The 72,089-nt window shown below is 34.6% G+C and overlaps 3 protein-coding genes, 1 non-coding gene and 2 pseudogenes across 17 annotated transcripts; 4 read left to right on the top strand and 2 right to left on the bottom strand.

Annotated features, from left to right (window-relative positions):
* Window positions 1-8,224: 8,224 nt before the first annotated feature.
* On the bottom strand, window positions 8,225-11,554 carry LOC148204899 (uncharacterized; annotated as a pseudogene).
* LOC148204900 (small nucleolar RNA R71) lies at window positions 10,914-11,020 on the top strand. The gene has a single exon (XR_015784006.1). It is a non-coding gene; the product is annotated as a small nucleolar RNA R71 (small nucleolar RNA).
* Window positions 11,555-25,071: 13,517 nt separating the features above from the next.
* LOC124825264 (uncharacterized) lies at window positions 25,072-26,311 on the top strand. 3 transcript variants are annotated; one of them, XM_047297848.2, is made up of 2 exons: window positions 25,072-25,234; window positions 25,483-26,311. In XM_047297848.2, exons 1-2 carry the CDS (start codon window positions 25,106-25,108, stop codon window positions 26,098-26,100), a joined length of 747 nt encoding a protein of 248 aa, XP_047153804.2. In that variant the 5' UTR covers window positions 25,072-25,105; the 3' UTR covers window positions 26,101-26,311. The 3 variants fall into 3 exon arrangements, with proteins under 3 accessions (XP_047153804.2, XP_087956271.1, XP_087956278.1); XM_088100145.1 differs by having other exon boundaries at window positions 25,474-26,311; XM_088100152.1 differs by having other exon boundaries at window positions 25,113-25,234; window positions 25,403-26,311.
* Window positions 26,312-34,804: 8,493 nt separating this feature from the next.
* Window positions 34,805-37,930, top strand: LOC124825273 (uncharacterized; annotated as a pseudogene). Its single transcript, XR_015782524.1, has 2 exons — window positions 34,805-35,686; window positions 37,441-37,930. The product of XR_015782524.1 is annotated as an uncharacterized LOC124825273 (transcript).
* A 10,934-nt stretch (window positions 37,931-48,864) lies between these two features.
* On the top strand, window positions 48,865-66,585 carry LOC124825270 (uncharacterized). Of its 11 annotated transcripts, none has more exons than XM_088100110.1 (21): window positions 48,866-49,377; window positions 50,536-50,616; window positions 51,355-51,850; window positions 51,932-52,000; window positions 52,091-52,179; window positions 52,302-52,400; window positions 53,532-54,207; window positions 54,335-55,309; window positions 55,442-55,556; window positions 58,445-60,183; window positions 60,688-60,760; window positions 60,883-61,003; window positions 61,104-61,190; window positions 61,473-61,916; window positions 62,491-62,586; window positions 63,380-63,541; window positions 63,674-63,838; window positions 64,477-64,590; window positions 64,669-64,851; window positions 65,875-65,919; window positions 66,235-66,585. In XM_088100110.1, the coding sequence occupies exons 1-21, from the start codon at window positions 49,291-49,293 to the stop codon at window positions 66,364-66,366; spliced, it is 6,048 nt and encodes a 2,015-aa protein (XP_087956236.1). In that variant the 5' UTR covers window positions 48,866-49,290; the 3' UTR covers window positions 66,367-66,585. The 11 variants fall into 11 exon arrangements, with proteins under 11 accessions (XP_087956221.1, XP_087956236.1, XP_087956234.1 ...); XM_088100108.1 differs by having other exon boundaries at window positions 51,355-52,000; window positions 53,532-53,677; window positions 53,759-54,207; XM_088100095.1 differs by having other exon boundaries at window positions 48,865-49,377; window positions 51,355-52,000; window positions 64,480-64,590.
* Window positions 66,586-66,624: 39 nt separating this feature from the next.
* On the bottom strand, window positions 66,625-69,941 carry LOC124825272 (Hyp O-arabinosyltransferase-like protein). The gene is made up of 8 exons (XM_047297859.2): window positions 69,379-69,941; window positions 68,685-68,752; window positions 68,390-68,591; window positions 68,208-68,305; window positions 68,039-68,108; window positions 67,335-67,406; window positions 67,059-67,172; window positions 66,625-66,862 (listed from the first exon to the last, which is right to left on the bottom strand). The coding sequence occupies exons 1-8, from the start codon at window positions 69,769-69,771 to the stop codon at window positions 66,803-66,805; spliced, it is 1,077 nt and encodes a 358-aa protein (XP_047153815.2). The 5' UTR covers window positions 69,772-69,941; the 3' UTR covers window positions 66,625-66,802.
* Between the last annotated feature and the right edge of the window lie 2,148 nt (window positions 69,942-72,089).

Below are 72,089 nucleotides of genomic sequence, written 5' to 3'. Positions count from 1 at the left end.
TTATCAAAATAAATAATAATAAAATATCAATAAAAAATAAAAATAAACATAATAAAAATATAATAAAGATAATTATCATATCGTAAAATCATAGGTTAGCAGCGAGTGTGCTTTAAGTCGATCCTAAAGTTAACGTTTCAAAAAAGTGAAGAGATAGGTTACAGATTTCATAAACGGTTGGTTACAATTATGGGTTCTTGGTGTGGAAAGAAAGAATATTGAAGCCATCTTGAATCTAAGATTTTTCTTGTTTTATTTTACCATATGGTTTTTGATGTTATTACACAAAAGAGAATATATATATATATATATATATATATATATATATATATATATATATATATATAAAAGTAAATAAAAGTCATAATATCACTCCTAAATATATGTATATCAAATAATATTTATAATTATGTTTATAAATAAATTAAAAATAAATCTCTTAATTAAAAATAAATCTCTTAATTAAAAATAAAATAAATAATCATAATAATATTTTAATAAAAGATAATGGATTAAGTTAGAGGCAGAGCTACACACAGCTAAACGTAAAAGTTATGAATAATGAGGAAAATGAATTTTGTTGATTATTCCATTCGATATGCAGCATGTTGAATGGAAATTTATTGGTTTGGTAAGGGAACCCCATTTTATTGTGTTGACTTTGACAGCAGTACAAGAAGAAGAACATTGAATAACAGTGCTAACAAACAAAATAAAGAAAAAAGTAATGGTGAAGGGGTTATTTAGAAGAAAGTGAGTATTTTGATTTTGTGTCTAATTAATAAGGCTCAAGTTGGGAGTCATAAGTAGCACCAGACTTCCAGTTAGCAGGAATAGGGATTTTGATTTTTGATTATTAAATGCATGCTTTTAAACTATAAGAAAGTCAGTGGTTTGGTTTTGGGTCAAAACCGAAAGGTATGTATGTGGAAAAAATATATTGGAGGGCAGACCTTTAACATGCTGTATGTTATGCCCATACATTGTTATTTTATGATTTAATAATGAGATGAATTAGTGTGGCTTGTATTAGATACTGTACTGATAGGTCCTCCCAACATATTCGACGTCCGCCCAAGGTGGAACGTCCGCCCCAGAATCTGGACCAAGTGTCCAACAAGCGGCCAATCATTTAGGAAGCGGACGTCCGCCCAAGGTTGTCACGTCCGCCCAATAATCTGGACCGAGCGTCCAGACATTCAGAACCGGACGCCTACCCAAAGTAGAACGTCCGCCCGAGATTGGACGTCCGCTCAAGGTGGAACGTCCGCACAAGAATCCGGACCGAACGTCCACCGAGCGACCAATCATTTAGGAAGCGGACGTCCGCCAAAGGTTGGCATGTCCGCCCAATAATCTGGACCGAGCGTCCAGCCATTCCAGAGGCAGGCGTCCGCCCAAGGTGGCACGTCCGGACGCCCGCCCAACCGACCCCCACTTTGTTGATTACACGGTTAAATGCTAATGACACATTAAAGTAGAACGTCCGCCCGAGATTGGACGTCCGCTCAAGGTGGAACGTCCGCACAAGAATCCGGACCGAACGTCCACCGAGCGGCCAATCATTTAGGAAGCGGACGTCCGCCAAAGGTTGGCACGTCCGCCCAATAATCTGGACCGAGCGTCCAGCCATTCCAGAGGCAGGCGTCCGCCCAAGGTGGCACGTCCGGACGCCTGCCCAACCGACCCTCACTTTGTTGATTACACGGTTAAATGCTAATGACACATTAAAGTCCTTAATGAAGATTAAGGTATTATTGGGCCGTTTCCAGGCCCCCAAAAGGTAAAAGCCCATTACAATCAGTATAAATAAAGGTCTCAGGTATGATTTCAAGACGGATTGCTTAGAACGCAACACATGCATGCATTATAGAACGCTCTGTCATATTACTGACTTGAGCGTCGGAGTGCCTTTAGCAGGTACCCGGCCCCCCGGCTTGGAAGCTTGGAGCTGCGTCTGGAGCAGGAGGGCGTCCGCCCGGCTAGGAGTATGGAGCTGCGTCTGGAGCAAGAGCGCGTCCGTCCGCCTTTGCCCGCCCGCCAGTTTAGCTTGCTTCGGTTCGTGGGATTCAGCAGTGTCCGCCCGGTCCATGCACCTTCGCCGTCCGTCCGCCCGTCTTCGACAAGTAAGCTTGTGTGTTTTAACAGGGTCCTCACCGACTCAGTCGAAACATTTGGCGCCCACCGTGGGGCCGAGGGATTTCAAATACCCAGTGGTGACCACGAGAGATGTGAGCATCCGGCCCCCATTCTCAGCCATCCGACCTCAAGTATTGACATCCGCCGTCCGTCCATTTGGCCTTCAAGGTACGGATTCTAAATTTTACCAATTAGCCTTTCTGCCCAGGTACATAGCCAAATTTGGCCGTTCGGCCTCAACTATCGGATACTAAGTCCCCATCATATTCTCGGCCGTTCGGCCTCAACACAATCCCGGTCACTCGACCTTAACTCCCAGACCGGCCTCAGACAAGGTTGGCGTCCGCCGTCCGGCCATTTGGCCTCCAAGGTACGTTATTCTACCACCCGGCCATTTCGGCCTTAGGTACTCAACCAAATTTGGCATCCAGGATGTGGTCATCCGGCCGCAACTGTCGACCGTGTCAACTCCACTCCTGGAGGTCGAGAATGAGTCTCGTCCATCATGGATCAAAGGGCGCTCGTACATCCGCCCTCAGCGAGCGTTCGCCTGTCAGGCTTCAATTAGCGCTCGTCAATTAGGCTTCAAAGAGCGCTCGCCCATTCGGCCTCATCGACCGACCGTTCGGGCCAGCATCCAATAACGCTCGTCCTTACGGCTAAAAGAGCGCTCGTCCAACGGACCTCAACGTACGCTCGTCCCGCCGGCCTCAACGAGCGCTCGACCGTCCGGCCTCATCAAGCGTTCGACCACACGAACCAAATGTTTGGACGTTCAGCCTCAGAATCAACCGTTCACCATTCGGCCTTTCGATTCTACAAAAGCATGTCCGGCCTCGAACTTTCCGTCGTTCGTCCAAAATTACTCGGACGTTCGCCCAGAACCGTCCGGCCATTGGGCCCCCAGGTATGTATTGGATTTCTACTATTCGGCCGTTTGGCCTTAGGTACGTGGCCAAATTTGGCATGCAACATGCGACCGTCCGGCCAGGAACCTTCGGTCGTTCGTCCAAAGTTACTAGGACATCCGTCCCCGACCGTCCGCCCAATCGCCATCCAGATACCGGGCCGTCAGGACTCTACCATCCGTCCTTTGTGGCGTCAAGGGTTCAGGCACCCAACGAACGATCACTCGGGAGTGCTTTCGGAACAATCCTTCTCATCCAAGTATCTTCAGTCGACCGGTTCACCTTACAAGGTATGAACACTTTCTTTAAACTGGAAATTCGATCATGTTTTCCTAGTAATGCAGGTTACCCGCAATAATTGCACGAGTGCATACCGCCCCATTAAGACCAAGTTGGCGAAAAAGAGCGTTCCACCGAAAACGACTCTCAACTTGGTTGGGCTCCGAACGAAGAGGCGTCCGCCCCATTAAGACCAAGTTGGCGAAAAAGAGCGTTCCACCGAGAACGACTCTCAACTTGGTTGGGCTCCGAACGAAGAGGCGTCCGCCCCATTAAGACCAAGTTGGCGAAAAAGAGCGTTCCACCGAGAACGACTCTCAACTTGGTTGGGCTCCGAACGAAGAGGCGTCCGCCCCATTAAGACCAAGTTGGCGAAAAAGAGCGTTCCACCGAGAACGACTCTCAACTTGGTTGGGCTCCGAATGAAGAGGCGTCCGCCCCATTAAGACCAAGTTGGAAAAAGAGTGTTCCACCGAGAACGACTCTCAACTTGGTTGGGCTCCGAACGAAGAGGCGTCCGCCACATAAAGACCAAATTGGCGAAAAAGAGTGTTCCACCGAGAACGACTCTCAACTTGGTTGGGCTCCGAACGCAGAACCGTCAGGTATCAACAGACTCGGCCATCAAGCCTCAACACTAGGTCGTCTGCCATCAACAGTGATCGTTCAGGTACTTAGCCAAATCTGGCATTATACTTTCAACCGTCCGGCAAGTTGGCCTCTAAGGCCGTCCGGCATCAACCGTGATCGTTCAGGTACTTAGCCAAATCTGGCATTACACTTTCAACCGTCCGGCATTAACCGTGATCGTTCAGGTACTTAGCCAAATCTGGCATTCAACATTCAACCGTCCGGCAAGTTGGCCTCTAAGGCCGTCCGGCATCAACCGTGATCGTTCAGGTACTTAGCCAAATCTGGCATTACACTTTCAACCGTCCGGCATTAACCGTGATCGTTCAGGTACTTAGCCAAATCTGGCATTCAACATTCAACCGTCCGGCAAGTTGGCCTCTAAGCCCGTCCGGCATCAACCGTGATCGTTCAGGTACTTAGCCAAATCTGGCATTACACTTTCAACCGTCCGGCATTAACCGTGATCGTTCAGGTACTTAGCCAAATCTGGCATTCAACATTCAACCGTCCGGCAAGTTGGCCTCTAAGGCCGTCCGGCATCAACCGTGATCGTTCAGGTACTTAGCCAAATCTGGCATTCAACATTCAATCGTCCGGCAAGTTGGCCTCTAAGGCCGTCCGGCATCAACCGTGATCGTTCAGGTACTTAGCCAAATCTGGCATTCAACATTCAACCGTCCGGCAAGTTGGCCTCTAAGGCCGTTCGGCATCAACCGTGATCGTTCAGGTACTTAGCCAAAACTGGCATTCAGTAATCGATCAACCGGCCGCCCGTAACTTAGCCAAATCTGGCATTTAGTAATCGATCAACCGGCCGCCCGTAACTTAGCCAAATCTGGCATTCCGTAATCAATCAACTGGCCGCCCGTAACTTAGCCAAATCTGGCATTCAGTAATCAATCAACCGGCCGCCCGTAACTTAGCCAAATCTGGCATTCAGTAATCAATCAACCGGCCGCCCGTAACTTAGCCAAATCTGGCATTCAGTAATCAATCAACCGGCCGCCCGTAATTTAGTCAAATCTGGCATTCAGTAATCAATCAACCGGCCGCCCGTAACTTAGCCAAATCTGGCATTCAATAATCAATCAACCGGCCGCCCGTAACTTTGCCAAATCTGGCATTCAGTAATCAATTGACCGGCCGTCCATAACTTAGCCAAATCTGGCATTCAGTAATCGACCGGCCGCCCATGGCCTCGTTATAATTTAGCCAAACATGGCATGCACAATCAACCGTCCGGCCATCTGTCCTCCAAGGTACGCCAAGTCGATCTCCACGTGGACCCAGCAATTCGGGGGCCATCTAAAAAATCCCTTCGCAAAATAAAATTATGCTCGGGCTTGGGGGGCTTATGTACTGACAGGTCCGCCCGGCATAGGCCAAGCGCCCAACCATTCAGTAAGTGAACGTCCGCCGAAGATGACACGTCCGTCTAAGATGGCGAGCGTCCAAAATGGCAATCAGGACGAGCGTCCAGCCATTCAAGATGAGGCGTCCGCCCAGAATGGCAATCAGGAAACCAAACGTCCCCCCAAAGATGGACGTCCGCCTAAAATGGAATAAGGACCGAACGTCAAGCACCAAGACCGAACGTCCAAAAAGAACGGTTGTCCGAGCTTTCATGGATCCAGCGGTATTCCAATGTCGCCCATCCCAGCGTGGACAACCCCTTCGCACAATAAAATTATGCTCGAGCTTGGGGGGCTTATGTATTGATAGGTCCTCCCAACATATTCGACGTCCGCCCAAGGTGGAACGTCCGCCCCAGAATCTGGACCAAGTGTCCAACGAGCGGCCAATCATTTAGGAAGCGGACGTCCGCCCAAGGTTGCCACGTCCGCCCAATAATCTGGACCGAGCGTCCAGACATTCAGAACCGGACGCCTACCCAAAGTAGAACGTCCGCCCGAGATTGGACGTCCGCTCAAGGTGGAACGTCCGCACAAGAATCCGGACCGAACGTCCACCGAGCGGCCAATCATTTAGGAAGCGGACGTCCGCCAAAGGTTGGCACGTCCGCCCAATAATCTGGACCGAGCGTCCAGCCATTCCAGAGGCAGGCGTCCGCCCAAGGTGGCACGTCCGGACGCCCGCCCAACCGACCCTCACTTTGTTGATTACACGGTTAAATGCTAATGACACATTGAAGTAGAATGATGTACGTTTGGCAAGTGTACCAATCGTAATTGTAGTAACAAAATATCGTCCTCTGGGATTGAATGAGTTGAGTACCAGTTTACTAACTTACTTAATTTTGAGTGATGAAATTTATCCAATGAAATGATGAACATAAACAAGTGATGGAAATTCAAATGATATAAACAATGTTAGAGAATTGATTTCATACCTTTTCATATAATTTCCTCCCCTTTTCAATCGATGTGTAAATTATAATTATCCCCTTGAGTTTATTTAGAGCTTGTTTACCCCTAATCCCTTAGTAGGCAAACGTATCCCTTGAATTTGAATCCCCAATCCCTTAGGCCAATTACAAATTCAACAAGATCATGAAAAACAATCATATCTCAATTCAAACTAACTAGTCCTGCCCAATTTCCCAATTGTGACAACATCTAATCTGTTCTATTTATAAACGCAAGCAATTCCCAATCTCCCAACTGTGAAACTGCTCATAGAATAGACATTAAAACATAAATAGAACACTGGGATAATTAAAATGAACTTAACATCAATTGAAAAAGGTTCAGAAAATATAATCCAAAGCACTACATCAATCCACTAACAAAAGGAAATTTAGTTCTGCATAATGGAAAAGAAAAATCAAAAAGCAAAAAGTTCCGCAAAAAGTTGCAACCAAAAGCTCCAAGAAGAAGATGAAGAAGAAGCCCCCTTTGTTGTACGTGAATCCCTATTTGTCTCCCCCTTCCACGTGTTGTTCATTCCTTTCCCATCATTTCCATAAATTCCTCCTTTTTAGGAGAGTGGTTTTCCTTTTCCCTAACTTCCTCCAATTTTCCTTTAATTTAATCTCTTTAAATCAGTCATAAAAGAGATCAATAACTGCTCCTGGAAACTTTCACAGCCCATGGAAAACTCCCCACTCTGCCTGTGTTCTTCTCTGCTTTAATTCTGTTTTCTTACGTGAATCCACAGATTACTCCACAGGTTGTGGGACTGTTCACAGCTTGGTTGTTGAACTCTCTGGTTTCATCTTGGTATCTTGTACATCAATTCTTCCCAAATTGTGATTTTGGCACTTAGAATCATCAATCTACAATAAAAACACAAAATGCCAATGTATGATCCGAAACAAAGATAATCCATGACTAAATCCTTCAATGAATGCAATTATGCATGCAAATGACCTAAACTAAGACATGAATGCAATTACATTTACTCACACATCAAAATACCCCATGCTTAGACGTTTGCTTGTCCTCAAGCAAAGAGAATTCAACTAACACAGAATGATTATGCACACAGAATGATTATGCACACAGAATGATATAAAACCTAAATGGAAACATACCATCTCATTTCAAGTTCAGTTCAAACAATGATATTCCTCAAGCCCATACTTCACAAAATTTCAAGCATATTGACTAACTTATTGGGACCCTAAGTGCAATTACTGAATTGAGGTATGACACAAGACATTAAGGCAGATAATATTTGACATTGAAGTGTCCTGAAAAAGATTTTCTATTAGGTTCCTCACTTAGAAAACACTTACCGGCCAACTAAGCATGGGTCTTCCACTTGCCACACTCAGTCTCAAAGGAGTGTCTCTTCCCCAGTAACATATAGTCTCAAAGGGGTGTCAGTTTATTCCCTCAATTTATTGTTTTGTTTTTGTTTTTCTTTTTCTTTTTTTTTCTTTTTATATATATATATATAAACTTTGACAGACAATTCTCCAGTAACCAAGTGCAGTGAGTGTCACCATAGAAACCTAACAGAAAATATTTTCTATCTTTTCCCCAAATATTATCTTCCATTAGTATCTTAGTGTCAAATCTCACTGTGTAGTGTGTGAAGTTTCCCAACAAGCAATCAAAAATCTATTCACAATGTGCTTAGAAAATATCATTGTTCAAAACATAGAACGCAAAGCTAAAATGATACATTTCCATATAAACGTTAAATGCACATGCAAATGCAAAATGTAAGATGTCATACAGACAAACACCCTAAGCCTACATATTTACAAAGTCCCCAATATATGGAAAGTAAAAAAAAAATACAGGGGGTTAGAACTCACAAGATTAGTGATGACTAGAGTTGAGCTTGGTGAGAACTTCTTATAAGAGTTGTTCCACCTTCTGCTGATGAAGAATTTGATTGTCCCTAAATTGGATGAATTCCTGATAATGTAGGATTTGTTGTGCTTTGAGTTCAGTAAGGGACTGCTGGATATGAGCAAGAGTGTCAGCCGTAGAAGGCCGAGGAACTGGAGGTATGTGAGATGACGGTTCGGGATCATGATGAGGGGGATTTTGGCATTGAGAAGCAGAGAAGGTCCAACTATCTTTACCCCGCACTAATGTGAACTCTGGATTTGGAAGACATTGAGGTTGCAAGCCTGTGATAGCACTCATGACTAAGCAATAGTGATCTTCCCTTTTCACCAGCATTTGATCTATGAATGGAAGTGGAAAGTGGTCTTTTCTTGTGGCTTGATTCAGTCTTCGGTAATCTATGCACATTCGCCACCCTGTTACTTTTCTTGTAGGAATGAGCTCATTGTTTTCATTTGTCACCACTCTCATACCTCCTTTCTTGGGTACAACATGAACTGGACTCACCCACTCACTATCAGAGATTGGGTAGATAATTCCCGCATCTAGCAATTTAATGACTTCTTTCCTTACCATTTCCTTCATAGTTGGGTTGAGCCTTCTTTGTGGTTGACGCACAGGTTTGAAATCCTCTTCCAAATAAATTTTATGCCTGCACACAGTAGGACTAATACCTTGCAAATCATCAATTTTCCACCCAATGGCAGATTTATACTCCCTCAGCACCCTTAAGAGTTTATCTTCTTCAGTAGAGGAAAGCTCATTGCTCACAATTACTGGATTCAGCTTTTGCTCATCAAGGAACTTGTATTTCAGGTGAGAAGGAAGTTGTTTTAATTCTACCTTGGGCATTTCTACTTCTCCACTTTCACCCTTGTGTAGATCTTCTATTCCTCTTGTGGAATTGAATATTGGCTTCAGCACTTCTAATTGTTGAGCGCAGTTCAATACCTCTTCCTCATTACTTCCTCTTTTCAACTCCTTTGCTTCCATTCCTGACAGTAGAGTTCTCTCTAATGGATTCTGCTTTACATGGACTTTTATCTCCTCCAACACAAGAGACTCAATTATTTCAGCTTTGAAACAGTCCTCTCTGTCAAGTTTGTGCTTCACTGCTTCAGTCATAGAAAATGTGACTTTCTCATCTGCCACTCTTAAAATCAACTGTCCTTGTTCAACATCTATCAATGCTCTCCCTGTTGCTAAAAATGGTCTTCCCAAAATGATTGGGACTTTAGCATCTTCTTCCATGTCAAGAACCACAAAATCAGCTGGGAAAATAAATTTGTCCACCTTTACTAGAACATCTTCCACAATTCCATACGGATAAGTCATTGATCGGTCTGCCAATTGTAGAGTGATCATAGTGGGCTTTACTTCACCAATACCCAGCCTTTTAAAAATGGACAAAGGCATCAAGTTGATACTTGCTCCAAGGTCACACAATGCCTTACCCACCATTATATTTCCAATCTCACATGGAATGACAAAGCTCCCTGGATCCTTCAACTTGGGAGGTAATTTTTGCTGAATTATTGCACTGCACTCCTCTGTGAGCATAATTGTTTCATCATCTTGAAGCTTCCTCTTCTTTGACAACAAGTCTTTCATAAATTTAGCATAACTTGGCATTTGTTCCAATGCTTCAGCAAATGGAATATTAATGTGGAGCTTCTTAAAAACATCAAGAAATCTTGCAAATTGCTTCGTCTGTTCTTGCTTCTTCAACCTTTGAGGGAATGGAATGGTAGGGACATACTCACGCATCTTTTTCTCACTCTCTTGATTTTTCTCTCCCTCTTCCTTCTCCTCACATTTTCTCTCAACTTCTTTTTCAGCACTTTCTTATACTATTTCATCAACTCTTTTCTTTTTCTCTCTCTTCATCTCACTCTTTTTTTCATTCTCTAACACTCTTCCACTCCTCAATTGAATTGCCTTGCATTGTTCCCTTGGGTTTGGTATAGTGTCACTAGGGAATGTGCCAGGAGATCTCTCAGAGAGTTGTCTTGAAAGCTGACCAATCTGGTTCTCTAAATTTCTTATTGAAGCTTCCTGGTTCTTGAAGTTTGTTCTTGTCTCACTCATGAAATTTGAAGTCTGCTCCACAAAGGTAGAAGTTTGCATAGTTAACTTCTCTAGTGCATTTTCCAACGTAAACATCTTGTTTCCTTGATTGTTGGGCTGAGCTTGATATTGATATTGAGGCCTTGGTGGGTTAGATTGGATTGGATTACTCCAAGGTCTAGGTTGTTGGGGCCTCCAATTTGCATTAAAGTTGTTAGAAAATTGATTATGTTGTTGTCCCACTACATTCACTTGTGCCTCTTGTTGATTGGCTTGACATTCACCATTCTGATGCATTCCTCCACAAAAGTCACACACTGGAGATATTGTATTAACATTATTTGCTTGCATATTTCCCAACTTCTGAGTCAAATCAGTGATCTGTTGTGTTAACAACTTGTTTTGGGCTAGGATAGCATCCAAAGTATTAACCTCCAACACTCCAGCTTTTCTATTTTGACGATCAAACTGCATATTCACTGTGTTGTTTGCCATTAGCTCAAGAGTCTCCAAAGCTTCTTCTGGTGTTTTGAGATTGAATGATCCTCCACTTGCTGCATCCAAAATTGCTTTAAAAGAGGGTGAAAGACCATTATAAAATATCTGCACCTGTAACCAAACTGGTAAGGCATGATGTGGACACTTCCTAATTAGCTCCTTGTATCTTTCCCATGCCTCATATAAAGATTCAGTGTCTTGCTGCACAAAAGTAGTAATCTCGTTTCTCATTTTAGCTGACTTGGAAGGAGGAAAGTGTTTAGTTACAAATTTTGTAGCCATATCCTCCCATGTAGAAATACTTCCTTGAGGTTGTGATTGTAGCCAGTTTTTAGCTTTATCCCGGAGAGAAAAGGGAAAAAGCCTCAAACGAATTGCATCATCTGAAACTCCATTAATTTTCAAGGTATCACATATTGCCAGAAAATTCTCCAAGTGAGAATTAGGATCTTCTGAATTTGCACCTCCAAATTGATTCTGTTGAATGACTTGCAACAATGCAGGCTTGATTTCGAAATTGTTAGCTTGAATAGGAGGTCTCACAATGCTCCCTTGATAACTATTAGGATTTGGCATTGAATAGTCACGAAGAGTCTTTCTAACAGGTTCTTGGTCTGCCATTGTTGATGTCTCCTCTTCTTGCTCAATTCGTCTCTGTTCCTTTCTTCTTTCTCGCTTTCTTCTTCTTGCACTACTTCTGTTGCTTCGTGCTGTGCGTTCAATTTCTGAATCAAAAAGTAGATCTTCCGGAGCAACAGTACCTCGCATAAACAACTTAAAGACACAAAAACACTACACAAAAATTATACGTTACTAAAAACAATTAACATCTCAAACCTTAAGCTAATTAGATCACTAATATCAACTAAAATCAATCCCCGGCAACGGCGCCAGAAACTTGATGTACGTTTGGCAAGTGTACCAATCGTAATTGTAGTAACAAAATATCGTCCTCTGGGATTGAATGAGTTGAGTACCAGTTTACTAACTTACTTAATTTTGAGTGATGAAATTTATCCAATGAAATGATGAACATAAACAAGTGATGGAAATTCAAATGATATAAACAATGTTAGAGAATTGATTTCATACCTTTTCATATAATTTCCTCCCCTTTTCAATCGATGTGTAAATTATAATTATCCCCTTGAGTTTATTTAGAGCTTGTTTACCCCTAATCCCTTAGTAGGCAAACGTATCCCTTGAATTTGAATCCCCAATCCCTTAGGCCAATTACAAATTCAACAAGATCATGAAAAACAATCATATCTCAATTCAAACTAACTAGTCCTGCCCAATTTCCCAATTGTGACAACATCTAATCTGTTCTATTTATAAACGCAAGCAATTCCCAATCTCCCAACTGTGAAACTGCTCATAGAATAGACATTAAAACATAAATAGAACACTGGGATAATTAAAATGAACTTAACATCAATTGAAAAAGGTTCAGAAAATATAATCCAAAGCACTACATCAATCCACTAACAAAAGGAAATTTAGTTCTGCATAATGGAAAAGAAAAATCAAAAAGCAAAAAGTTCCGCAAAAAGTTGCAGCCAAAAGCTCCAAGAAGAAGATGAAGAAGAAGCCCCCTTTGTTGTACGTGAATCCCTATTTGTCTCCCCCTTCCACGTGTTGTTCATTCCTTTCCCATCATTTCCATAAATTCCTCCTTTTTAGGAGAGTGGTTTTCCTTTTCCCTAACTTCCTCCAATTTTCCTTTAATTTAATCTCTTTAAATCAGTCATAAAAGAGATCAATAACTGCTCAATAATTGCTCCTGGAAACTTTCACAGCCCATGGAAAACTCCCCACTCTGCCTGTGTTCTTCTCTGCTTTAATTCTGTTTTCTTACGTGAATCCACAGATTACTCCACAGGTTGTGGGACTGTTCACAGCTTGGTTGTTGAACTCTCTGGTTTCATCTTGGTATCTTGTACATCAATTCTTCCCAAATTGTGATTTTGGCACTTAGAATCATCAATCTACAATAAAAACACAAAATGCCAATGTATGATCCGAAACAAAGATAATCCATGACTAAATCCTTCAATGAATGCAATTATGCATGCAAATGACCTAAACTAAGACATGAATGCAATTACATTTACTCACACATCATAGAACGTCCGCCCGAGATTGGACGTCCGCTCAAGGTGGAACGTCCGCACAAGAATCCGGACCGAACGTCCACCGAGCGGCCAATCATTTAGGAAGCGGACGTCCGCCAAAGGTTGGCACGTCCGCCCAATAATCTAGACCGAGCGTCCAGCCATTCCAGAGGCAGGCGTCCGCCCAAGGTGGCACGTCCGGACGCCCGCCCAATCGACCCTCACTTTGTTGATTACACGGTTAAATGCTAATGACACATTAAAGTCCTTAATGAAGATTAAGGTATTATTGGGCCGTTTCCAGGCCCCCAAAAGGTAAAAGCCCATTACAATCAGTATAAATAAAGGTCTCAGGTATGATTTCAAGACGGATTGCTTAGAACGCAACACATGCATGCATTATAGAACGCTCTGTCATATTACTGACTTGAGCGTCGGAGTGCCTTTAGCAGGTACCCGGCCCCCCGGCTTGGAAGCTTGGAGCTGCGTCTGGAGCAGGAGGGCGTCCGTCCGCCTTTGCCCGCCCGCCAGTTTAGCTTGCTTCGGTTCGTGGGATTCAGCAGTGTCCGCCCGGTCCATGCACCTTCGCCGTCCGTCCTCCCGTCTTCGACAAGTAAGCTTGTGTGTTTTAACAGGGTCCTCACCGACTCAGTCGAAACTGATACGGTTTTATATCAACAATGAATTGAGTATTAATAATATTGTACAAAAGATAATTAGATTACCCAACCAATTTTGATCATTATATATGCTTTGCATGTAATCTAGTATCCACCTACCAGCTATGGCGCACCCAGATATATGAATTAGCATGATCTCGGCAAATTCTATTCTCTCGGTGATTACAGACTGTCTTCATTATACTGCGTTAAAGAAAAAAAGTTTCAGGTCAATTTTGTTTAGTCAATGAGAAATTATAATTAGACTGATATTTAAGCTTTTATGTTTTAGGAAACCACAAGTACTATTCATTTTTCTGTTTTTCATTTTATCTTATTTTTCAATTTTAATAAATTACAAAATACCGTAAATGATGCATTTTATCTACCACAACCAGTTTCTCTGTTTTGTGACTATCAATCTGCTATACAAATTGCACAAAATCCAGCCATGCATGAAAGAACAAAGCATATTGAAATTGATTGTCATCTCATAAGAGATAAAGTTCAAGCTGGTGTAATTAAGCTCCTGTCCATTCCTACTTCAGTACAACTTGCAGACATTCATACTAAAGCTTTGCATCCAGCACAATTTCAATCTTTGTTGTCCAAGCTGAGCATTAAGGATATATATGCTGCAGCTTGAGGGGGGATATTGGATTTAATTTATTTTCCGTTCATATCTGTGCATTTATCTTCATATATTTATATTCTATTTTTATATTTATATTCCGTTTATATATTGTTTCAAACAATTATATATATGTAAAATTGTACTCTCTTCTTATGGAATAAGAAATACAATTCCTATCCTTTCTTTTCTCATAACATTGGTGCTCCAATGATCACGTAAAATCCATGTGGTGAAAGCATGTGCAAATTTTGATGTTGCCAAATTTATTCTACCGTGAAATTCCTTGCAACCAATCAAGAGGCCTAAAATTTAGATCATTCATGTTGTGGCCGTGAGATGCAAGGAGATTAACAAGGAATTAAGTTGCTTTCTCCAAACTAAAATGAGTTGAAGGTGCTTTGTTTTAGCCAAACCAAACCGCAATTCTAGTTGAAGTCTCCAAGATCTGTACATCTTTATTTTATTCAACACAAAATAAATCAACGCACTGTAGATTCTTTCAATTAAATAACACAGTGTGTGAATGAATATCCTTCCAAATGTCCTAATTTCTATTTCCAAAATTTTCCTTGCAAAATAATTAGCTCAAATAATTCAAATTAGTTAAAATAAGAATTTCCGATTAAATTAAGCACAATTAGGAAAAATGGGATAATACTGGACAATAAGGCACAATTCCTTGATTAAGGTACAATAGGCTAAGTGAAGTCAATAAAATATTGAGTCATCAATAACAAAACACCATTATTCTTTAAAAATTTCAATGTAGTATGTATAATTAAACTATTATTATTTTAGGAATAGTGATAACTTATAATTCTTTTAGATATTTCTCGTGCAGTCTTAGAAGAGTAGGCGTCTGATGATCTTAAACGAGCCAACTTTCACTTCTCATGCAGAGAAGGTGGAGAAGGAGGATGGGGGCTACAACCCCAGATGAGGATCTACCTTCTGCCTTTTGCTTGAGGATTTTCTTCTCAAGCCTCTTATACCCACCACGAGATAATAGGTGGGAGTTTTTATTTTTAGCACCTATTCATTGGGCTTTGGTTCTTGTTTCCTGTCACATATAATGAATTAGTTAATATGATATAAATTTGTTGATGAGGAATTGAATATATCAACTATACTAACCTACCACGCCTCTGATGTCCGACTCTCTACAAAGAGACGTCAAGTCTCCTCATCAATGGTTTTATATTTTGCACATGGAGACTCATTTTTTTCTACTCCAAATATATATCTCGAGGTCAACTTAGACTTAAATCCTAATAAAAAGTAAACTTTAAACATTAATACAAGAACCTGATAGTGTGAAAAACAAATAACAAAGAATAATACGCGATCAAAACCGTAGAAAATTCAACTCTACAAAATTCAAAACTACACAAATATACAAAAAAAAAGATAGTTTTAGAAAGAAAAACAAACATCAAAGAGCAAGAAAAAAATATTGAAAATGTACCTCTAAGGAGGAGAATAAAAAAAACCAAATCAAAAATACGTTTGGAACGATTTTGATCGGTTAAAAAGTTTCCTAAACGTTAACGATGACCACGAAAACAAGCAAATCCAATATTAAATAGTAAAAAGTGGAAGAAATTGGCAATGGCAGTCGCGAGGCACAGTGCGCTCTCGAGAGGATGCAGAAACATTTTCAAAATCGCGAAGAAGAAAAAATTGTTCCTCTCGCGTTTTATTTTTTTTAACCTATAAAAGGTTATTACCTCTATTCACTATAAAACCAAGGCAATAAAGTAGTTATGGCCTCGATTATCCACCTGACCGAGGCCTATTATCGCAAAAAAAAATTCAAAATAAATCTGAAATGACAATTTTGAAAATTTTTTTTAACTGTTTTGCCTCGATTCACTGCTGAACCGAGGCCAAATCCTCTGTTAAGTTTTAAATTTTACTTAAATATTTAAATTTTTTCATATCAGGGTCTATCGGCCTCGGTTCCCTTGAGTACCGAGGCCAAATCCCTGATGGTCTAACTGCCACCTTTATGAGATCAGACTGTAGATGTGAAATGTCAGGGTCTTGTAGGGGTTTTTGTTCGCGGTTCTCTAGACAACCGAGGCTAAAAGTCCTGCACAGGGATTTTCATCATATTGCTGACTAGGTTGTCAGCGTCTTGTAGGGTTTTTCGTCTCAGTTTTGCAGACAAACGAGGCCAAAATCCCTGCACAGGGATTTTCATTGACTGGATTGTCAGCATCTTGCAGGGGTTTTTGGCCTTGATTTTACAAACAACTGAGGCCAAAAGTCTTGCAGGGGTTTTTTGCCTCGGTTCTGTAGACAACTAAGGTCATATATGCTATATTGCTTCGGTTCCAAAACAACCGAGACTTATATTGTCGCGAAAATTTCAAAAATGTCACTACATCATTTCATGCTTCGGTTTCTTGTGAACCAAGGCATAACGGGCATGATAATATCTCTTATTTTTACTAATGTGATAACAGAATTGTCCTGTACACTCATGTTATGACAAAAGACTTTGAAATTTCTTTGCAAAAATAAGTTGAACATCTTTATTTTTAATTTCTTAAATTGTGATTTTAAAGTTTAAATCTATATTAGATAATGAAAGTCTATATTGTATTGTCATGGTAGTGGATAAGTAATTTTTTCCAAATTAAGATTCAATATATAGATAGATAGCGTGAAACTATGAGTGATATTACCTTTTTTGGAAAGAAGAAAAAATCTTCTCATAACCTTTAAAATAAAAAGTATTGGTATTAAAAGTTTTTCAGATTAAAAGTTATAGAGAAAAATATATTTTCATTGAAACGACAAAAAAAATTGTTTAGATATCTACTAGACAGGAAATAAAATTGATACTTTAAAATTGACACAAAAGAAGATGAGGTATTCTATGGAAGGAAATAATTATTGACAGAAGAGAGAAGTTAGTGAAAGAAATTTTTGCATGTAAAAAGAATGTGAAAACGATAATAATATTATTGGAAGAAATTTAAATATTTATTAAAAATGATGAAAGTTAATATTTTTTTTTTGTTTGAATTGATAATTAGCAAGGGTCTAAGAAAATCCAATGTATATCAAGAATTTGTGAGTGTCGGCTATATTTTGTACACACTAATGAATAAATTTCTTCGAAATTTAGGTTTGCATATTAGTCTACCTGTCTATTTTTACCACAGACTAACAGAGGAATCAAATATCTTTCAAACTCTAAATAATTCCTTGCTATCCAAGAGCTAATTACAACGTTCAACCTAAAAAACCAAATCATAATTATTAATTTTAATATATGAATTATAGGTAAGGGTGGTTATTGATTGGATGTTCTAAAATCTATTCTAGTTACAATCTAGATCTAATAAAATAAAATAAATTTATAATGAAGATCTATTTTAACTAAATAACTTAGATTTTGATTTTTTTTCAATCTAATTTAAATTGTGATAAATTTAGATTCAATGAGATTGACCAAATATATATATAACTATTAGGTCTATCGGATATGAATCTAGTCAACTCGACTTGATATAAATTAATTCGACTTATGTTGATCTTAATTAGTTCATATATAGGGTCTGATTTAGGTTTGAGCCACCTCACTTCAATATCGAGCAAGCTAACTTGAGGTATTTGGATCTGAATTGACTTGAGCTGACTTGGATTTATGCTAACTTGATTTCATCTTAAATCAATTTGAGAAGAGTTAGTTGGATTTGATAAGACTTGACTTAGACTCATACTAACTTTACTCTATTTTAATCACTTGGTTAACATGCATCAACTTTGTTTCACTTGAACATAAGATGACTTAACTTGTTAACATGCATAGACTTGATTCCACTTGACCATAAGACAATTTGACTTGAACCCATATGACTTAGCTAAGTTTTAAACTATATATATATATATATATATATATATATATATATATATATATATATATATATATATATATATATATATATATATATTTCTTTTGTGTTTACAAGACAAATATGTCAAACTCCATTACAATTTTTGGCTCTAGAAATCTTTATTAACATGGATATTAATCGAAGAATTTCTTGGCCTGTGGTGGAACTTTTAGTTCTTGAATGATTTGTAAATTTTTAAAGTAGAAAACATAATCATGCATTATACAAATATTGTTTTTCAATCAGGATTAGAAAAAATTATTTCGATCATTTTTCAATTATTTATTATAATATATTTAATTTTAATTTCAGTCTGTATTGTCTTAAAGGTCAATCTAACTTTGATTTGTATGCCCATGAAATTCAGTGAGAAACATTTTGGACATCATATGGCGACACAGAAACAGAACCATTATACACCAAGTTGCTGAGAATCGCAAGGGCTCTTTCAGTTACCTCAATGCACTAGTGCAGCGAGGGGCTTTTACCGCGGTTATTTTTCACTATACGTCGTGGTTTACGAACCGCGGCATATGCAGCCGCGGTAGTAAGTCAGAGACTTTATGCCGCGGTTATGACCGCGGTATATAGGTTGCGGAATATGCCGCGGTTGTCCAAAGAACCGCTGCCTAAATCCTTTTTTAAAAAAAAAAATTTTGTCCACTATATGCCGCGGTTGGGGTTACAACCGCGGCATATTCCCCTGCAGTTTTTTAAAATTGCAGGTCTGTTTTTGTGATATCCACTACCACAAAAACAGACCTGCATATAGTAGTGTCTTGAATCTCTGCAAAAGACAATTCATATTAATTAGTGTATATGAATTCAACATTTGGGAAAAAATCAAAATTTGTTAAAGTTATCAAAATTTGTTAAAGTTACCACTAATGAAGAAATCATGTTAAGAATGCAAAAGGGCATAAATACCTGGAACAGGGGCGGCGAAAAAGCTTGGTGCATTAAAGGAGAATGGCAGCGGAGAGGAATGACAGGCGTTTCAAACGATTTTGATCGGCTAAAACTGTTTTTTATCGTCAAAAATGGGAAATGACCGAACAATTTTGAGTTTAAACGGTGAAGAAACGAGGGAACTGAGATGGGTGGTCGGCGGGAGAAGAAAACTCGAAGTCCAGCGAGCGTCTGCGCGAACAAGACGATATTGTTCCAAAGTTTTATTTTTTAACTCTGACTGGGGAATCTACCGCGGTTCACTACGGTTCACTACTTAACCGCGGTAGAAGATGGCATTTTTGAAATTATTTTTAAACTATATGCCGCGGTTCGGCGGCAACCGCGGAAGAAGATGGCATTTTTAAAATTATTTTTAAACTACATGCCGCGATTCGGCGGCAACCGCGGTAGAAGATAGCATTTTTAAAATTATTTTTAAACTATATACCGCGGTTCGGAGGGCAACCGCGGTATATTCCTCTAAATATTTCAAATTCATTTTAAATTTATTTCAGGTAGGAGAATAGGTTGTGGTTACTCTGAGAACCGCGGCATATACCCCTGTAACTTCTAAAATTCTCTGACTCAGTCAGCCCCTGCAATAAATTGGCATGGGTATATGCTGCGGTTCTCCAGAGAACCGCGACATATAGGCTGTTATTTAATTTTTTTTTCAGACGTGGCGTCAAAGGGGATGGTTGACTGGCGTATATGTCGCGGTTCCCCTCTAAACCGCGGCATATAATTTTTTTTTTTAAACTATATACCGCGGTTCGGAGGGCAACCGCGGTATATTCCTCTAAATATTTCAAATTCATTTTAAATTTATTTCAGGTAGGAGAATAGGTTGCGGTTACTCTGAGAACCGCGGCATATACCCCTGTAACTTCTAAAATTCTCTGACTCAGTCAGCCCCTGCAATAAATTGACATGGGTATATGCTGCGGTTCTCCAGAGAACCGCGACATATAGGCTGTTATTTAATTTTTTTTTCAAACGTGGCGTCAAAGGGGATGGTTGACTGGCGTATATTTCGCGGTTCCCCTCTGAACCGCGGCATATAATTTTTTTTTTTAAACTATATACCGCGGTTCGGAGGGCAACCGCGGTATATTCCTCTAAATATTTCAAATTCATTTTAAATTTATTTCAGGTAGGAGAATAGGTTGCGGTTACTCTGAGAACCGCGGCATATACCCCTGTAACTTCTAAAATTCTCTGACTCAGTCAGCCCCTGCAATAAATTGGCATGGGTATATGTTGCGGTTCTCCAGAGAACCGCGACATATAGGCTGTTATTTAATTTTTTTTTCAGACGTGGCGTCAAAGGAGATGGTTGACTGGCGTATATGCCGCGGTTCCCCTCTGAACCGCGGCATATTCCTTCGATTTATTTACAAAACTGCCACCACGCACCATTATGCTGCGGTTTCTAGTGAACCGTGGCATAATGTGCGCTGTAAAAACCCAATTTTTTACTAGTGATGTCCCCTATTGAATTCACCAGAAACAGAACCAAAGATGTTTCCAAAACAAATGCAACATTGGCTGGGTAGATCGAAAGATTGTACAATGCCCGTAAAGCATCTTGCTCAGTGATGTAATCTTGTTGAACCTTTTAGGATGACTATAATCTGGTAAGAGAAACAAAAGAATAAGAAAAAAAAAAAGCAGGTGAACTTTCAGGCAAAACTATTAATCTATGTGAATAGGAAAAAGAAAAAAAAATACTAGAAACACTGGTGAGTTTTGTTGCCTCAGTCAACAAATATAATAAATCCATCATAAATCAGTTGGATGATTCATCCTGTTCAACTTCACATAAGTTTTTAACATGCAAAAAATCGTGTTCCAGATTAAGAATATCTCTCACATAATTTGTGCAAGTATCTTTTCTCATCTTAAAAATTGAATCAGTCATATTAGTGTGGCAATGAAAGGAGGATTTGGTGCTACTTGATTCTCGGATGAATCACCATGGTTGAAATTGTTCAAGTACTGAATATTATCCAACTCGGTCAACCACGAGATTTCAAATGTGTTTTTAAAAATAAAAGTTACTGGATCCAGTCAAACATGAGTTGACATGACAGGTAAAATTCCACCTTAACATAGCAAATACCATTATACCTATCATATTGGCCTCCTCTGTATTTGGAAAAGTAAAATAAATATTAAAAACCTCTTCTTTGCTTTATCATTTAAATTACGATCTTCTATCTGCAATCTGCAGATTCTAGAATCCGATCCACATAAAAATAAAAACACACTCTTGAAATCAAATCACATGCTCCGGAAACCAAAAGAAAAAACAACAAAATTATCACAATATCTTATAACAATATGGCCATGAAAATGTAGCATACTGACACTAATAGCAAATCTCTATTGAAGATGGAGTAAAGAATTAAAAACTTCATAAAACCATTATTAGGGAAAACAACTTGTGATCCATAAATTAACAAACTCTACAAATACTAATTTTCTCTATACACAACCGTGGATGGAGAACAAGACACAATAGTCATTAAGTTCAAGCTCAAGAATAACATCTTCAATAGCCTTACATTAAGGTCGAGGACTTACATCAATGCTTCTTTCTTGATTTTCAATAATCCAAATTAATAGCAGCACTTGAAGGTCCCACTTCATCTTGAGATGTTATCTCTACAAAAATAAAATAAAATATTTAATCATTTTTTAACACGTAAAATATAAATTAAAAAATATATAAATTTGTCATATAATCTCACATTGCTCAAATTTATCAAGTTCTTTAGGATCCTCGTCAAAAAGTATAGAGAAAGGTGTTCCTTTTAACCAATCTTGTGTACAAACAAACACTTCCACTATTTTAGGCGTTAGGCAACTACGATAAGGACTAACCACTCTTCCTCCTGTACTGAATGCACACTCTGATCGACCTTTACTATTTTCAATTGACGATGAATCGATATAAGAAAGTAAATGATCCATTCTAGAAGTATTTAGTGTGAGGGTTTCTATCATTTCTGACATTCACGTCACTACATTAATTAAGAGTTCAATCAAACAAAAGGCAAATTTATCTAAATGATGATGATGATATAGGGTCCGAAAAAAAATTCAAAAATCACATCACTACATTGATGAAAGTATTGTGATAAACTCTGAAAACAAATTCAGAGTTTATAAATATTAAAATAGTAAACAAAAATAGACCACTACTGACAACAAATTCGAAAAACAAAAATAGTAAACAGAAAGAATTAATCAAATAAATGGACATTTATTTATTTGATTGAAAATATCTACCTGCAAGGACAAGAGCTAGGATCACATTTATTACATATTCATAATAAGAATAAATATTATTAATATTTTTGTTTTCAGCCAGTGAGTTTCTCTTTGAATGAAGAGCTGAAAGGTAAAGTTTCAAAGTCTAGTTTTTGTGCTTTCTCAGGAAACTTTTTACATTCCATACTGCATTCAAGTCTCATAACTCATTTGCTTCTTATTTCTCATTCTTTAGAATATTTGAAACTTTATAGTAACAAACTTGCAAGATAGTTTTTCTATGAACTAATAAACATTTCATAACCAATAAACTTTTAAACCAAAATATCACTAACAACTAAATTAGTATGCATTAATTATCTTACTAATACATAATTATCAAATTTTGACACATGAAAACAATATAAAAAATCTCACAAGTTGTCATTTCCGTTAGAAAGTCTCAAGACCTTAAACGGTCGCAAGACTTGGAAATTTCGAACATAATACTCGTCCTTTCTTTTTGAAAATTGCTAGCCATCTTCACCATATAAGACTTCAATATGAAATAAAAAAAAGAAATGAGAAAATTCCATAAACCTAAAAATTGAGAAATTAGTTTGATGATAAACTATATTTAAGATGTCATTAAATTATATAAAAACTTCTGTAAGGAAATGGTTTTAGACCACCGTACATAATTCTTATTGGTTTACATATAACTCTCACTGTTTTCCTGAGGGTTACAAGACATAATCCATGAAGTAAGAAGTACCATTTTTTACAAAGATCATGGATGAATGATTGAAGATAGAGTTGACAGTGAAAAGGGTAAGAAAAATAGAAAAAGAAATACTCAAACACACACTAACTGTGTTTGTGTTGTGTGAAGTGTGATTACCCCAACAACATTTAAAGCTGCAAAAGAGTAAGGACGCGAAACCCGGGAAGCAACACAAGTGGTCAGACTGGAACACTACGTGTGAGTAGTACAACACGTGGGAAGAAAATAACGTGTAAATTTATTCCGTCTAGTATTTTCTTACCCCTCGTAAAAACCCCACATGCCCTTTTCCCATCACCTCTTTGGTCCACACCCTTAACCATGGTTATTCCTGTTATTACTTTTCCACTCACCACACTTTCTTCTGGGTTAGTTTATTCAGCAGCCAAGGAGAAAGCTTCTTCATTTCTCATATCTGTTTACCCTTCTGCACACACTGTCTTCTACTACTACTACTATACTTTCTACTTTCTACTTTCTACTTTCTTCTAGTAGCATAAGCAATTAACATAGCTACTTTTTTTTGCTACTTCTTTCTTTCTTTTTTCTACTGTGGTGGGAAGAAAATAACGTGTAAATAAATTGGAATGACACTAGGCGGAATGAATGGAAAAAAAAGGAAAGTGAAAATAGTGCAGTGCAAATAGTTAATTGAACTATTTTTTAGTTTAGTTCAGTTTTTTTAAACTATTTTATAATTAATTGTAATGGATTTATAGTGCAGTGTAAATAGTGTAGTTTGTCCACTCCTACCTATCAATAACCATCCTTACCTATAATTCATATATTAAAATTAATAATTATGATTTGGTTTTTTAAATTGAACGTTGTCATTAGCTCTTGGATAGCAAGGAATTATTTAGAGTTTGAAAGATATTTGATTCCTCTGTTAGTCTGTGATAAAAATAGACAGGTAGACTAATATGCAAACCTAAATTTCAAACAAATTTATTCATTAGTGTTTGAGCCACTAATAATTTCGAAGAAATTGATTTAGGTTTGAGCCACCTCACTTCAATATTGAGCAAGCTAACTTGAGGCATTTGGATCTGAATTGATTTGAGTTGACTTGGATTTATGCTAACTTGATTTCATCTTAAATCAATTTGAAAAGAGTTAGTTGGATTTGAACTGACTTGACTTAGACTCATACTAACTTTACTCTATTTTGGTCACTTGGTTAACATGCATCAACTTTGATTCACTTGAACATAAGATGACTTGACTTGTTAACATGCATAGACTTGATTCCACTTGACCATAAGACAATTTGACTTGAACCCATATGACTTAGCTAAGTTTAAAAAAGAAAAAAAAAAAAAAAAATATATATATATATATATATATATATATATATATATATATATATATATTTCTTTCTTTTTGTGTATACAAGACAAATATGTCAAACTCCATTATTGGCTCTAGAAATCTTTATTAACATGGATATTAATCGAAGAATTTCTTGGCCTGTGGTGGAACTTTTAGTTCTCGAATGATTTGTAAATTTTTAAAGTAGAAAAAATAATCATATGCATTATACAAATATTGTTTTTCAATCAGGATTAGAAAAAATTATTTCGATCATTTTTCAATTATTTATTATAATATATTTAATTTTAATTTCAGTCTGTATTGTCTTAAAGATCAATCTAACTTTGATTTGTATGCCCATGAAATTCAGTGAGAAACATTTTGGACATCATATGGCGACACAGACAAAGTTGTTGGTGGAATTTTAAACCAGCATTAGGGTTCCTGTCACAGTCTCAAGTCCACACTGGCCTTTACCGTAGACTAATGAAAGGAATCAAAATATCGTTCAAATTCTAAATAATTCTTTTAACATACATGCTATCCAAGAGCCAATTACTACGTTCAACTGCTAAAACCAAATAAATATTTTTAATTTCAATTTATAAATTATATGTACGTTGTAATTTGAATGCGTCAACCTGCATATCAAGTGGTTATATACGACAAATCTCTGAAACTTTGTGGCTCTATAAACCTCATGAACACGGATATTAACCGAAGAATATTCTTTTCTCTACAAGTCTATATATATGTGCCTGCTGTCCTAAAAAGCACAGTTCACCGTTCATTTGGCTTTGTGAGCGACCGACCATATCAAACAAGAAAGGTAATAATGGTGATTCTGTCATCCCGAGTGAATCCTGTATTGATTTCTTTCATTTCTAGTTCTTTACTCTACTTGTATGGAGCTTGATGTAAAACTTTGAAGCGGTAGAATTAATTTAAGTGTCAACTACTTTCTTTATTAAAGAATAGCCTTAATCTTTGGTTGCAGGTCATAACAAACCACATATGCATACATGTATCAAATATTAATTACGCTTACAGCTCTAACATAAAGTATAGTTGTTACAGTTACATACGATGAACGTTGAAGACGAGCAAAGAGCCGAGACAAAAGGGTGGAGAAAAGGTCTGAACAAAGTAGGGAACTGGCTGGCACAAAAGGACAATGATAATTGGTTGAAGGACATTAGGGGTAACCTGAGTTTGGTGGCTACGGTAATCGCAACAATAACCTTTCAAAGTGCTCTAAATCCACCAGGTGGCGTTAGACCGCCACAAGAGACTGGAGTAGTGGCTTGTTCAGAAGGGATGAACCCATGTCCTGGAGAATCTGTCCTGGCTTATTCAATGGCCGAAGATTACAGAAGGTTCCTTATTTGCAACACTATATGCTTCATATCATCCTCAGCTGTTTGTCTCTGGCTTGTTAGTGGGCTCACTCTAAGCAACAGATTTTTCAACTGGCTTTTGTCAATAGGCATGTGCGTCACCATCTCTAGTCTCGCTCTTACCTACATGTATGGTGCTCAAATGGTCACCGCAAACCCTGTTTGGACCACATCCATCTCCATGTTTGGAATTGTTATACTTGTGTGGTTAGCACTGCTGGGAGTCGTCGTTGTTGTTCATAGCCTGCGCCTGTTCGTTTGGATTCTCGCTAAACTGATTGGCAAACCTAAACAATGAGATATTCCATCTAGGTTTATCCTAGGTGATCTAGCCAAATTAATAGTGAAATATCAAGATAAAGTATCTGGTGTTAGTATTTGGTTTATTTACTTTTTCTGTAATGTAGGCTTCTTGCCCAATTGGCCAATGTGTTCGAGATTAAGGAGTTTTAGTTTCAAGTTCCTTAACTTACAATCATCAATCGACAATCAAACTTTTAAGATCAGAATTTTTTTTACACCCATCTAACACTATCTCGTTACCATTTGTCCTATACAAAAGTTTACTTTTGTGAGACCATTTTACCTCTATAAAAATTGTTCAATAATAGTCAATTGATGTCAAAGGATCTTTTTTCTTCTATAATTTCAGTGTTTATTGACATAATTTAAAAGTGATTTTTTATACTAAATGCATCACTTGAAAATTTTAGAAATATTTTGATAATTAAAAAGGTTAATTTTTGTATTTGTAAGAAAAGAGCGAGATTAAAAGATAAAAAAATAAGTATAAAGTGAGTAAAAATTTGTTGGGTGTCAAAACATAATTTACATGCCTTTATGCATATCCTTAAACATATATAAATAAAAATAATAATGTAACAGCAACTTCGAGAAAAATAAAATAATAACTGATGGATGACGAGACTAAACTCTAAAAATGCTTCAAGTTCAATTTGGCCTATAAAATGTTTGAATATGCATGTAATTGGTATCCAAAATGCTTTGGAATAAGTTTGGATGTTAAAGTCAATGATGAGGAAGAATATAATGGATTTGATATATGTTAAAATCAATAATTAGTATTCTCTTTTCACCTAGTAATGGGAATAGTTAAACTACTATATAATATGTTATTTATTTTCTTAATAATCCAATTGTTGGATACTAATACATTATACCTTATGTATGGAGTTTTTGTTTAAGTGAGGGTATTAAATCTTACATTAACAATGGAGCAATATTTAATCAAATTCTTATTATGGACGTAAAATTATTTATAAATCTGATTAAATAACACAGATTTCTTAGAGATCACGATCTTCTTGATATTGAAACAGCATGGTGTGTGAGAAACATTCAAGTTGGCAGAAAAGAAGATGTAACAGTACATGATAAAAGGAAAGGAAGAATTTTATTTAGCTTTATATGGTATTTAGAAGAAAGGAAAAACAAACTTATGTAGAGGATAAGAAGAAACAACTAACTAAACAGAAACGTCGCACAAGCGCTACGTCGCACAAGCGCTATATATTCAGCTCTGGGCGCTGTGATACGTAATCAAGCTTTTTCCTTACTGTCAAAATATGTGTTTGGCACAAAGGTAGACAGCAATTTAAATAATTAAAAGTTGGTTGGCAACATATGTAAACGAACACAAGGCTCCACTCGGCAAAAAGAAAGTCTTCCATCAAATATAAAAAGTATAATTCATATTATTTCAAATATATATATATATATATATATATATAATAAATAAATAAAAGAATCTTATAATTCTTTATCTATTAAAGAAATGATAATTATATAAATTATAATAATATTTAAATTATAGTCAACACAATATTTAATTATTTAATATTTATTAATAAAATATTTGACATATCTTAACAATCACACTCAAGTTGGTATATGGACACATTCCCAACTTGAATAGAGACTTGTTAAACAATATGTTTGACACTCTTTTGGTGAGAACATCAACCAACTGCAATTCTGATCTTACAAAAGGAAAGAAAAATATTCCAGCTTCAAGCTTCTTTTTGATAAAATGTCTATCAATCTCCACATGCTTTGTTCTATTATGTTGCAGAGGATTGTGAGCAATTGCTATAATTGATGTATTGTCACAGTACAAACTCATAGTTTCATTTAGTTTAAAGCCCAAATCTGATAGCACATTTTTAATCCACAAAAGTTCACATACACCAAGTATCATGCCTCTGAATTTTGCTTAAGTACTAGACCTTGCTACTACAGACTGTTTTTTACTTCTCCAAGTTACAAGATTCCCTCCTACAACAATAAAGTATCTAGACATAGATATTCTATAATCTTTTGAACCTACTCAATCTACATCAGTGTACCCTTCTACTTTTAAGTTTCTATGATTTGAGAACAAAATTCCTTTTTCAAGAGTGGACTTCAAATATCTCAAAATCTTCTTAACAACATCCATATGAAGCTTTTGTGGGTCATACATAAAATTGACTAACAAAATTTACTACATAGGTAATATTTGGACGTGTATGGGACAAATAAATTAGATTTTCTACCAGCCTTTAGTATCTCCCTCTATCTATGCTTGCTAAATTTGAGCATTGAAATAGTTTATGATTTTGTTCAATTGGTATATCAACTGGTTTACTCCCAAGAAGCCTAGTTTCTGATAATAAGTCAATAATATATTTTCTTTGGCATACCATGTTTTGATCTAGCTACTTACCCAAAAAATATTTGAGGTTTCCAAGTTGTTTCATCTCAAATTCAGATGTATGGTATTATTGCAAACTACAAATATCATGTTGGTCATTTCATGTAACAATCATATCATCTATATATATAATCAAAGTTGTAATTTTTCCTTTTTCTCTCTTCCAAAATAAGGTGTGATCAGAGTTACTTACTCTATAGTCAAAAGCCTTCATAGACTTGGTAAACCTTCCAAACCATGCTCTTAGGGATTGTTTTAATCCATATAGAGTCTTCTTTAATTTGCAAACCTTCATTCCAATTGAACCTGTCATGCTTGGTCGAGAATCCATATAAATTTCTTTTGAAATTTCTCCATGTAGGAAATCATTTTTCACATCAAATTGTAGAAGAGGTCAATCTTGATTTGCTGCTAGTGACAGAAGTATTCTCACAGTGTTGAGCTTGGCTACTGGTGCAAACGTTTCTTGGTAATCTACACCATAAGATTGAGTGTAACCTTTAGCCAAAAGTCATGTTTTATACCTCTCACTAGTTCCATCAGCTTTATGCTTAATTGTAAATACACATTTGCAACCCACAATTTTCTTCCCTCTTTGTAAGGACACAAGATCCCAAGTGTTGTTTTTTTCTAAAGTTATCATCTCATCAACCATTGCTTTGGGCCATCTAGGATCTGCCAAAGCTTCCTGTATATTACTAAGAATAGAAATTGAAGATAATTGACATACGAATGATGCATATGACTGGGATAACCTGTAAGATGACACATATTTACTAATGGGATATTTAACTTTGGCTTAGAGGTTTGGTTCATATTTATATGGAGGTTGACCATGATTAGAATGGGGTGGAAGATTATATTGAATAGTAGTAGACTTAGTATTTGGTGTGTTGGTGGTCTCACGCAGACAAGAATCAATTTCATGATTGGTTTCATCTAAATTAGTATTATCAAGGGTAAGACCAAGAGAAATAATTTCATTATTAGTTTCATCTACATTAGTATTATCAAAGATAGGATCAAGAAGGTACCTATGAGGAGTCAAGTCGAACCGGTGGAACAGATTGAGCCAATTGATTATGATCATAAGACATTATATTATCTTGAAAAGAAGTGTCCATATCTAGGATTAGCTCACTTTCTGCAAAATGATCCTCACATGATAATTTATCTACACAATATAATTTTATATCCTGTGATATCAAACATATTAACATCATGATTATGCACTTCACTTTCGTTTCCTCCTTGAAGTGTAGAATCAACATAAAAAAATTCATGCTCATTAAATGTCACATCCATAGAGATATAAAATTTCTTTTATGGTGGATGGTAACCACGATAATCTTTTTGAGTTGATCCATACCCAACAAGAACACATGTGATAACTCGTTCTTCAAGCTTTGTATGTTGATGTGGGTGCAAGTGAACATATATAACACATCCAAAAATATGAGATGGTAAATGACCTATGGAAGGAAGGATACAATGATCAAACAACACATCTAAAGTCCTTTGAAAGTTAAGGTCACTAGAAGGGGTTCGATTAATTAAATAAACTGTAAAGCTCACAGTCTCACCCCATAAATGAGATGGGACATTATCATATATCAAAAGTGATCTTGTCACCTCTAATATATGTCTATTTTTTCTCTTAGCCACTCCATTGTTTTGTAGTGAATAAGGACATGTAGTTTGATGCAAAATTCCTTTAGAGTTCATGAACTTTATTAATTCAGTCTTCAAATATTCCCCTTCATTGTCTGATCGAATGACCTTAATAGATGTGTTAAATTTTCTAACAATCATATGATGGAAGGAATGAACCACATCACACACATCACTTTTATGTTTAAGAAGAAACATTACCCTAGTACAATCATCAACAAAACTAATAAACCATTTTTTCCATTATGTGCAGATTGTGGGGCATGACCCCAAACACTTGTGTGAATTAATGAAAAAGGAAAATCATTTTTCTTATTGCTTAAAGGAAGCACAACACGATGACATTTTGCCTTAACACAAGTTTCACAAAGAAAATCAAAAATATTGAATTTATTAAATAATGATAGAATTAACTGTTTTACATAATCAAAAGAGGGATGTCCCAACCGTCTATGACATAACCAAAAGTTTCCTTGTTTTATCTTGTATGTCATCATTTGCAAGACAAGCCAATGCTCCTTTATGGGTTTGTTGTGAGACATTTTCAAGATAGTATAGTCCTTCACTCTCTCTACTACTAGCAATGTTCTCCAGGAATGGATGTTTCGGAAAAGACAATGGGTTAGATAAAACAAGGCAACACAAGAATGTGATTTTGGTTAACTTGCTTACAGAGATAAGATTACAATTTAATATATGAAAAAATAAAATATCAGGAATCGAGGGTGAAAGAGGTATAGTACCTACACCTTCAATAGGAGATGAGACCCATTGGCATTAATAATAACACTTTTAGAACAATAGGGGGAAAAATAGTAAATTTATGAGGATCACAAATCATATGATCAGTAGCACCTGAATCAATTATTCAATCACTACCCCTAGTAACAACAGAAAGATTAAGAGCAGAGTTAGATATATCTGACTTGGTCACAAATCCGACAACAGTAGAAATATGGCTCTTAGAAGTAGGGGAAGTTAGAGAATCATGTTTCCCAATTGATTTTTATCGGAAGAAGCCATAAAAAATATTCAATAAAATAATCACTACCCTTAGTAACAACAGAAAGATTAAGAGCAGAGTTAGATATATCTGACTTGGTCACAAATCCGACAACAGTAGAAATATGGCTCTTAGAAGTAGGGGAAGTTAGAGAATCATGTTTCTCAATTGATTTTTATCGGAAGAAGCCATAAAAAATATTTAATGAAATAAAAAAGCATCAATTCCTATATTGTAGAGGACGTTGGTGTTTGGGTATAACATAAATATTATTTCTCTGCAACGATAACATTTATACCACGAAGAAGATCTTTGTTTTCTTCCTATCATTGTTCAATTGTTCCTTACTTTTGGATTTCATGAACTTGTTGAATTTTTTATCTTGTGACTCACATTTTCGTCATCTGAGGTTTCATCTTCCTCGAGGCTTTTGCACCTCTCCCAACTTCAAGTTTAAAGGCCAAGTTTTTTCTCTTTCCCTGGTCTTCTTCTTTGTTTTTTTATGATATTTAAATGTTCTTGTTAAAATGAACTAATTGCTAAAATATGTTAAAATGCATGTTATAGAACCAAGTTATTAACTATTGCTATTAAATATATCAATCAAGAAGCTTGCTCTCTGTTTTAATCAATCAAGTTATTTAGTTAATCAATTAAAATTGACTGTATTGTTAAATACATTAAAAATGCAAATTAGAAAGTTAAACTCTTTGTTTTAGTCGATTGAGTTATCTACCTAATCGATTAAAATTGATAGTATTATATTTTTGATATATATATATATATATATATATATATATATATATATATATATATATATATATATATATATATATATATATATATAGGTTTGATTCATTTTCCAAGCACGAAAGACATTACAAAAGCAAGAACATCAATTGGGTAAATCAAAGCTTGAAGCACATTGGCATAAGTGGAAATGACTAAAGAGTAACAATTTTTTATTTCTTTTGTAATACATGCACTTGAGGTGTATTAGTTTCTTTTACTTTTCTGTAATTTCTTAATTACTGTATCATTTGTTGTGTAAGCAAGGATCCTAAGGTGAGTATGTGTAACTTCATCATTAGAAATTGTTTTTAATTGGTTAGAGATATAAATTGTATAGAAAATCTTGTAATCTTGTAATTTTATAGTAGATTTTTTTTCTGATTTAGGTTGTTAGAAAAGGATTAGTATAAAATTTTGTATGTTTTATTCCATTTTCTTTACTTGTCATTTTAAATCTTTAAAAGATTGAAACGTTTATATCAAACAGATTTTATACACCAAAATTTTTAATAAAACTAGTTTTAAACCAATTCACCCTCTTTATTCTACATATATAATCGTATGCAATTTCATCAAAACCATTTTATTGATCTACATAGATAAGCGTATGCAATTTCACCAAAACCAAACCATAAACATTTTTGTACTAGTGTCATAAATAAACCACTGTCTATTATCTATCAAGGTTTTATCTAATTTTACGGTAGAAGTCTTTTTATACTATATTCTTCTATGTATTAAATATTTATTAAATTTATTTCTGCATGTTTATGTTGTAAATATATCATATTATTGTATATAGTAGTAAATATAAATTTTTTTTCTTTGTGTTTGCTGTAAATTACAAATTCCACTGCTGTATTAATACAGTGTTATCACTTGTGTTTTATTCAATGACACGTAGTATAAAAGTCAATTCTAAAAATTAAATAATTTATAATGATAGAACAAATTCTATAATTTAATTATTTTTATTATTAAATAAATTGAATTTAACTATATTTTAAAGAGAGATGATATTATTTAATTTTTAAAAAAATTAAAATTAAATTAAATAAAAATAAATATAAAAACTGAATTAAATATAATTAAAATAATAACACTTGATGTTAATACTAACATGTGACAACATGACATTAATAGTGTGACACAATATTAATGTAAAATATAGATAAAAAAAATTAAAAATAAAAAAAACAAAATAAACTGTAAACTATAAACTGATAAGTGATATATTATTAACATTATTGATAAATATAAAAAAAATAACTTAATTGAATTGTTTTAACAAAAATTAGAATTAAATTAAAATTTTTAAAAACCATTGAATTATTTGGACAAAGACTGAGTATTTTATCCAATATTTTAATTTAATATTCACAACTAATTGATAAATTAAACTAGTTTTATGTGTCTTCCTTCTCTAGAAGAAAAAGAAATTGTTACAGGAGTTTTAAAATCGTGATTTTATCAAATACATTAACCAAAGGTTTTCATTTGGAATTTTGGAACAGAAAAAAAGTTGTAATTTCCGTCGCTTATGAATTTTTCTTGGACATAATAATGATGATATACCCAACTTCTGTAGAAAAAGAAAAAGAGATTAATTTTCTGAAATTAAAACTTAACAGTGACTTTTTTAAATGGTTTTCGTTTATTTGTATGACACACTTGCACTCATTTTACACGTTTTTTTATAAAAAATAAAATAAAAAAAAATATTAAATATATGTAAAAATGCATCAACGTAATTTTTTTTCATGATTTTTAAAATTCTAAAATTATGTCTTTAAAATTGACCACTATTTTAGAATTGTTTGGTATACCCCTGAACCTGATTGTGTCTATCAATATCATTAGTGGTATTCCCATTTCAAAAAGAAATCCAGAAGGAGTGAACTCAATAGATACAAACATTATTATCAATCATGAAACAACTTTCACGATTGAAACAATTTCCCGAACAATCGTGAAACAACATTATTATCAATCTGTGCCAACTTTGTTCAGAAACATTGAGTGATAAATCGTGCATCTTCACGTCAATATCGGTAGGTGAATGGGTTGAAGGGGGTGCCTTGTATGCATGAGGTGGATAAATACTTCAACATCAAAAAGTAACGATGCATAAATACTTCATTTCTTATTCTACACTTATTCAACATTAATAAAAATATTTTTATTTTAAAATATAAAATAATTTGAAATAAATAAAAACTTTAAATTTTATTCAATGATAAAAAAAGGTGTAGAAAAATTGACAGATATATATTTATAATTTTTGTTCATTAAAATAATGAGTTGCCTGACAGCTGATGAAACACAGTTTCTCAATCAAAGTCTAGGTTTCAAGTATAGCCTGTTTTTTCACTTTCACATTCTTCACATAAACGGAAAGTCGAGTGATTAAACGTGTACTCTTTGAAGGGGTTAATTTCAGGATGGATAAAAAAGAACATCTTCGGTACGGGGAGAAGATAACGAGATTAGTAACTACTGCTATCGGTGTTTTTACCAAATTGCATTGACGTGCTTTGTTTGTGTTGTTGGTCCACAAATGGTGAAGCATGAAAATAAAGAAATGGAAATAGTTAATTGGAATTGCAAGGTAAGTTTCAAAGTAATAGTAATAATAATATATTAATTTTATAAATTGTAATTTTATATTTTAATTTATTAAAATATATTTTATCTATTTCATTTATCAAATCATTCATAAATTTTATCTTTAAACTATTTTACTTTTATTTTTAATTTTCTTAAAATAAAAAACAAAAACTTTTATATTTAAATTCATCCCATCATCCTCTGACTCTGTTATCGATCTTTAGAAGTCAACTAAGCGAAAGTCTTCAAACCATTTTCTGAAAGGAAAAATTGTGATCCTTTGTTATATATTGAGTCTGTTGTTTTAAACATCTATCTAGCTTCGATTTGTTTGCCCTCCAATTCAATGAGAAACAGTTTGGACAACATGTGGAGAGAGACAACGTCGTTGGTGGTACTGCTACTTCTAGTCCACAGAAGTCATGGTGGTTGTCTTCCTTCTTCATGTGGCAACATCACCAACATCACTTATCCATTTCGATTTAAAGGCGACCCAGAGAAGTGCGGCGAGGAAAGTTATGAGCTTCGTTGTGAGAATAATGTTACGGTGTTGTATCTGAACTCTGCACAATACCATGTTCAGGCAATCAACTACGACAACTACACCGTGAGAGTGGTTGACCCTGCTCTTCAACACCACAATTGCTCCTCCCTTCCTCTCCGTTCCCTCTCTCGCTCCAATTTCTCTGATACTTACACGCACCGCATGGGTCCATACCAAGCCGGTCTAGATCGGGAAAGTAATTGGGAATTAATCTCTAAGTTTCAAGCATATAGTGTTTCTGAACTGTAACCATTCAGTGAGAGAGAACGGGAAGTATGTGGAGAGTGGTGAGTGCGTGAAGTGGGACTCAAAGGGCTATGCGTATGCAGTGGGTGGAGACCTAAAAGCTGAGGACTTAGAAGTTGGGTGTGACGTGAAGCTTGTTGCTCCCACATCGTTCAGGACTTTCAATAACCATTCCTACGCTGCCATTCACAGGGCTCTCGCCTATGGATTTGAGATGTCATGGACAAAACTCGCCTGTCAGAATCTTTGTCCACTCAACTTGCTCTGCTATTTCGACTCGTCCAAGCAGAAACTTCGATGCGGGATTGGTGAGTTGATCCTAAAAATATTATAATATATATATATATATATATATATATATATATATATATGTATGTATATATATTATTTTTAATTGATTATTATTGATAAAACATTCTTCTAATAATTCATTATTTTCTATCTTTTACCTGTATTAGTCTAGAGTGGCGGAAACTCATTCATTATAGATTTATGAAATTATGGAAAAATTAATACACGTAAGCAAATTAATTTCTTTGAATATTTTATAATGAATAAGATTAATCTTTTTCAATTTTCATTTATTATTTTGTTATGGTATAAGAGCTAATGGCTAATAAAGTCACTTATCTCTATACTCTACAAGATGCACAAAATGCATCGCATCCTCTATATATCCATCCAAATGAGAGCTCCTCCATTGTCCTTGTCTCATTATTACTTACAGATGAAAATTATCATAGTTGGTCTTCTGCAATGAAAATATGAGTTTGTTAACAAAGAACAAGATAGGGTTTGTTGATGGCACAATTGCAGAACCACCAAAAAATCATGCAATTTTCTCTTTATGGAAACGAGGTAACATGCTCGTTCTTAGCTGGCTAATAAAGTTGATAAACGTGGAGATTGCACAGTCTTTCCTTTGGCATGAAAAGGCTTCAGATGTGTGGAGGGAGTTCCCGAGCGTTTTTCACATGCAGATCTGTTCAAAATCTTAGAAATTCAATAAGAAATATTTAGCCAGAGGTAAGGTGATAATTCTGTTTCAAAATTTTACACTATATTGAAAACTCTATAGGATGAATTAGATATTTTGTTGTAAAGTAGTATCAACACCCATGGATAGCTCCATTAAGCTAGGAGCTACTACTAGCAAATCACTCTCAAACATCCACTCTTATAGAAGATTGATAGGAAGACTTCTTTATCTTACAACTAGACGGCTAGGCATAGCTTTTATGGTGAATCAACTTAGTCAATTCTTATTTGCCCCTACAGATCAAAATCAAGCAGTTGCTCAGAGAGTACTCCACTATATTAAAGGCTCACCTAGGTGTGGCATTTTCTATCCATCATCTCACAAGCTCACCGCATATAATGACTTTAATTAGGGTGGTTGCATTGACTCTAGAAAATCGATTACTGGGTATTATTTTTATACATTGATTCCTCTTTAATCTCGTAGTGATCTAAGAAGCAAACTATTGCAGCACGATCCTCATGTGAAGCTGAGTATTGCGCACTTGTAGCAATAGTGTGTGAAGTACAATGGATCTCTTATCTTCTGCAGGATTTACAAGTTGATGAACTTTTTTCTGTGTCACTTTTCGGTGACAACTACTCAACAATTCATATTACTCATAATCCCAGCTTCCATGAATGTACAAAACATATTGAGTTGGATTGTCACATTGTTCGAGAAAAACTCAACCAAGGCCTTATTCATCTTCTATCCTTTCATCGCAATAATTGGTTGACATTTATACAAAACCTTTGACGCCTGCACCTTTTAGATCTATTTTTTCCAAACTAAGAATGCTTAATATACATTCTCCAGTTTAAGGGAGGCTAATACACGTCATCAAATTAATTTCTTTGCATCTGTTATGATATTTGCCTTTATTTTGTTTCCTTCTTTTTGGGTTTGCTACTTTCTTTCATCTATATATATGTAACCTTCTTGCATATTTCACAATAAATAAGATTAATCTTTTCCAATCTTTAGTTATTATTATTATACAGTGAAATTTATGCTTTCCTTCGTTCTTGGGTGGATGTACAGGTATTTTGGAAATTCTGGTGGCAGGTACGAATCTTTATCTTAATTTACCTATGCTTTAATTATAAGAGATATATTTAAAGTTCATACAAATTTGAGACTACTAAGTTCACAGAGGATTTTTCTATTTTATTTTCATATCGTCAGGATAAAAAAAAATTATATGCTTTAGTTTAGCCACTAAGGAATAATAAGAATTAGTTTTGATACTTTATAACCACCTTCTTCAATGATATACTTAGTATTAGAACCGATTTTTAAAAAAGGTGGTCCTTATGTGATGATTTTTACTTGAGTTCTCAAAATTCTCTTCCTCGATACCTCTTGTACAGACAACTTATTATTGCGACTTTACTTTCTAAATGGATGTGTATATCATCAATTTTTAAGAACCAAAGTAATTTTTTACTTTAACATACATTATTGTATATACGTTAAAGGAGAAAATCAAATGATTCTTTACCATGATATTTATTCACTCAAGCAAAATTTCCTCGCAGCATATGGCACACTCATTCTGGTAGGGACTTTGATTTACAAAGCTTTGATGTTAGTGGTGGTGATTATTTTGCTTTTGATATACAAATGGAAGAAGAGACATGCATCAATGTATCAAAATATTGAAAATTACCTTGGACAAAATAATTTTGCACCTATTCGATACTCATTAAGTGATATTAAGAAGATGGCTGGAGGTTTTAAAGAGAAGTTAGGTGAAGGAGGATTCGGTTATGTCTTTAAGGGAAGGTTACGCAGTGGTTCTTATGTGGCAATCAAAATATTAGATAAATCTAAAGGGAATGGACAAGATTTTATCAATGAAGTTGCAACCGTTGGAAAAATATATCATCAAAATGTAGTACAGCTAATTGGATTTTGTGTTCGCGGGTCAAAGTATTATCTCGTGTATGAATTCATGCCAAATGGATCTCTCGATAAGTTTATTTTTTCAAAAGATAGAAGTGTAAATTTAAGCTATGAAAAAATATATAATATATCAATTGGAGTGGCTCGTGGGATTGCTTATCTCCATCATGAGTGTGAGATGAAGATTTTGCATTTTGATATAAAACCTCACAACATCCTACTGGATGAAAACTTCCTCCCAAAGATCTCGGACTTTGGATTGGCAAAGTTATATTCAATAAATAATAGCATTGTCACCATGACAGTAGCAAGAGGAACCATTGGATATATGGCTCCGGAATTATTTTATAGTAATATTGGAAGAATATCCAATAAGGCTGATGTTTATAGTTTTGGAATGCTTTTGATGGAGATGGCAAGCAAAAGGAAGAATCTAAATCTCCATGCAGAGCACTCAAGTCAACTTTACTTTCCTATTTGGATTTATGATCACATAAGAGAAGCGGAAAATATTGAAATGGAAGATATGACAGAAGATGAAAAAAAGGTAGTAAAGAAGATGATCATAGTGGCCTTATGGTGTATACAATTGAAACCAGACGATCGTCCTTCAATGAATAGAGTGGTGAAAATGCTGGAAGGTGACATTGAAGAGTTGGAAATACCCCCAAAACCTATTCTATATCCAGATGAAACAGTGAGAGAGGGTTAAACAATCAAATTATATACCTAAGTAGTTGTTGGAACTTGAAATTTTTGTATGAATTGGATTTAGTCTGAACTTGGTATTTTTATAAGAATTGGATATAGTTTGAACTTGAAATATTTATAAAAATTGAATATAGTCTCATAAGTAAATTGTATATGTATGTGAGTGGGGGGTGTGGGGGTGAGGGTGGACATGTGCGTGCATGTATACATATGTAATCTATGCGTGTATGTGTACGTAATCTATGATTTCATACGTATGTTGAGTGTATGTGTGTGCCAATGCGTGCATGATAAATAATAATATGGAAAAAAGGAATGATAAACAATAATATGGAAAAAAGGAACTAGTAAAAAAATAAAACATCATGAATATAAAAAGACTCAATAATAATTAATTTAATATTAAAAAATATTGATTAACGTCGATTAAAAAAATATAAAATTTAAAATAAAAAAATAAATGTATTTATTAGCCATGTCAATCACTTAATTGTGTTGGCTTAATTAAAAATTGTTTTCTCTAAATGTAGGAGGAGGAAGTTAACTGAGATGTCAAAATCCAAGAAAATAACTTAGTGAAAGTTGGTGTAAAAGTGTGACATTCGAGTTTAGAGTGTAGTTGTGGGAAAAACTTGAACTAACAGTCAAAATGAATCTAAAATGATTCTAAATATGTATGCAAATGGTGTATGAATATGTATGGTTAAAATTTATCCTAAATTTACTAGTGATTTCATGAAATTGAACTAAGAAAACTAACTTTTCTATTCGAATTTCTATTTTAATGCATGAAAAATGATGCATGAATGCATATATTATATTAACAAAGGTTGTCTAAGGTAATACGAACTTTAAACATCAATGAAAAGATGCAAAAATGCTAAAATGTCTACAAGAAAACATCATGCGTTTGATGAATTGTCACAATGAATTGTGAATGTAGATTGGTTTAAATCATGAAAAGGATTATGAATATATCTAGAGAGGAGAAAGTTAATTAATGAGAGTGGTCTCTAACTAGGAAAGTGAAGGTGGATAGATCCCAATTCTGACTGAAGTGTACTTGGCACGTGGCACAGCCGTGTGAAGCATGCAAGTGAGTGATTGTCATTGATTCAAACTCAAGGAGTCCCCCCACAAAAAAAATACTTTTCCCTCTAAGCCTTCTCAACAAATCTTCGCCATTGAATCTGTACAACCATGCACCAAATTTCATTCAACTCTAAGGTGGGTCCATCACCGTAATGATAATTGCAATAGTATTTTCTGTGAACCAATCTTGCATCTGTGCATTCCATTATAACATAACAGGTGAAAACATCACAACCACATGCTCTTAATTTAGGACTGAGAAAAACTCTTTGTGGAATAGTGCATTAAAATGTATGTTAGTGGAAACATATATTAATCTTTTGGAAATGTTAATAATCTCAGTGTTGTTTATTTTCTGATATTGCAGAAAAAACACCATTACTTCAGTTGGTCTTTGGACCATATAAGATGTACAATTGATATTCTAATTTGAGAGACCAATGACCATGTATTTACTGCGGTTTAATGTTAATCAAAGTTGGAGCTTCATTTAATCTAAAGTGAGTATTACTGTGGATTAACAAAATAAACTTATTGTAAAAGAATATCCAAGAGTTTCAAAGTAACAGATCAAAGTGAATTGTAACACATGTGAAGTGATATGGAGTAAGCAGAAAATCTGAAAGCATTAATGATACCATGGTGTGAAAAACTGACAGAATAAGAGCAAATAAAGGATGTGTGTACCTTGGTAAGTTGCAGTTTTTGGCTGCCATCTATACTTGACATAGTTTTTTATCAAGATGAACATTTCTAATGCAATCAAATTGTTTGAGAAGAAAGGGACATTTTGAGCTATTACAAAGAGGGTACAATAATATCTACCACAAATTGTGTGAAAAATCATTAAAAGCTATATGTGTTTTGCAACAATCATATAACAATCCACACAAAAGTTTGCGGAACAAAAACTATTAATTTACTATATTGTTTGTTGGTGGCAATTCCAGAAGCTAATGATAATTTCACAGCAAAATTATTCCAAGAAGTAAATCAAGAACTTTTTGTACACCATGCTTTACCCATCACAAAATTGTTCCATAAACAATATCCCAGTAGAGAGTCATCAAATTATAACAGGACAACAGGCAATATAACCTCATAATCATACCACTCCCTGTACCTCATACTGCCCCCAAAGATCAAAATTCGTACCAAAAAAAGAAAAAAAATTAGCAATTCACGTACCTATACCTACTACTCTTGCAATCAACTTATACTTTATGAAATTACATATTTATATTTTACCCTAAGTAATCCCAAAACTATTTTTTCATGTTTGAGTTCCACCTTGAAACCAACACCATTTGTTATCAGTTGCACTTAAGTGCAATTTCTTTTCCCACTTCATATTGGTGGGTAATCTATGATACCACAACAAGGGTATGATGCTAGTTAACAACCTTAAATCGTCCATCAAGACCACGAATCATTGGGTCTTTTAGCCCCTGCCTTTTCAAACCATCATAATAAAAACGGGTTGAAAATCTCTTCATTTATATCCTTCAATGGCCAAGCAGATCAAGCTTCAAAAATAGCAAACTAAGAACCGAAACCAAAAATTGAATTAGAAAAAGAAAGCCATTTTCTTTGTATTTTACAAGATCTAATTATCCAAGTTGTCATCATACAAGATAATCATAAAACAGACATCGAATTCATCACTCTATTATTAACAGTATAAGCTAACCAGGAGTTCGCAGCTACTATTCCCGCTGCACGGCGAAGGCCTCGGGATTGCAAAGCTGAGGCTTGGAGACGATGGTTCGGAGGAAGATGGTTGGAGGAGTGTTGATACACACTACAATTGCGGCTCAAAAAATTAACAGAAATATCATATAAAGATGTAGAAGGAATAATCAGCACGTGCATTCTCATATTATCATTTTCTTCGAAACGCACATTGAGTTGAACAGCGAGCAGGAATTTTGGGTTAAGTGTGGAATTAACGACTTAAATTATAGCATGAAAATAAAAAGTAAAAATGTCTATTAAAATTTAAATAAATTATAACAGCATGATGCTTGCAATCCAACGATATTAATTTTGTTTCTGACTGAATATAATATTAACCACCTGTATCAATTGTATTTTAAATGTTAGAAATAATTAATATGATAAAGTTTTAGTTAAAATTAATGTATTATTTGTTTCCTGCTCCATGATGTTGAACACAAGGAAAAGATCGTGAGGCCATATTGGGATGGGGAATCATAAAAATATGTACGTACCAAAATCACATGTTGAAGTTTCTTATCCAAGCAAACATTATTTGATCTAAAACACTGTAGAAACACTATTTTCTTAGTTGAAAACCTGACTTTGAATAACGTCAATGCGGATGGAAAACGAACTTTTGTTTCTCATTCTTAATCACTTTGCTGCTTCTTTTTCTCAATTGTCAATTAGTAGTCCTTGAACAATTTGCAAAAGGTTGAAAACAAAAATAAGTACATTATATAAACATTGTTTTTCAATCAGGATATAAAATTATTATTTCGATAACTTCTCCATTATTTATTATAATATATTTAAGTTTTTGTCCTTATTTAAATAATCCACATTTGTTTAATTGTGTTCTCAAACTTATCTAGATGGCCTTAGAAACTAAAGAACTCCATTAACAAAATCACATGATTTAATACCCAAATAAGAATTACACGGTGACGTGGAAGGCACATCGAATCGCTGTTTCTTAGTCAAACCCTATCTATATATATAGTTCAGTTTGTGTTGTTTTAAATATCAAAATCTAACTTGGATTTGTTTGCACTTGAATTGAATGAAAAAGAGTTTGGACATAATGTGGAGAGATAGAGCATTAGGTGAAGGAGGATTTGGCTCTATCTTTAAGGGAAAGTTGCGCACTGGATCTTCTCTGCCAATCAAAATATTAGATAAATCTAAAGGGAATGGACAAGATTTTATTAGTGAAGTTGCAATCATATGAAAAATACATCATCAAAATGTGGTACAATTAATTGGGTTTTGTGTTCATGGCTCAAAGCGTTATCTTGTGTATGAATTCATGTTCAATGGATCTCTTGATAAATTTATTTTTTCAACAGATAGAAGTGCTCATTTAACCTATGAAAGAATATATAATATATCAGTGGGAGTGAGTGCTCATTTAACCTATGAAAGAATATATAATATATCAGTGGGAGTGGCTGTGAGGGATTGCTTATCTCCATCATGAGTGTGAGATGAAGATTTTGCATTTTGATATTAACCCCACAACATCCTACTAGATAAAAACTTTGTTTCAAAGATCTCCGACTTTGGATTGACAAAGCAATATTCAATATATAATAGCATTGTTACAACAACTGCAAGAAGAGGAACCCATTGGATATATAACTCCAAAATTGTTTTATAATAATATTGAAGGAATATCCAATAAGGCTGATGTTTATAGCTTTGGAATGCTTTTAATGGAGATGTCAGGCAAAAAGAAGAATTGAAATCCCCAGAGCACTCAAGTCAACTTTAGTATACATTATGGATTTATAATCCCATTAGAGAAGATGAAAATATTGAAATGGAAAACATGTCAGAAGATGACAAAAAGATAAGAAGATGGTCATAGTAGCCTTATGGTGTATACAATTAAACCTAATGATTGTCCTTCAATGAATAAAGTAGTGGAAATGCTTGAAGGGAACGTTGAAGACCTAAAAGTACCTCCAAAGCTTACTCTACAGACGAAAGGGAACGTTGAAGACCTAGAAATACCTCCAAAGTCTACTCTACATATGAACAATGACAAAGGATCAAACAATCAATTTACATTCTTAAGTAGTCAGTAGAACTTGAAAATTTTATAAGAATTGGATATAGTCTAATAGTTGAAACAAAACAATATTAAAATATCTTTTTTATTTTATTCTTCCTTTCATATTCATTTCATTATTTTGATAAAGAAAAGGAAAAATGTTGTAATAGTAAAAGATTTAAAAATGCAACACATCTTCTTTTTATGTTACTCTTAATCATATTCCCATATTTAAGATCACTTTAAAAAATTTTGATATGTCTAAAACTTTGAATTTACACTTCATATATCACCGACTCTGTATGACTTTATAAAATGTATTATTTTTATTAACTCAAAAAACATTACATAGATATACACATGTAATATTTGTAAATTATACATTTAGGTAATCATCAAAATTTTAGATACTAAAATTAATTCTCATAATATGGAGGCAACATGCTCATGAACAAAACCTTTATACGCATTTCCAAAACTATAGCACCACACTTTTAGCGTGTGTTTCTTTTATAAAAATGAATTTAAGTAAATTTAAAAATAAAATTTATGCTTTTTAAGAAATTTGAAAGTGAAATTTATAAAAGTTTTATAAGTAATTTGACTGGTATGATTGATAAATAGTAAAAAAAATTATTAAAATATCTTTGATGATAAAAGTAATATGAAATGAGTTAAAATTATTTTTTTAAAAAAACTCTTATTCAATAATTTTGAAATAATAATAATAATAATAATACTTTTAAAAAGATAAAATTAATATCACTCTTTTAAAACTATTTTATGAATTATTTATTTATGTACCAAATAATTATATTTAAAATTAAAATTTAAAAAATATAATTTAAATTTTAAGAGTAAATATTTTATTTTGAGTTTTCATTTAACTTATTTGATTTTTTTTAAAAACAAATCAAAACCGGCCACAAAATAGCTGGATGACCCAAGTTAAAAATGAGTGAAGGTAAAGAATTTACAATCAATTTGAAAATTAAACTCATCCGTTTAATACAAACTTTTTAAATGAGTTATTAAGTTGTATTCCAAATTACCCATTTTCTAAATATGATAAGTTGATAAAATAATAATTATGGCAATAGGAAAAGCCCTCAAATTTTAAATTCATGTGAAGATTGGAAGTTTGGAATTGATTCAATCCCACCTAGAACCAACTTCCTTTTTTCTTTGTGAAGTTTGGAATCGGTTTAATATGCCACCCAAAATTGATTCCCGGTTACAGAATTGGTTCTACCCTATCCATAACTAATCCTACAATTCCGAAGTTCAACCATACATTCTATCATCACCTTCCTTAACCACTGTTAATCTCATCCTACAAGTCGGTTTTATGGGGTTGAGTTAGGCTTAAACTCATTTTCTAATATGGTATTAGAGTCAAGTTAGAGTCTATCCTAACGATATTTGTTGTTTGCTGGACATATTGTTTCACCCGCTATCGGGCCGCTAGCGGACCACCCATTAAAAAATGTTTAATCTCACGCTTAAGATGTATATACCTCGACATGATGGGATGTGTTAATCTCACCCTACAAACCGGTTTTGTGGGGTTAAGTTAGACTTAAACACATTTTCTAATAACCACCATAGAAATTCACAACTTCATTCTAGAACACAGTTCCATACTTGTGGCTATTGGTTCATCATCAACCATTTTAGTGAATTTAACGAGGATAATATGGTCATTACACTAATATCTTTCTCAAATCACCTCACCACAAATGATATGGGAAAAACTTGTCATCTTAGAAATATGTTCATTTTCTCATTTTCAAATTGGATGAAACAAATACAAACAAATTCCACAACTTCACACATCAAAATCTCTTTAAACATAAAATCTGCTCAAAAGAACCAACATAGTAATCGATAATATATCAAATCTTATAATGATATCGTTATGTCTAAAAAAAGGTTAAAAGTTAAGAGGAATGGAGAGCTGAGTCTTGATAATAAATAAATAAATTACTTATTTTTATTTACACTCCACTTTAATTTTAGGTTAATAAAAAATGTCCACATCCAATTTATAATTTTTTATACATTACATTTTTATTTAAATTGTGCTTATAGAAATGAAGTTGAATAAATAAAAACTAACAATGTGATTTCTCTTAAAAAAAAGTAATGAAAAGATTCAAAGTAATTATTAAACCATAATAGGAAAATAAAAATAAAAATAAAATAGTATAAAAGAATTTAGATGTGACCACAAGAAGAGTTAATTTAATTTTAAGAAATAATTATCAATACACATTAATGTTAATAAGTTTGGCTTGAATTATTTATTTCAAAACAAAACTAACAATTTAAATGGAACCAATCAATCACATTTGTTTAAAAATGTTAATAAGTTGTTTAAACGGAATCACCTTATAAATAATAAAAATTTAAAACAAAGAAATAAACATATAATAAAATAAAAATAATATAAAGAACAAAATTATAGAATTAAACTACATAAAATAATATATTTATTTTATAAAAATACACAATGTAAAATTAGAACTGCGTGAATTCAAATGATTCGAATCAAGTTTTGCATATATTAGATATAATTTAAAGTAATATATTAAAAATATATTTTAGACATACATAAATTTTTTTATATTAATTTAATATTATTATTTTTCACTTTTTATTTTCTTTTTTAAGAATATAAAGGTTTAATACATCGGTCCATACTTTTAGGAGTTTTGTTCAAAGTGATCCTATCTTTTAAAAAAGTTCATTAAGACCCCATATTTCGTTAAAAAATGTTCAATCCGGTCTTTTTCGCTCACACCGTTAAAAACATAACGGTCTAAATGCCACCGTGGCCTAACCTAAGTGAGTTGTGCTTTGATGAATACGTGGCACATTTGAAGAGGTTGCACTATGTAAATATTTTTAAAAAATTGAAATGACATAAGTTAGGTGCAAATCCTAGCAACATCGTCGTCACCATTGTCGGACCGAGACCGGTGGGAAACCGCACCGACGTATCCCGGTGGGTACTGGAGAGAGTCTAGAGAGACCCGAGGGAGAGCCACTAGCTGGGTATCCTCAACGACGACGGCAGCGGGGGAGGAAGAATGCGCGGCCTCCGATGGCTTGTGTGCGAAATAAGAAGCAACCCTAATCTACATTCCAGAACAACTCGAGAGAGTGCGCAAGAGAGAAACCCCCACTTTTTGTCCTCCACCTTGAGCGTAGTGAGTAATAGGGAGAAGACTGTAAGTACCAAGGAGTTGTGCAGGGGTCCTTGTTGCAGTCACAGGATTTTCTAGGAACCAAGGGGCCTTTAAAGAATTCACTAGAAAACCCAAGTGAGGGGAGTTAACTTTTTGATGTATTGATTGAGCATGATGTGTTTCTTTTGAAACTTGTTAATCTTGAGAAACAGTGTGGATAGATAGTATACCCAATTGGAAGGTTGTGGGTTGCTAAGGAAAAAAAATGGTTTGGGATGTTATTCCTAGAATATGAATGCACAGGTTGAAGGATTACAGTGCATGTGATTTTGTAGTAAGGGATAAATGCATATCGTAAATCTTTGGAGGGTAGCCGTGGATTGGCTAGGTTAAGAATGTAAATAAGAGTAGGAAGTGTTAACGTGTTATATGAGTGAAATATGACAATAGAGTACATTGGTGATGGGTTGTGTTCTCAATAGAGATACCAACATGGGTTTATGGGTATAATAAATTATTATTTTGTAATTGCATGGAATGTTTGATGGGTATTAAATGTATGAAAGTAGTATAAATGTTGAGTAATGTACTGTCATCACATAATGATATGAGTGCATGTTTTCTTTTTGCCAGTGAAGAGTTTCAATGCATATGGGGGCCACGGTAAGATGAAGAGAAATATTATATTTTCTTCCTGTATAGTGTAGACGTTAGAATCCAGAGAGCTAGAAGGGGTTCTTGATAATGACATTTAATGGTTTTCGTGGTACCTACCTTGGGAGGAAATCATAATATGGTTAATACCAAGTGCATGTGCTGCTACGTCCCTTGTTGATAGGTAAAGTACGCAAATGATATTGTGGGGTTGCATGGGTGAATTACAAGAATGGTGAAGGGTTACAAGCTAAGGTTTTCGTTGTGCAAATTTTAAATTTTGGGTTTATAAAATAGGTATAGGGAAGCTAAATAAGTTTTCTTTGAAGATATAAAGATTGATGAGAGAGGTGCAAAGGTTATCTAATGGTCACAGTTTTGTTGTAAATAAGCAAGGATTCTTTGTTTTAGTTATATTGATGTCGTCCTAACAGTGAGATATCTAGTTTTATGAGTTTCAAAATTTATATCATTTTTGAGTTATTATTGAGTGGAATTGTATATAGGGTGATATAAGGTGGAATCTGATGGTGGGTGTATAAAACTGGTGCATTGTTAGGTAGTGTCCAAAGAAGTCGAGAGACTTGAATACTTGATCATGGAGGGAACATAGTTGTTTTAGAAATATTGGGTTATGTACTTGGTGTATGGTTAGTAGGATAATCTGCAATAAGTCATGAATGTATTGATCTTTATGGTTGATGAATTATATTCGTTTGATGGTGATATATGGATAGGTTGAATTGTGTGTGAATGTATGTTAAGTAATGTTATTGAGTGAAAGTGGTGTATTTTCTCTCTGCATTTAATTCTTCAAATATTTATTTACGTTTCTTTCTCTTCATTTAATTCTTTTAGTCATGTATTCATTAAATTGTTCAACTCGCTCAAGTCTGACCATAGTGTCATTTATACCATTATGTTTTGAACAGTGTAAGTAAAATGATCGAATTAAAATTTTTTAACAAAATATAGAGTGTTATTTAACCTTTTTTTAAATGTACACTTTGTATTAAACCAAATATAAAACTTTATTATTTATTTTTATATTATGTGTCAAATAAATAATAACTATGTCTCTGCGCGGAACTTATAAACAGGGACAACCACCCAAGCGAAATTATTACGAAGACACGTTTCAATGTGTCAGCGCAACGATGCCCCGTGAAACCTGCTCACACAACTTGACGATACAGCCCATTCACTTTCCCAAACTGACCAAACCAGCTGTATTCATAATCAACGGCCTCCGATCTCTCTTCCCTCGAACATAAGATAGATCAACGCTCCAAAATCCCCGAACATAACCTTTCGTGTCAGTTTCTGTCAGCCTCGGATTGCTCCACCACCATCACCTGCACCCCACTTTTATCCACACCCTCCTCGGTGCTGTTCCCACTGCGCTCAATACAACTCCATCACTTCCTTTCGCTTTAGGGTTCTCACTTCTCAGTCTGCGCATTGTCTCCACTTCCTTGTTCTCTTTCTCACTTAACGCTCTTTCCGCAGTGGTTAGCATCACGACTCTCCAGTGGTTTCGTGGAATGTTTGTGATTTTCAGAGATGGAGGGCGCGTGGCAGAGGAATTGTGGTTCGCCGTTTCAGCCGTCGATGTCTGCGACGGTTTCCTCCGTATCGGCGCCGGAGCCGGTAACCTGACTCTGCCCTGTTTTGTTTGTCTGAGCTGTTCTTTCGGTTACTGTGATTACCTGTGCGTTTCGGTTGTTACAGTTTAGTTCTGTTTGATTCAGTGTTAATTACGCATTTCATGCCAATTTCCACATAAAGAACGTGAAATCTACTATGCATTGCTTAGAAAAAAACGCGCGTCGAGTTGTGTTGGATGATAAACCAAACATGCAGTAATGCGATGACGAATGTGCCTTTCGTGAATGTTCTTATGTGTAACGTGATAAATTGCTTTGTTGTTTCGATGCAATGCAATGTACTTTATCATTGTTCATCCGTGTTGACCATTTAAACTCCGTAATTTTGGTAGTCTGTCATTATTGTCATTATATATATATATATATATATATATATATATATATATATATATATATTCATACGAACCAATGCTATTTAAAGAAATTATGTGTTGTGTCACGTGATTCGCATAGTGAAAGGATTTTGTTTCGTGTTATTTAGGTTTCGAGTTCTTTACGAAATTCCTAGAGTGGAAATGGAGTCTACTTGGAAATAGTCTATGTTTGCATCATGCTCACTCCTTGAACTAATAATTGCTAATGTGGTTGTGTTATAGCGATACGTTATTTGCTGTCTCTTTTAATGATGTTTTAGTTGAGATATTACAGTACTAATACCAGTAGTCACTACGTTTCAATTTTTTTTTATAGGAACCAATTCTATTTAAAGGAATAATGTATTGTGTCAACATTTGCAGGGCGGAATTATTTTTGTCTCATCTTTATTGATGTTTTGAGTTTGTAACAAAATTCCAATAGTGGGAATCAAATCTACTTGAAAAGCGTCTGTGTTTGCACGTATACACTTCTTGAATTAGTATCTGGTGACGTGGCGTGTATTAGTGATACTTTATGTGCTTTGTCTTATAATGAAATTTTATTGAGATATTACAGTAGTTTGACTAGATACACTAAAATTGTAGTAGATTTTATCGTCGAAGAACATTCATAGGAAACTGGGAAAGCTTTTTTTTCTTTGGATATAATGCATCTGCTCGGGATCTGCAGGTTTTCTGGTTTTAAATTAAAAAATAAATATAATGGGAAAGAACATGGATGTTAGGACCCCTGATGTCCTTAATCTTTTTTTTTTTCTTAACAGGGTCTTTACTGCCAATTAAGAAATAATATTCAGTCTAGTTTTAGGAAATATCTGACATTGGTGAACAGCTGCACAGAAAAGGTTTGCATTTAGTAAGTAAATTTCGGGTTGGGTGGCCTTTGAGTGGATAGGTTTTCATTCAACTTACAAAAATGATATTTATAATTTGGTTTGTTTTGGATCTCATTACTGCTCCTTTAGTGCCCTAGTATAAATTATTTATGTGGCCTTGCCTATGATCATAATTTGTTTTCTGTGGAGGCACCTGCTGTCAAGTAGCTTCAAAATTCGTTTCAGCATGATGGGAAATTTTCATAGTATTCATCTTTGGGAATAGCACGCTCATCTTCATTTGCAACCAAATGAGTATGAACACTTAAAATAGCGGCTTACCTATGAAATGCATTTTACATTTTTTCTGCTTTTTCTGTTTGAACTTTTATAGCATTATAAATGGAAATACTACAAATACAATAACTGGAGAAGTTGAAACATTTTATCATGCGTACCACAGCTAAAATGCCCTTGCTCACTTTTAGAACAGTGATTATCTTTTGGTTTAAGTCTTATGTATTATGTTAATTTAATTCTTTATATTTTGTATTATGGTTATTTAATGTTCTAACAATATTCCTGCATCTATGCTGCATCGGGGTCCCATGTTGTATCTATGCATTATAGTCTCCAACTTTGCGTGTACTACATCATTAATAAATACTGTCTTTTAGAATTTTTTTTCTGTTTCTTTTAAGATCACTGTGTTTTTACTAGTTCTCTTGCTATTTTAATAGATCTTTTTTATCATCTTCTTTTAAATAGGAGATGGATGCAAGTTATCTTTATCCACAATTAGCACATGGTTTAAGATCAAAATTTGTTGGAGGGAAGCAAGGCCCTGTTTACCCAAGCTTTCCCCTCTCAACCACCTCTGGGTCAGGCCAAACAGATGCTGGAAATTCTTTTATGGGTCTACCTTATGGTTCTCCATCCTCGTTACGGTATGATTTTCAGAATATGTCTGAACGCAAGCTTGGCATGTCATCTGGTGATTCTACTGATGCTATTGGGAATTCTGTTGTTGATTCTATAGAAAGTGGAACCTTCCGGACATCTGGAGTGGGGTTGATAACAGAAAATTTGATTAACTGTAACCTGCAAAGTTGGGTGAATAATTTTCCTGAGATTTCTTCTAGAGCAATGGTTGGTTTGAATAATAGTAGTAATTTTGTCTTCCATAATATTTGGGGCAGCAATACTGCTACTCAGCACACAGTTCCTTGTGGTACAAAAGCGGCAGAATCTTTTTCTTTTCCAGGTCAGTGCCGAGGTACATACCCTGCATTTGGTCTAAATATTTGCTGCTCAGATATTCACACTACACCAAATATTGCTTCAGAATGGGGCTCACCTAAGTATGCAACTCCTTATATGAGTGGGTGTCCTCGTGTGTTCTGCATGGGAAAAAGTGAGTGCTAGAAGCTTATAGTGTCCTATTGAATAAGATATATCCTTGGTAAATGTATAGATAGCTCACATTTCCAATTTCAATTTAAAGGTGGCCATCTTCTTCTTAGCCATACAGGGCTTCTTGGTGTTGTGTGCTCATGCCATTGTTCCCACATGTCTGTTCTTAAGTTTTGCGAGGTGAATCCCGTCAAAACTGGTTCTACTCTATAACAATGTTTAGCCACACCCTTCTTGAGCAGTTAAATTCACATTTTTATGCACAATTAATGCTTACTGGTTTGTCTTCTCTGATATTGCAGCACTCGGGTTTACATGGTGGTGACCCAGGGGATGCTGTTTGTATGGAGAGTGGGGAGACCATTGCACAATGGCGGAAGCTTTACTTCTTGAAGTTTGGGGTAAGACGTAGCTTTCATGCAATTTTTTTGTTGATGTTTCTTGATATATAATGTATGCCCTTGTGTTTTGGAGATGGGTGTTTCTACTTTATCTTTTGCTTACTATTTAGGAATTTATCAACTTCTTGTTCTGAGTGTTAATGCTTTCCTTTAAGTTTTTCCACTGAGCATGGAATCATAGATTTCTTTTCCATTCTTCAAGTTTATTCAGGATTTGAGGGTGTCATGTTCTGGTCCCTAAAATTTTATTCAGTTGCTTGTAGTTTTCAACTTTCTATTGGAATATTTCTAGTACATATAAGCTGATGTGTGTTGTTTAGTGTGTTGGGTTGGAGGGAACAGAGAGGAGGGAGGGAATTGTTTTATCCTAATTTGGTTTAAAAATTTGGAGGGAAAGGAGGGGGATAAGCAAACTAATTTTCCTGCTTGTTACTTTTGTCTTCTCTCTAATATTGGGAGGATTTTAAGAGTTAGGAAAGTGATTTAAATTGTTGGACTGTGCAAATTAAATTGCCTTTATGACATTGGTTGCCATATGCACATTGTCTAACACCGACAGGCAATAAAGGAAATCATTAAGCTAAACTTCTCCTATTTTACAAACTATTAAATCTTATACATTTATGTAAATTGTCACTAGCAAGTTCTTCTACATGTTTGCTGACTAATGACTTCTTAAATTTGCCATCAGATTTACGATCATACCACCAAACCATGAATTGTATTTCTTATTCAGTCAGCCAGTCCTGTTTTTGTAAGTATGTTGTTGCATGGTGTAAAATAGCAACTACAAAGTAACCTCGATAACTCTAGATATTACACAGATTACTGGACAACCCAAACATGTATGCTAATCTTATGTTTGTTCGTCCTAGTCATAGTTATATTCATTCGTGATGGTTATTCATTCATTAGGGCATTGTAGTATTGTTGTAGACAGTGACACTTATTTGTGTAAACTCTAGCTAACTTATTAGAAGAGAACCATATTTTAAACTGTGTGTGCAAATTTGATAAATCTGTGCATTCATTTTACCTCTCCTTTTGTTGTTGGCATTAAGAATTGAATTTCTTATTTGCATGTTTGAAGCAACGAGAACACTGGATGGTGATACTTTTATGATGCTTTAGATTAGGTCTCTGGGGAATGAGAATGGATGGGACTGGCCAGAAGTATTATCAACAACAGGCAGTCCGATGAAATCCAATGCATCCGTGTTTGATATGTCCAAGACTAATTTGTCTCATATTTTTAGTTCATCTGCAGTCATGTCAAGGTCTGGAAAGTCTTCTGACTATGTCATGTTTCCAAATAATGCTCATATGGACAACAATTTATTTATTGGTACATTGTCCAGAAAACAAGCAACAACAATCCAGGATGGTTGCAACATTCCACTCAAAGGTTTTACTGGTATTTCACAAAACAGCTTTGTTGATTTGTTGAAAAGCCAGTTAATGGAATCTAATCTGGCTATGTACACAACTGCACCAAATTTTGGTGGAACTCAGCTGGATGATGGTTGTCACCCTATACCTCCTTTCTTGGATTCTCTGAAAAGGAAAGTAAGTTTGTCAACGGTCCACTCACCTTTGCAAACACCAACAAACCTTTTGAAAGACCATGATTGCATAAAACCAAAAGCAAATGGTCTTGTAGGCAGAGATGCGGCTTCATCTAATGTTGACCTTAGGCTTGGTCAACCACCTCAGACGGGAAACCCACTTCCATCATTTGTAGAACCACTGCAGTTTAATGCCCTTGCCAGTACACCAAAATTGCAACCTCAGAAGCAGATGATTAATAGTGCGTTGAATCAATGTTTTGTTTTAGCTTATTGCTTGAGTGTTATATTGTATCTATTATTTATTCAGTATATTGTCCTTTTGTTTCATTTTGAAGAAACCTCTTAACAATGTACATTATACATTAGATGCAGACCTCAGCAGGGAGGAGGGATTACAGAATAATTTTAGCTATTCTGCTGCTTCATTCAAATTGGTTGAAGAATTGCCTCAGCTTAAACCCAAGAACTATATGTCAGCTGTGGGTAAGGCTTCTGTTAAAGCTAGATCAGAAACACAAAATGTGGCCAAGGGTGTATCATTTTCACCATTTTTGCAAGTTGATGTACCTGGAAGAAAGACACAAGCTAGTGAAAATTTGTGGGCTGATGACAGCCATAACATGCCTAAGAAAATGTATTCTGATTATGGTCTCACAGGAAGGCAATCGAAAAATAAATCTGTCGTAGGGACCAATAAATATTTGGAAAATAATATAGGGGTGAGCTTTGCCAAAGATTCTGGTGGCAAAAGAAATCCGGGATTTGGAATTGGTCAGTTAATGAAATATCCAAGCTCCATGATGAGATCTGTTGGTGGTTATGATAGTTGTATTTCAGTTGTTAATGAAAAGATGTATGAACCAAATTTTGAATCTACCTTGCCATCAGATACATCGGTGCGGGCAAATATTTTGCATGGTTCACACAATACGTCTTCTCATGGGCTAGAAAATTATGTGATGAATACTCAGACCTCCATTCCATTTAAAGAGATTTTGAAAGGCAATCCCTGTCATGTTTCAGTTTCTGTGTCAAATCAGACTCCGACTTTGCCACAGCAGCAGGCCATTAATAGGGATGCTTATTTTGTTGATGAAAACACGAGGTTGCTTGCTGTGACACAGATACCAGAGTTATCTAAGCAATATCATGCATTGCATTTTAATATGAATCAGAAGCAAGGGGGATCCAGCAGTATTTTGAAATTTCAGCATTATACTTGTGAGGCTTCAACATCTGAACAGGGAACCTCTTGTGCAACATTGAAATTGCCTCAAAATAGGTCGATATTTGGGAATCATGAGAATACTGTTGGTTTAGAGAAGTTGCCTTCCCTCACAGGCAAGCATAATGCTTTTTTTAATTTTCCCATTACTTTTAACGGTGGTTTTAGAGATAGCCTTCCATTGATTGTGAAATTTAATGTTAGTTTAGTTTTGTAGCTTGTGCATTTAATTGTGATTGTCCTCACAGGTATGAACGGATATTATCATTTGTCTGACCTGTCACCAACACCTTTACATTCTAAAGAAAAGGAATCACAATGTAAACATTCTTATGATCTTCAAAACGAAGAGACTTCTTTAAGGTAATTCCAGACAACTATGATGTTAAATGTCATAAGGATATCTATGTTGCACTGCTGGAAAATTATCTTTTGTAGCTTTGATTTTAAAATCAGCCAGCATATTCAGTTTGCAGCCTATTCTAATGGCATCTTAAGGAGTGATTTTCCCTTGATTCTATAAATATATCTAGGGTATGGGTTGTTGTTTTGTTTGACTCCAGAAGGATGTAGAAGAAGATACTAGGGGTGCGTTTGGAGAACTTGTGTGTTTGGGTTTTTGAAATAGGTTATGATTTCTGTAAGTTAAAGTTCATGGTGAAGCTTACGAATGAAATAAGCTTATATTTTTTTATGATCAAAGTTATGAAATAAGCTTTTGTGTGGTAGAAGCTAATTAAATAGGTGCTTAATTTATTTGTGTACTTCAATGTGTTGGGGTCTTAGAATGTAAGTTTGGGCCGAACTTAAACCCCCAATACGAATTTATGAAATTAGCTGAGCCCCTCACTTGTACACTCCTTCATTATGTCAAGTAAATGTGGGACTTGAGTTTTTCTCCATATATCTTTCCTCACCCAATTCGGATGGACTTGGTGCATAGATAACATGATAGGTCACCCTTTAGTAGAGTGGATCTGGGATAGAGTTTGATAGAATCTGATTTTGAGTCTAACTGAATATTCAAAAATAACTTATGCAATGAGTGTTGTGCTCTCCTTATGATATACCCTTTTTAAGTTCTATTTCTACTCTATGTGAAACATTGTGATTTTTCCGATATGTGGGATCGACAGTGAGAAGCATGATAGATTCGAGGGAGAGAAAAACGTGCTCTGTTATAACCAATGATCTCTTTGAACCTAAACCTTTGCCTAAAGCAAATAATTTCAACCTCTTTAGTTAAATATGTGAACATTTGGGGTGGGGTAGTTAATTTAATGATTTTGTTAGCAAGACAACAATGTGTAGCAAGATGTTTTAAATTTTCTAGGGAAGAAACATCAGCCATTGGCTTAATCCAGGTGGTATTATGTAAAGCATGGGTGCAGAAACTCATGGCTGTTATAACTAGGAGGCCTAGCTTACTTGGTTATTTATTTGCTACATATATTGCTATGTTTGATGTGCTTGTTTTTGCTTTTTGGTTAACACATGGACCGGCAAAGTTAAGGCAACTATGCAACTATGATGCTACTTGTTGCATGGGATCATGCGCTTTTAGGGGCATGATCAGTTCAGATAATGTAAAATATCATGTTATATTTTGCATTTTGAATTTTTTGTCCTCATTTTACACAGTCAAGGATATAGGTTATCTTTATTAATTTTGGTACCTTTTTTTTTTTAAATCTTCATTTAATGATGACTTTTCACCTATCATCAAATTAGCTATTAGTGTGCTTTAGTGGCATGATAGTGCATCTTGCAGACTGAACACAACTGAAGTGGCATTGCATTGTGTTTGTGCAGAGTGATAATAGCAATCTTACAGATTGAAAACAAATGATGTTCAGTGAGATTAACAGGCCATTAAATTCTTTTCTTTTCTCCTTTATTCATTGACCCCTCAAAGTTTTAAGGTGATTTTGAAATTTTATGTTTGTCCGGATCATAATGAAAACAGGGTTCAAAATCCTCCGTTACTCAAAGAATGACTAATATGGTTGTGTTGAAAATCCAAATGTGAGTTCAAGTCCCATATTAGGTAGAAACGAGAAAGTGGAGCAACATATAAAGGTGAAGATCTATTATATCTTAATGTTTTGGATAAAGAGTGTGTCAATCCTTATGTGGTTGAGTTTATATCTCATTGATGTTGTATCTTCTCAGTGAACCTTCTCCTTCATAGATCCTACAAGTTGCTTTTCCATCTAAACATTAAAATTTACATTGGAACAAGTTACATTCTTTCTGAAAATTCCAACATGTTTTATTTGGCCTCCTTTACATTGGGTTATCTTCTCCTTACTCCAGACAATATGTCGCATTCCCTGCAGGTTCACCCTTTCTTCTGTGCAACTTCTTGCATCCTTCCATTCTTTGTTTCTTTTTTATGTGAAACACACCCTCTTCGTCCTGTTTTGTCTTTTTTTTTCTCTGCTGATTATTGATTGCAGTTAGTTTATACACCGCATCTTCTTAGTCACAATCAGGTCAACAGAACATCTCAGATCAGACTCTTGTTTTTGTTGACTTGTTAATTGTCCCTTAGATTGGTGGGTGATTGAGTCTCAAGATTATGATTGTTGATTATTAGTTACGATTGATATTTATCTTATGTATAGAGGCCATTCCATAATTTGCTACCCTGGTATAATACTTAAGGCTTCGGGGATAAATCAGTCTCCCAACATTTTTCTGTAGCAGTTACTACTGTACCCGTTATTTTGTTGACATTTGTGGATGAAACTGCAACTCTTATTCTTTTTCATGTAGTTTCTTCACAAGCAATTTTATTTAATCAAAACCTCAAGATTGTGTAAATTGATCTTCAAATTTCTCTAGAGAAAGCTGACTATATAAGTTTGGCATCTTAAATGTGAGTGGAGGTAGAAATGCCTCCTAACATGTTGATAGAGATGTATGGGAGAAATCATCCATTGTCAGAAGAGTGAGTGATGGAACTTGAACACATGATATGTTGCAAGAATAGGTATTGTAGTTTTTGTTTATGCCGGGATAAACACCTTAAACCAGAAACTGTTGAAAACAAATGCCTGCCTGGCTTTGTTTTTATGCATGTCAATTGGGTATTTGATTGATAAACATTATTCATTTTTCTAATTCCATCTTGTCGGATCAGAAAATTGGGTTCCATTTACTAATATCTGCAAAATTTTCCATCCACTGTAAGTGACACCTCTAACTATTTTTGTTGCTTTTTATCTCCTCCAATTTTGATCTTGCAGCCTTGGTATAAACAAAGACAATATCAGATCTAGTGCATGTGAAAAATACTCCGAGCAATCACCAAATATATGTTTGGAAGGCAAGTATCCTTGTCCTGCTCTGATAAACTGTTGCCGAAGCAACTTTTCCTCAGGGATTGAACCCCTTCGTAAGAACCTAGGGCAACAACTTGCTGATGTCAGTGGTGAAACTTCTTTGAAGATGCCTTCAGATTTGTTTAGAAATCTGAATACTTCGAACAATGGAAATATCCACTTTGAGCAAGGTGGGCATGCTCCTCAATGGAGAGATGTGCCCAGTAAGGTCAGGAAAGCAGTTTGTGATGCGACATCTTTAGATCAAACATTTAATGGTTTCGATAAGGAAGCACGAGATGGTTTTCAACTTGGAAACATTTCCACAAAACGCTCCAAAATAACCACTGATATGGGAGACCTGTCAGAAGAGAAAGAAAATTCTAATGTTTCTTCTGGATGCTCTGCTCCTGTGATTACTCAGGCATCTGTGATGGTGAACAAAATTGATTACTGTACTGATGAAGCTATAGACACTGGCGTTGTCAACAAGCTCGAAGTCGATGAAGGGTCAGGTATTGATCAAGGCTGCATGTCAGATTTGGTTGAAAGTGAAAGAACCGGTGAGTCTCTAGGCTTGATCTCTGGGAATTATTTGAAAAATGGTTGTTCGAGAGTGTTGAATGATGAATCATGTTGCGATCTACTTGATGATCTTAAACTGTTAGATTCCTTGATATGGAAGAAAGAAAGGAATCAAAATCATTTTGTGCTTTCTGCTAATTGTAAAACCAATCAATCTCAAAAAGTCAAGAGGGGCATCAATGGAAGAAAGCGAAAGAGAAATGTGGTGAAGATTCTAGATGCTTCACTATCTTCTGAATTCCCTTCCTTGTTGCACAATAAGAATAATGAAGATGCTGAGATTTTTAATTCCTCTTCTAGTTTGTCAAAAGAAATGCAAATTTCTCTGCCTAGCCTGCAGAAATCATTTAACAAGTCTTCCTTTGTTCAATCTTGTAACACACGTATACAGTCCGCATTTGCATCTAAATTTGTTTCCTGTAAGAATCGTCTGAGCAAGCATCTCATTCATAAAGTTTCCTATGAGTCTCTATCAGATTCTGATGCTGAGTTTCACTCACTGCCTGTATTTTCTGGAACAAAGAGATTGAGAAAGAATCTCACTTCTGATTTTGAGCAGTTTCATATACAAGAACCATCCTATGAGGAACCTGAAAATGGTAAGTTGAGGCCATTCTTATGCAGAAAGGAAAATGATCATAGAACAAGGCCAGTAGTATGTGGAAAACATGGTGAAATTTGTAAAGAACATTTGGCTAAAGAGGTGCAAAAGCCTGCAAAAATTGTATCCCTCAAGAAGGTCCTTAAGTCTTCCAAAAGGTGTATGAGCCACACAAATGGAAAACCTAGACTAACTTCAAAAAAGCAATGGAAGAAATTGAGCATTGGAACAGATAGTGGGTCCTGCTGTGGGAACCATGGTTTAAAAATTAAAGAACACGGTGAAACACAAACTACAATAATTTATAATAAAGCAAATGTTGATATGTCCCTGGAAGACTTGGAGAGAGGTGGCAAGCAAGATGCTAAAGCTAAAGCTAAGCAGGGTGTTAGGGTTGGAAATAGAGAAAATGTTCGATTGAAGGTGAAGAACAAGGACATTCGAAAACACCGCAGCATTAATGAGCTCACTGCTAAAGGTGAATTTGAGCAGAGCTATGTGATTGTTATTCTAAATAATTGTTTTAGCAATAAATTAAACAGAATCTATAATGGTGAGGTGTGGATTATTAACATATTCATGTTTGGAGTAGTTTATTAATTGGTTTATTATTTACTCCTTAACTTAAATGCTGGCTTTCTTTCATGATTGGAGTGCCACATCCTATGACGATCTACAAGCTGATCTTGATAGATGTTGGCTAATGCTTGGTTTTATTGACTGCTCATATTCTACCAAACTTTGTTACTTGAGTAGTGTGATTTCATCAGGAGTCTAGTAGCAACAACTTATGAGTGATGATTTATTAAATTTAGGGTTGAAATTTATCCAAGCACGTCGCCCATACTACAATATTTATTAATAGCATGAATTTTTATTTACACATGTATGTCTTCATTTGAAACATGGTTCTTATTTACACGTATTTGTAGAGAATTATTTTCCTGAGAAATGTCTCACAAAGTGTTTAAATGCATGTTAGAAACCAAAGTGACGGATATGATGAATTGTGCTCAAGACAGAGAGACTGGTTTGTGTAGCCCAAAAAGTAGAAAGTAAGCAAATAAAACTGTCCTATTTACATATTCTGTTTTAGATGTATTCCATTTAAATGTCAGTGTTTTCTTTCCATATTGTTATTCTTACTGTGTGTCTCATTGCTATTGTGTTCTTGCAGCTCTAGTCAAGGTCACCTAAACATATCTACTATAAACTCAGATACCTTCTGCTGTGTGTGTCGAAGCTCAAGCAATGATAAAATCAACTGTTTGTTGGAATGTTGTCAATGCCTAATTCGAGTATGTTTATTTTTATAGTTAGTAATATTGAATTGTTGAATGGTTCATATTTTTTGTATGAAACAAGATTTTAATATATCTCCTTTATCTTGTCTGCCAGGTGCACCAAGCTTGCTATGGTGTTTCCACATTACCCAAAAGAAGTCGCTGGTGTTGCAGACCATGCCGGACCAACTCCAAAAATATTGTATATCCAATATGCATTTTTAATTTTCTATTTGATTTCTCAATCCTTATATATGAGTCTTGTTTTTTGTGCTTTCCTTTCTGATACATGAAGCCATTCATCCTTTAAATCTTTTTTATTCTTTGCCTCTATTCATACCCCAAGATAAAGTTATTCATCTATTGAATGATTTTTTCATGACTGTTTGTGATTCCTCTGCTGCTGCGTATGTATAGTCTTCATTTGAAAATTAATCTAACACTTCTTTCCATGCTTTTTGTTTTGTGTGGTTCCAATATCAAGGCATGTGTCCTATGTGGATATGGAGGTGGGGCTATGACTCGAGCAGCAACGAGTCATGCGATTGTCAAGAGCCTCCTAAAAGTGTGGAATGGTGAGAAAGATGGCATGCCTAAGCATACAACTTCATGTGAATTTTTTGGAAAGGAAATATATGCATTCCCATCCTCAAAGGCTGGTCAAGAAAGGGTTTTAAAGACAAAAATCCGTGATACATCAACAGATCTGGTGAAAGTTCAAATATCTACAAATCATATGCAGCATACCCTCACTAGTCTTTCTAATTTTAAGGTACACAACAGCATTACTGCAGGAGTTCTTGATCCAACTGTTAAACAATGGATTCATATGGTTTGTGGTCTTTGGACTCCTGGAACAAGATGCCCGAATGTTGACACCATGAGTGCTTTTGATGTATCTGGTGTTTCGCGTCCCAGGGCAGATGTGGTGAGTACCTAACAGGAGTTCTATATTGCTCAGCTGGTTGAACAATGATTTCTGAAGTAAAACAAGTTATTATTCTTCTCCATGGGTTCTGACCCTTTTACCATTATTAGTAATTTTGTGTGAATACATTAGTCTGTTTACATGGTATAACGTGTAGGTATTCTATTTTATTTTTGTTGTATCTTATTATTGCAAACAAGGACACAAAATCACTCTTCATTTCCTCCTTTGTCTTGTTACAGTACAGGCAGTTAACCCAATAATTTCACAATTTGTGCTATTTTCAGGGTTATTTCATTAATTTGTGCTGTGCTATTTATTTTCATGTTCTGGGTTATTTGTGTAAGCTGCACATTGATTGTTGGGCCTTATATGTGAGCTTAGTAGTTTGTAGAATGAATGCAATAGAATTGTAAAAGTTGTAGTGTTTGACTATGAAAATGAAGAAATATATTATTATGTCCGCAACTTGCTCTGACTTTATGTAAGGTCAAACTTATTTTACAACTGTTTCTTAACATTATTTTGTGGCATTTTTGCATTTGCTCTTCTTTCGCTAAACTATTTTTCACAGGTTTGTTCCATTTGCAATCGATTCGGTGGTTCTTGTATAGAGTGCAGGGTGGCTGATTGCTCTGTCAAGTTTCATCCTTGGTGTGCTCATCAAAAGGTAATTTTTCTTTTTGATAAGTGGGAACTTACATCATAAAACTTTCTGCTCATACTTTAGTTAAACTATTTTAGCAACTATAATTTTTATTTACAAGGTCCGCTGTCTAATAATATCTGCTGTTAGTGAAAATGTCTCGTACCAAAGCTATGAAAAAATTGAGATCTATTCTTCCCTACCACTAGATATGCCAATGGATGTTGCCAAGGTTTTTCACGAGTACTATTTGTCTGAGTTCTTTGACGAAATAGGTCATTTCATTTGTATTTTGGGTTTATTACTTACGACATGCTTAAAGCTTAGTTGACTTTTAGTCTGGGTGGGACTGCTACAGTATATTAGGATTGTCGCTTGCTGTTTGAGAACTTGGGTTTGTATTAGTATTACAACTGCATGACCTGGGCTCTATTAATCTCATCAAAACATGTTTGGAGCTTCAATCAGAATTGCTCCTGTGAAGAAAATGTAATTGCATGACTCTACATGTTGACTTACAATTATACCTATCATAATGAACATATGTTAAATCTTCCTGGTTTGGCAAGTACTTTGCAAGTGCTTTGCAAATGTAGGTTATTTTGATATGATTGGTGTAAACATGACAATTGGACATTGCTGTGGTATGCACTTTCTTTTTCTTGAGTTCGATACCTAAGATGAGTTATCAAGTGTTTCATTGATTTTAAACATGTGTTATGAATTCTGTTGTCAATAAATATTTGATAATGCAAATTGAGTGTTGCATCCATTAATGTGCCATAACTCCCATGACAATTGCTTCTCAACTTTACAGAACCTGTTGCAAAGTGAGACTGAAGGTATTGATGATGAAAAGATTGGATTTTATGGAAGATGCATGCTTCATGCTATTGAACCTAGATATCTGTCCATGTACGATCCTATTGATGAAATGGGAAATCAAGAAGAAAAGGAATTCACCTGTGCCAGGGTAGAGGTATTTTCTTCATTCATAGCATTTATGGGACTTTATCTCCTGTCGGGTGATGTGGGAAACCATTTTCAGGGCAGAGGTTTTTCGAATACTGACATGTAATGATATTAAATGTCTTATTCTGGATTATTGTAGGGTTACAAGGGAAGAAGATGGGATGGTTTTCAGGATAATCACTGCCAAGTTGGATGCCTTGTTCCTGAGGAGCAGCTTAATGCTTGGATTCACATCAACGGGCAGAAATTATGTTCTCAAGGACTCATAAAATTCCCCGATTTGGATATGGAGCATGATTGTCGAGTATGTATATTGGTTGTGTTGCATAGCCTCCAATATGGATATACATTTGTTTTGTTGAAATATGAGGTTTAAATTTTGTCTACTAGTCCGTAGCTGATTAATATTTTAGATTAAGTATTTTCTTGAGATGTGTAACTAATATATGACTCTGTTTGTTAGTATTATGGAAAATATTACATCCTATCTTATCCTATCCTAGAGTATCTTGATCCTTTAGATTCATGTCCCTCTTTACTGGTGATTTCTCAATTTCAGTTACCATTTTCCTCATGTTAATTTGTCTCTTATTTAGTCAGTATTATGATTAGTATAAGGGTTAAGGGTTAATTCTTTAGGTTTCATAATCATATCCATGCATTGTAATATTAATATATCTCAGTTAATATTAATATAATGTTTCATTGTCATTTATCCTTCCTCCCTCTACATAAATCCTCTTATTTTCAACATTGTTCAAGTCAAGATAATGTTTAGTTTTCCTAACAAAAAATCCAGATCCACATATCTTGGGCATCTTACTTTAGCAGATCATAAGCTTTTATGCCTACGAAAACATGTATTTTTTTAAATAGAGTTTCTAATTTTTATTGTAAGCTTCAGCCTATTGTCCTGACTTTCTTATTTCCTGCTGTATGCAGAAGGAATACGCACGGTACAAACAAGCAAGGGGATGGAAACACCTTGTTGTGTACAAATCCCGTATACACGGACTTGGTCTTTACACTTCTCGATTCATTTCCCGGGGTGAAGTGGTATGATACTGATTTACAAGTGTTCATATGCCTCTACTATGTGAACGCAAATATTAAGCATTTCTTATGCTTCTCTAGGTGGTTGAATATGTTGGTGAAATTGTGGGATTGCGTGTGGCTGATAAAAGGGAGAAGGATTATCAATCTGGAAAGAAACTTCAGTACAAGAGTGCCTGCTACTTCTTCAGGATAGACAAAGAGCATATTATTGATGCCACAAGGAAAGGGGGGATTGCTCGGTTTGTTAACCACTCGTGCCTGGTATGTTTACTTCAAGTTTGACTCTTCGTTTATTGTTCATCTCGTTTTAAGTTTTTTCGATTTTAGTTTGCATTCATTAATGCCTTCGTCTACGCTTATGGTTGTTGGCTTATAAAGACTCAATACTTGTCATAAAATTGTTTCGGGTAGTGTCATCAAATATGTATGTTAAGAACGCTTAGTATTGATGACTTTGTCCAAAAAAGCTAACGTGCTTGTACAAACAAGAACCTTTTTCTAATCAGTCTTTATCCAGTGCATGCTGTATTTAATTTCAACTCCATAATCCTGGAATGAAAGTTTTTCAAAATTGAACCGACTCAAAATTCGTAAAATCAGATGTTGATCATAACTGATATTTTCTGGATTTATTTTTTCCTAAACTAAACGGAGTGGTTTAGGATAAAAAATCAAGAATGAAATTAGATAAAATCGTTTATTGTATTTAAGTAAAATATTATAAATTTAGAGTTAATTAAAAAACTAACAAATATCTAAGAGAAAGTCTCTTTAAGGTTGATTATGGACTGATTGAATTTTACTTATAAAATATTTATATTTATTAAAACAAGGTAATACAATTGTATTGTAATTGTTAACTATATTATCTAATTTATTTATCAATATTAGAGGAAGCTAAAGCTAAAATTATAAATATAAAAATAATCTTACAAACAGATTTTTTATGTCTATTTCACAATTTTTCATAGAATAATGTTTAACAATGTTATGTAGAAACGTTTTATAATTTTCGTTTTGTAAAAAATGAACAAATTGTAATTGACAAGATTCGTGCTGTAAACAAAACTGCGAAATGGTAGTTTGATTTGGTTATTATTTAATAAAAAACTAATTCACTGAGCAAACTAAATCCTTACTCATGAATATTTCTTTGGTCTATCCTTGATATAACTTGACGACCGTTAGAAGTTTCAATAGACGTGATGTGTTTCAACAATTGCTCTGTTCCATTTGTTCTTCAATTCATTCTAACAAATATTTTTTTATTATGTTTATGACCAGCCAAATTGCGTGGCAAAAGTGATTACTGTAAGGCATGAAAAGAAGGTAAATTGCGAACATTTTATTCAATTTTCTGGATTTATTAGGTTATGGTTTAGCAAAAGTGGCACCACTTGATTATACGTCGGAGTCGTTTCATTCATGATTCGTGATTACAGCAAAGGTTTACTTAAATGTTGGATTTGTTTGCAAATATATAAACGTTGAGGATTAAATGTTTTTTTAGATGTTCTGATAGTTTGCGTGTTTAGATGAACCCGATCCTTCCTAGCAACGCTTTGAACTTTACGTGTGTGGTTTCAGATTTCATCTCTTTTTACTGCACGCTAATGGAAAAAATTGGCTTGTGGTTTTTTCAAGGTTGTCTTCTTTGCTGAGAGGGATATATTTCCTGGTGAAGAGATTACGTATGATTACCACTTTAACCACGAGGACGAAGGAAAGATTCCATGCTACTGCAATTCAAAAAATTGCAGGCGCTATATGAACTGACGAATTGCAATTGTGGGCCACATGGCAGCATCATGGCGCCTGAAAATGCAAGTCGCTGCAATGTAACCAAGGTGCCATGTAGTTTGTATATGACTGGCAACAGTTTGCTAGGAGATCTATACGTGGAGCTGAGTTTTGCTCCTTAATTTTTTGTAAATAAGCTTTCTGTCGGTGATCTTAATTTTTTTATCTTAAATTAGTTCTTCTCACCTTCAATTATTAGACGCCTTCAGATTAATGAAATTATGGTGAAGAAAGTTTTCATGAAAACAAATAGTATAGCAGCAGCTGAACGCAATCATTTTGTGAAAGCACGCGTTACAATTCCCCAGGCTTGTCGCACAGCCACAACTATGTTCGAAGAATAATAAATACATAAGCAGTGGCGTTTACATTGCATTCTCCAACGATTGTAATTTGTAACCATCTATAGCCCCTACGACCACCAATTTGGAATACTTGCGGTAGCTTCGTTCACCATCTTTACGAGAGTCACCTGTTAAGGTTTATAGCTGAATGTTAAAGTTCTACGGAAAATCGCCAACACCAAAAGTCTAAAAAAAATTTTCAAAAAAGTCTGAAAGAAAATGTTTCAAAGAGGCGGATCTTTAATTGAAATAAAAAACAAAAAGAAAGCCAGGGCGAACAAATAAATAAACTAGGTAAAACCATAGGGAGGTGAAATTACATACCACACTTTCTGGAACACCGGGGGGCGGCAGTGTCAGATTTTTCGGAGGGGCAACCTTATCGTACGATCTTTTATCAAATCTCCACTCTCCGATCTTTCCATACGTCAGCTCACCCTAAAATATTTTACATCACACACATTGAGAGACAACTGTAAGCAATTAAATACAAATTAAGATGTACTTTTCCTAGAATGATAATTGAATTATAAATCTTTCCCTTTATTTTTCATTGCACATCAGAATAGAAATTTGTAGAGCCCAATCCCAACACAGTACCTTCATGTTATAGTCGCAACCATATGTATAGTGAATTATGTATGTCTTGCCAATTTCTTTGTCCCATGGAGGCTGAAACGCATGATAAACAAACAAATATTAGCCATTTTGAGGATAGAGAGCTTTCGATGAATTATGCGTTTTATTGAAAAATTATGAAATTTCAAGAACAAATGATAGACAAAAAAAAAATCAGCTTTTTAATAACCTTTTTACAATAACTTTTTAATTATAAAACGTCCGTTTAAGATCTTCCAAAAGAAAAATACCAAACCCTTTAGGTATTCAATTGCTTATGAAGAAATTGAGGTGCTTAAATTGAATTTATCGCGAGTAATGGGTTTTATTTATTTGATTTTTCTTATCCTATCGATGATTGTTAGAAAATTTATCCCGACAGACTCCTATCATCTAGTCACCAGTGTAAGATAATGGACGTTCTTACATATAATTAATTTTTTTTCTAAGCTACAAGTAATGGACTGATTGGTTATGTTATAGTAGAGAGAGAGAGAGATTATATATATTTATGACATTGAGTCTTTCATTTTTCCTTTTATATAATGTTTAACTGTCATTTTATTTAAGGTGAGACTTTGACTCAGTTGGATTATTTCCAACATCTACATACATCAAAGATCCTTGTATAATTTGCATATGAATAATGGTCGTATAAAAAACTGAAAGAAAGAACCTTATTGAACCTGAATCATGAAGTCCTTGTGTAATATGTTATGAACACCATGAAGAGCGGATGCAACCGCATAAGCATACCTAAGTCAATGATACAAAATAAAAACATAAAAAGGTCAAATTATTCTGAGTTTTTAAGAAAGGATGACATGAATAAGAGAAGGAAGAAAATGAAATTACATTTCGAGCACCCATCCAAAAGCTTTATCAGTTTCAGGATCCTTTTTCATTGCCAGAGAAACGTTCATCCAAGTGGGAGCAATCTTCTTAAGGTATTTCTAACATTCATCCACACAAAATTTATGAAATGACACCAAATAAAGAGTATTCATTATTATCACAGAAAACTAATCGACAGATACCTTCCCAACAATAACTGGTGAATTCCCAATTGGATCAATATCAGTTATTGGTCCCTTTTCCACAGGGAAGTACTTCCTTAGCACTGCTTCATACTTCTTAGGTTCGATGTAGAAGAAAGGGAATGCAGCTCCATACCCATCTGTGGCTAAGTTGGGTATAGGTTTCACAATTATATGATCTGGCTCTGCCATCAATATATAACTGATATACAGTGCTAACAAAAGTCAACCAAATTCCCATTCCCAAGAGAGAGAAATACAGAAAATTAGAAATTTAAAGTTAAATAGCTCATACTCTTCTTTAATATCTGCTTTTTCAAGCCACTGCACAAATGCCCATGGTCTATTAAGCACAATGTATCCCTGTTATACAGTGCAGATGTGTAAGAATCCACAAGAATAAGGAATCAACTAATGAATTTTATCCCTGAAAATGTACCTCACGTATCACTCGTTGACTTAAAGTAATGTTTTTAGTCCTTAAATAATTCAAACCCTTTTATGGTTGGAACAAATACGATTACATTTCCAATAGCTATTTTTCCCAGAAACAGTATAATTTGAGTTTAGACTCGTCAACAATTACTGAGATAAACCATGACATCTTATAATTTGAGTTTGAATTTAACTCAATCTCAAAAGCTAGTTTCGCAATTAGAAATGTCCCTGTTCTTTGTTCGTTCTTTTGTTCTGAAGAGTCACAGTCATTGTGGTAGAGAAACACAACCCAACCACTTGAAATTACAAAAAACAAAAGTCAACTTATTACCATGTTGTCGAAAAACAGTTCAAAACCTTTTACAGTGTTATACCATTCCCACAAAATTCATACGATTTTGCAATCATTCAGAAATTGAACCCCCCATGTAAAAAAAATTCAATTTTTTTCAACTTCAGAAAAATAACATCCACAGTGACAGCAGAGAAACACAAGAAAAAACACCCAACGGAACCCAGAAAGCATAATTGTGCAAGAAGCAAAGCAAAACCTGATCCATCCCAGCAGGTAAAGGCTGAGCAACAAAGGTGGGGATCTCATCCATGAACTGGTCAGGCTTCCCAGAATGAAGGATCCGAGTGAAGCCTCCCATCCCAGATTGGGGTCCATGCTTGAATTTGTTGTACCAAAAGTACATCACTCTGCACTGCCACGTGTTGTAGACAGAGTCAGAGGCAGTGACTGCAGTGTGAAAAAGCCTCTTTTTTTGGGAGGAGGATCTGTGGAGTGGCATCTTGATGAGAGGATCCACCGAAATGGAAGGGCGAGAAGGGCCTGGGAAGTCCTGCTTGAGAGGGGCATTGGCTGAGATGATGATGTTGTACGTTATCAGAGCCACTGAGAAAGTTATCAGAATTGTGAAGAACAAATTGCCACACCCCATTTTCCAATTTGATTCCCCTTTGATGGGTTTGTTTCAAATGAAGAAAGACGAAGCAAAAGGAAGAATCTTTGTTCACAATTATAGAGAATAGAGAGTAGTTGGATTTGACAACAGAGGCGGCTTAGTCATACTTCTTCTGTTCTGTGTCCAGTTGTTGAGAGATGAATTGATATCAAACTCCAAAAAGTCTTCTCCTATTTATCTTTTTTAATTTCCCTTTATAATAATAACAAAATGTATTTAGTTTTTTGTTCTTCTCTCTCTTCTATTTTGTTTATATTATGCTGTTGTTTGTAAAGTGAATTCATATGGTCAGCCATAGCCATCAGAATGAGTGACCATCACTTTCAATTTTTTTCACTTGCATTAATTAATTAGGCACATATTTTAAAACTTTTATTTCTATGCATTCAAATTTAGACTTTGGGTATAACTCAACTTTTGTAATAATAACTTTTGTTTATGCGATATAGTTAATTATGTTAGATTAAAAAATCGAGATTGTAGTTAAGAGTTTTTCAAATAAGAAGCATTTTTTTAAATTTTCCATGAAAACATACCATTCTTTTAAGAAGTATTTAAATATATATTTTTTATTTTACATCTTAATCGGTCACATAACTGTTTCCAGATATAAGAACTAAGACAATTAGAAATATTAGTAATTAAAACAACTTTTTAATTTATTGCAAAAAATTTGGATGACAAGCAAATTAAAAACATCATAATAATTAATTTAAAATTAAGCTGTATATGGTTGTTGTTGAATTAAGGTATACAACATATACTACCAGTGCTATAACTGATCAATATTTTAAATGCTATAAATAAATTATTAATTTTAAATATTTTGAATAAACTTTTGAAACTAGTAATTAGTTATATACTTTTATATTTTTGAATGATTCTTTTCCAAAATGTACATTTTAATTCGTTCTTTATAAATGTCATTTATGAAGAATATTTTGTTTTTGGAAAGTAGAGTTGATATTACTTTCCTTTTTAAAGAAACATTTTGTGAAAAGATTATATATATATATATATATATATATATATATATATATATATATATATATATATATATATTTCATTATAACATTCATAAAATAAAAGTACCGTGGAACCTTTATTGGATACTTTAATTTAAACTCTATCTAGAATTATTTATTTTTGTGTTATACCAAAATCACAAAATGTAAATAAAAAAATTTAATGATGGATTGTTTTAAGAAGATTAATATTAAATTTAGACTCAAAAGAATAATATGAATCACAATATTTGGTTTTCTTGACAATATGTCCTTCTTTTATATAAATTGTATTTAGTAAATTGTTACAATATGATGGATAGTTATTTATCATTAACTTGATATCAAAAATCTTTATCCACTTATTATATGATATATTTTGTCTTTTTGATATAATGTATAATATCTTATTAAATTCTAAATTAATACTTACACAAGAAAGTAATAATTTTTTAGTACATTCTTATTATTACTATGACTACTATTTATAATATTAGAGTAATATATTGTTTATCAATCAATCTTTCGCTTTCATGCATCATATATAACAAAATAATTAATATTCAATTTCAAACAACTAACCATGAATAAACAAAAGATAAATCACTCAAACACAACAATGTCGCTTAAAGTGTGAATTTATCACTCAAGCAACAACTTAAATAGCTCGAGCAATAACGTTCTCGTTTGAACAAGAACATCCTCACTAAATATTCTCACTAAATATACAATCCCAACTTGACCAATGTAATGTATCATATGGTAGGATACAAACAAAGTCTCACATCAAATAAAATAAGAGATGAAAATGTGTTTATATATACATCTCCAATTTGGCCTGATACATTTTGGAGTGGTACCAAAAGCAAATCTCAAAGACTTTAACTCAAAGTGGATAATATATTACCATTATGGAGATCTATGTGAGTTTTTATAAATAAATAACTAAATATTTAAAATTATAATTTATATTCTTAATAATAACTTATAATTTTAATGTTTATCATTTTTTTGAAACTATTAATTCTAAATTATAAAATTCAAATTTAAGATACCTATTGTTTTTTAAGCTCATTGGTTTTTAGGGAAAATGTAAAGTGAAAAATGTTGGAAAACAAATAAAGAGAAGCATTTCCCATTCAGTAATAAAGAAATGTATATTCTTTTATTGGATTCAACATGTTATATTTTCAACTCAAATATAAATAGAGGAGAGTAATGTTATATTTTCAACTCAAATATAAAGAGAGATGACTGAAAAGTATAAAAAGACTTAGTATTTTTCAATTA

Source organism: Vigna umbellata, chromosome 1 (assembly GCF_029865625.1).
Source record: "Vigna umbellata cultivar VRB3 chromosome 1, Vumbellata_1.0, whole genome shotgun sequence".
Classification (NCBI taxonomy): domain Eukaryota; kingdom Viridiplantae; phylum Streptophyta; class Magnoliopsida; order Fabales; family Fabaceae; genus Vigna; species Vigna umbellata.
The sequence above is the reverse complement of the archived record's forward strand: the minus strand, read 5'-3'. Positions and strand labels throughout refer to the sequence as shown.

Coding starts and splice junctions, on each gene's coding strand:
- LOC124825264 (XM_088100145.1), top strand. CDS start 25,106: ATGAACACGGATATTAACCGAAGAATATTCTTTTCTCTACAAGTCTAT. Junction 25,235..25,473: donor GACCATATCAAACAAGAAAG/GTAATAATGGTG, acceptor CATAAAGTATAG/TTGTTACAGTTACATACGAT.
- LOC124825270 (XM_088100092.1), top strand. CDS start 49,291: ATGGAGGGCGCGTGGCAGAGGAATTGTGGTTCGCCGTTTCAGCCGTCG. Junction 61,191..61,472: donor GGACCAACTCCAAAAATATT/GTATATCCAATA, acceptor TCCAATATCAAG/GCATGTGTCCTATGTGGATA. Junction 65,920..66,234: donor CTGTAAGGCATGAAAAGAAG/GTAAATTGCGAA, acceptor GGTTTTTTCAAG/GTTGTCTTCTTTGCTGAGAG.
- LOC124825272 (XM_047297859.2), bottom strand. CDS start 69,771: ATGGGGTGTGGCAATTTGTTCTTCACAATTCTGATAACTTTCTCAGTG. Junction 68,753..69,378: donor TACCTGCTGGGATGGATCAG/GTTTTGCTTTGC, acceptor ACTGTATAACAG/GGATACATTGTGCTTAATAG. Junction 68,592..68,684: donor AAAGCAGATATTAAAGAAGA/GTATGAGCTATT, acceptor ACTGTATATCAG/TTATATATTGATGGCAGAGC.